This window comes from Bos taurus, chromosome 5 (genome assembly GCF_002263795.3).
Source record: "Bos taurus isolate L1 Dominette 01449 registration number 42190680 breed Hereford chromosome 5, ARS-UCD2.0, whole genome shotgun sequence".
Classification (NCBI taxonomy): Eukaryota; Metazoa; Chordata; class Mammalia; order Artiodactyla; family Bovidae; genus Bos; species Bos taurus.
In genome coordinates, this window is record NC_037332.1 from 59,860,043 (window position 1) to 59,921,597 (window position 61,555).

The 61,555-nt window shown below is 40.9% G+C and overlaps 1 protein-coding gene and 1 long non-coding RNA gene across 2 annotated transcripts; both read right to left on the reverse strand.

The window, feature by feature from the left end:
* Positions 1-22,561: 22,561 nt before the first annotated feature.
* On the reverse strand, positions 22,562-33,344 carry NEUROD4 (neuronal differentiation 4). The gene is made up of 2 exons (XM_010805253.3): positions 32,954-33,344; positions 22,562-26,048 (listed from the first exon to the last, which is right to left on the reverse strand). Exon 2 carries the CDS (start codon positions 26,037-26,039, stop codon positions 25,047-25,049), a length of 993 nt encoding a protein of 330 aa, XP_010803555.1. The 5' UTR covers positions 26,040-26,048; positions 32,954-33,344; the 3' UTR covers positions 22,562-25,046.
* A 9,838-nt stretch (positions 33,345-43,182) lies between these two features.
* LOC132342120 (uncharacterized) lies at positions 43,183-60,314 on the reverse strand. The gene is made up of 2 exons (XR_003034766.2): positions 59,481-60,314; positions 43,183-51,914 (listed from the first exon to the last, which is right to left on the reverse strand). It is a non-coding gene; the product is annotated as an uncharacterized lncRNA (long non-coding RNA).
* Positions 60,315-61,555: the final 1,241 nt, after the last annotated feature.

A 61,555-nucleotide genomic window follows, 5' to 3' on the forward strand; every position in this document is an offset into this window, starting at 1 on the left:
CAGGCTCCTCCATCCATGGGATTTTCCAGGCAAGAGTACTGGAGTGGGTTGCCATTTCCTTCTCCAATTCGTGAAAGTAAAAAGTGAAATTGAAGTTGCTCAGTCATGTCCAACTCTTAGCAACTTCATAGACTGCAGCCCACCAGGCTCCTCCATCCATGGGATTTTCCAGGCAAGAGTACTGGAGTGGGGTGCCATTGCCTTCTCCAAAAAAAAAAAAAAAAAAAAATGAATTATGCAAGGTAACAAAAATGTACTGAGCTAATGCTATTAGAATAAATTTGGAAAAATATGTCACCTTCCTGGGATTCAGCACTGTAATCTGTAAAATAAAGGAGTTTATAATTAGCTCCTGAGATTCCAAGAGAATTAGTATAAATACTCCCTTACTTTGTTCACCATCACTGTGAGTCATAGCAGCAGCAGATCACCAACTATCATCTGTTACACACATTAGTTAAATTAATTGCCATAATAGCCTTCTGAGAGAGGTAGTGATATTGTACCTGTTTTAAAAATGAGAAAATTGAGTCACGGAAATGTTATGTAACATGCTTAAGGTCCAAAAGGAAACAGTCAATGACAAATCTAGGATTCAGATCCAAGAGTTCTGATGCCAGAACCAATGACAGTGCTCCAAAGTTGATCTCACATACATGAACATCCCTCTGCCCCCTAATTTTCTGGTTTTACTAGGTTTTCTGCCGGAATGTAATTGACCAAAAACATTCACAGTGAGTCTAGGATGGTCTACTTTGATGTATGTAGCATAAGATCTGCCTCATGGCTTCACCATAACAGCAGTCACACCTGATTTCACCTCCTCTATGACCGTTCAGTCTTAAAGTCTGGTGTGGTCCTTTCTATTTGTCAGAGAACTTAGTTATCTGCTTCATGATTTTATGTGAGTCCTTGCCATGAAATGCATGCATATTCACACAAGCATGCGTGTGCACACATACACACACACATTTTAAAAGGGAAATACATTTTATAGAAGTGAATGTATTTCCCTTTTAAAATTAAAAGCTTCTGCACAACAAAGGAAACTATAAGCAGGGTGAAAAGACAGCCTTCAGAATGGGAGAAAATAATAGCAAATGAAGCAACTGACAAACAACTAATCTCAAAACTATACAAGCAACTCCTACAGCTCAATTCCAGAAAAATAAATGACCCAATCAAAAAATGGGCCAAAGAACTAAACAGACATTTCTCCAAAGAAGACATACAGATGGCTAACAAACACATGAAAAGATGCTCAACATCACTCATTATCAGAGAAATGCAAATCAAAACTACAATGAGGTACCATTCACACCAGTCAGAATGGCTGTGATCCAAAAGTCTACAAGCAATAAATGCTGGAGAGGGTGTGGAGAAAAGAGAACCCTCTTACACTGTTGGTGGGAATGCAAACTAGTACAGCCACTATGGAGAACAGTGTGGAGATTCCTTAAAAAACTGGAAATAAAACTGCCTTATGACCCAGCAATCCCACTGCTGGGCATACACACCGAGGAAACCAGAATTGAAAGAGACATGTGTACCCCAATGTTCATCACAGCACTGTTTATAATAGCCAGGACATGGAAGCAACCTAGATGTCCATCAGCAGATGAATGGATAAGAAAGCTGTGGCACATATACACAATGGAGTATTACTCAGCCATTAAAAAGAATACATTTGAATCAGTTCTAATGAGGTGGATGCAACTGTAGCCTATTATACAGAGTGAAGTAAGCCAGAAAGAAAAACACCAATACAGTATGCTAACGCATATATATGGAATTTAGAAAGATAGTAACGATAACCCTGTATGTGAGACAGCAAAAGAGACACAGATGTATAGAACAGTCTGGACTCTGTGGGAGAGGGAGAGGAAGGGATGATTTGGAAGGATGGTATTGAAACATGTATAATATCATATAAGAAACAAATCGCCAGTCCAGGTTCAATGCAGGATACAGGATGCTTGGGGCTGGTGCACTGGGATGACCCAGAGGGATGGTATGGGGAGGGAGGTGGGAGGGGGGTCCAGGATGGGAAACACGTGTACACCCGTGGTGGATTCATGTTGATGTATGGCAAAACCAATACAATATTGTAAAGTAATTAGCCTCCAATTAAAATAAATAAATCTAAATTTTAAAAAAAAGCAAAAAAAAAAGTGAAGCATGTTGAAATTCCTAAATTAAAATATCTCATTCAAAATTTGAGAACCAAAGGTAAATGTGAGAGAAGACACCTAGCACACAGGCTCTGTTAGTAACTGTAGTGCATCCTTGCTGCCCATGATACTCAGAATCAGCAGGACCTGCATGGGAAGAGTCCTGGAACCTTCAGTCTGGACCCAGCTCTCCCACTCATAACGTCCGTGACCCTTAATTAATAAGCTCAACTCTCTGTGTCTTTTTCATCCCTAACGTATCCCCTGACCCTAAACCACTTGAGACACCCAATATATTCCCTCACGGGAACCCCTTGATGGAGATGGGAGGTGGGGTATTACGGCCTGGGGGAAGTTATTGTCATATCCGGCCTGTGACATATCAGATCTGTGGGGCAGTGGCTTGTCCATATGAGGAGAGAGATCCAGGACTGAACCCTTAGACATGGTCAAGGAGAGCTAGAGACCAGGAAAAGATCACCAGGGGTCAGAGAGCCCAAAGTCTCCAGCCAAAGTTGAATTAGCAATCCTAAACTAGGTAAACTGACAGAAGTTAAAGGAAAATAATTATGTACAGTAGGTAAAGGGGAGAAGAGAAGAAAGATGATTATAAGTACTCATAAGACAAAAGGACTCCAAAAAACAAACAAAAGGAATCCTGAAACCATCATTAGAAACAGAGAAGTAATACAAAGTTTCCTTAAATACTAGACCATTATGTGTAAATTGCTTTTGATTTCACACACACACACACACACACACACGTTATTGGATTATAAATTACATTGGATTGTTAAGTTTTTCTTTTTACATTGTACATTTCTGTATTTGAACTGTTTACAATAAAGTGTAATGTCCTAGACCATAGAAGACCACACAGTTGTAAGAAAACTTTAAAATGATCTCAAATCATTACAGTATCAAAAAGAAAACAAAGTGCATGCTGTCACTTCAGTCATGTCCAACTCTTTGCGACTGTATGGACTGTAGCCCTCCAGGCTCCTCTGTCCATCAGATTCTCCAGGCAAGAATACTGAAGTGGGTTGCCATGCCCTCCTTCAGGGGATCTTCCCAACCCAGGGATTGAACCAACATCTCTTATGTCTCCTGTATTGGCAGGCAGATTCTTTACCACCAGTGCCATCTGGGAAACATAAAGATTGAACTGATATTCAAATGTCCAATGATTCGATCAAGATTATAGACCTAAAATGTATCATAACCAATATTAATTCTAAGGGTACAAACCTCAGTTCCACTTCTCCAGTTTTATAAAGAAATGATATAATGGTAAGAATCCTTTGAAAAATGTCAATTCAAAAGAAATACATACATCATCTCGAATAAAGGACCTATAGTCAAGCTTGTTCAGAAAAGAATGAAGTAAAGTGAAGTGAAAGTCAGTCATATCCAACTCTTTGCGACCCCGTGAACTGTAGCCTGCCAGACTCCTCTGTCCATGGACTTCTCAGTTCCATGGACGGAGGAGAATACTGTCCATGGGGCTAGAATACTAGGCTGAGTAGCCATTTCCTTCTCCAGGGGATCTTCCCAACCCAGGGATCAAACTCAGGTCTCCCGCATTACAGGCGGATTCTTTACTGTCTGAGCCACCAGGGAAGCCATAAATATAGACCAGGAAAGAGGAAGCTGAGAATGAAAGTTTGAGAAAGAATATAAATAGAGAAGGGTAACCCACTGCTTGGTGAAGACATAGTAATATTGACAAGTATCAGAGAGAAAACACAATGCCACTCCTGATGGCATGGAAAATATGGGAAAATAAAAATTTTGAAGGTGAAATTAAAGTTCATAATAGAAGAAAAGACTAAGAGAACACTGCTGCTGCTGCTAAGTCATTTCAGTCGTGTCCGACTCTGCGACCCCATAGATGGCAGCCCACCAGGCTCCCCCGTCCCTGGGATTCTCCAAGCAAGAACACTGGAGTGGGTTGCCATTTCCTTCTCCAAAGAGAGAACTAGCTTGTGTTAAATGAACTTGAGCCTCCAGACCTAGACAAATGGTCCCATCATGGAACCAAATAAAGTGTAAAATATGATTGGGGAACTGTTCTTTACCATATTTAAGGAACTTTGGCTATGAGATGATGTTACCACAGTCTTCATAAGAAGAAAAAATGTCTGCCATCCACAGCTCATGAACCTGCCTTTATTCTAGAATAATGTTGAAAAATGGACAGCACAGCTCACAGCTCCCTTTTTCTTTTACCCTGTCTGATTCAATATATTTCTTGGAGCAACAGCTGAAGAAACCATTATGCTGGATTCAAATAGGCAATAACCACTTTTTGTTTTACTAACCCACTTTTATTTCACTTCAAAGAGAATAAAATACAGCCAGGTTTCTGAGGACACTTTTTTTTCCTAATAGAGAAGTCTACATAATTTAAATAGCAATGGGTCAAATTAACACAGCTTATTAAAATTTATGTATAAAAAATTCTTAAGTGAAAAAAATAATCCTTTTGATAAAATGAACAACTTACTATAGAAACAAATTGGGAGTTTGGGATTAACATAAACACATTACTGTATATAAAACAGATAAACAACAAGGCCTACTGTATAGCACAGGGAACTCTGTTCAACATCTTTTAATAACCTATAATGGAAAATAATCTGAAAAAGAATATATATACATATATGTGTGTGTATATATGTATATGTATAACTATATCACTTTGAAACTAACACAACTCTATAAATCAACTATAACAAAAAAATAAATGAACAATTTACTGTACTTTATAAACTATGAATTAATCACAAACTTTGGATGAATGTTACTTTGGCAGATATTGCTGGCTGCCTACTCAATCTTTACTCCCATTTCCCTGGTTCCACATCATGTGAGTCGCCTCAAGGGACACAGAGGAAGAAATACAAGGGACTAGTCACTCTTCCAGCTCAGGATGAGTAAATCGTCCAGTTCAAGCCAATGAAACATAAAAGGAATTCTGCCCGGTAGATTCCTGGATAATTTTTTTTTAACTCGTTAAAAACGAAAAAGAAAGTACAGAAGAGCATTGTACCCCACTGACACCCCACTGGGTTTTAGATTTTGGGTGCCAGCCACCATCTTATTAATAGCAGCAAAGTTTTGGTGAAGATGGACCACGTACCAGACATTTTCATTACTGGAGATTAGAGAAAGAGTAGGCCACAGGGGATCATTAGTATCAAGGAAATGATCATTATTTGTGTATACCTAAAGCCTTATGGCACCCCACTCCAGTACTCTTGCTTGGAAAATCCCATGGACGGAGGAGCCTGTTAGGCTGCAGTCCATGGGGTCGCTAGGAGTTGGACACGACTGGGCAACTTCACTTTCATGCATCGGAGAAGGAAATGGCAACCCACTCCAGTGTTCTTGCCTGGAGAATCCCAGGGACGGGGGAGCCTGGTGGGCTACCGTCTATGGGGTCGCACAGAGTCGGACACGACTGAAGTGACTTAGCATAAAGCCTTATAGTGTTCAGTAGATGGCTAAACATAAAAATAAAGAGCAAGTTTTGCATATGCTTCAGGGAAAAAGAATCAAACTTGTTGAGTCAGAAGTTTTCAAATCTGTCTGAAGAATAGAAGGTCTCCGTATTAAAGCACTTAGAAAAGGAGGATCTATACTGCCTTTGAGAGGACAAATGTAGCCTGTAACCCTTTCATAAGAAATTGGTTTTTCTAGTCCTTACTTAAATGCTTCCCCAGAAGTTTCTCATTTATTTTTCCCCCAAAAAATGTAAATAGGAAGTAGTTTATGTCTTGTGAAATAAATGTGGACAGGATAGGAAGTCGTTTATGTCTTATAAAACAAACTCTATAAAAGCTCCACAAAGCAAATCAATAGCAAAGCTTTCTGGAGAGTAGTTCAGTCAACTGGCATGGTAATCTCTAGGGGTCACCCTCCACATTCTCTCCCTCTGCCTAGGCCATGGAAGGCAAGCCCCTCCTCTCTCCAGGGAATGAGTTTAGAAACTAGGAACATTGAGAAGAGGGCCTTTGGTGACGTGCTTCGGAGTATTCTTCCCGTGGCACACTCATTTATAGAGGATAATTTCCACTTTTTCTTTAATATTGTATTGATCTTAATATCCCTAATTCTTCAGGAGATGGCTTTAGGAGAAAGATACTCAACAGTAGAAGAGATTGTGACACATGTGACACGTATACATGCCCTTTGATATCAGTCTGGAGGAACAGCATTAGGTTGTATCCATGAGTCCATGAAATGAGAGATGCTGCATTGTAAAACTGGAATGAGCAGGGAAGAGAACATAATCCTGAGGAATAATATCTAGGAGGATGATTGAAGAAAGATGTGAAGTAATCTCCTCTGCCTTCATTCATATAAGTCTTAGAGGGAAAAAAGAAGCATTTTAGAGGGAAAAAATCTGGCACTTCAGTAATGCTATTGGTTTGATCAGCTCACACACTAAACTCTGCCATCCAGGACAGAAAAGAGGTAACTGTACCAGAAGAATCATGTACCGGGCAGTACTCAGGGCTAATAGTAGGATAGCTCATATCCATTGCTTATCTTTCAGAGTTATTATGAGGGTAAAATAAATAGAAAAAGAGAAATTATTGCGTCACTGAAAAGTGTATTTGAGTGGAACTAAAAATTAACCCTACCATTCATTCAACAAAAATTATTGAGCAGCTAATAGATAGCAAATACTATAAAAGAGACTGGTAATATCATACACTGTTGTTAGTTGTTGCTTTATACTAATTAACATAGATCATAAGAAACCATCTCTTGTATGCTTAGAGATCAAAATGTAATATGAATATTATGGCTACAGGTGAGCAGGTTGTTTGGAAGCTGATAGGTGATTGGAAACAGTACCACCATCTTTTCTCTGAACCTCAGACATTTTCCCTGATCAACTAGCTGTCCATCCCAAATATACAGATCATCCCTGACCACCTAGAAAAACATCCTTCCCCGTCTCTGGAAAAATTCACAATGATTATCAGACTACTCTTCTTTGGTTTGGAAGAACAGAGACTCAGTCCCCCACTGTCTCTATTTTCTAATATGAAAACCAAGGCATTGGGAAATGGTGTGTGTACAACCAACATCACCAATTGTTGACAACAGAATTTTTTTTAATTAGAAAGCTATGTCAGAGTAATTACATATACACAGGTCTGTCTCATTTTAAGGAAGCCCAAAACATACAATTACTCTTGAGAAAAGAAAAAGAAGAGGAAAATAAGGAAGCCTGGCTTTAGAAGAGTCTGCATTTAAAAATTTTCCCAATACGTTAGTCACTCGAGTGACGAATTAACTGCCACTTATTAAAAACAGGTATTTGGTTTACAGAACTACAGTGAGCTGGTGCCTGAATAGGGAATATCTGTGAGGAGAGCCGTCCTTGGAGACAAGAAGCTCCTGGCTATAAAGAGGTTATGTGTCCTCTTGACCAGAATCACTAGCTTCCAGCTATTATCTATCTTTAAAAACCTATTCTCTAGCCCCAGGGATTCAACAAGTTGTCTATTTCTCAGCTCTGGGTACAATTCAAATGCAAAAGTGGAATCTGAAGATTTAATAGTGTAAGCTCCAAGTGAGGCAGCAGCCTTCCCCAGAGAACAAATTATTGAGGAATTACCCTATTAATTTGGAGAAGGCAATGGCACCCAACTCCAGTACTCTTGCCTGGAAAACCCCATGGACAGAGGAGCCTGGTGGGCTACAGTCCATGGAGTCGAGAAGAGTCGGACACAACTGAGCAACTTCACTTTCACTTTTCATGCATCGGAGAAGGAAATGGCAACCCACTGCAGTGTTCTTGCCTGGAGAATCCCAGGGATGGGGGAGCCTGGTGGGCTGCTGTCTGTGGGGTCACATAGAGTCGGACATGACTGAAGCGACTTAGCAGCAGCAGCAGCAACCCTATTAACTGCATGGCTGCCTCCTTGAGCCAACATGAATATGAAGGTGAGAGTAAGACCCCACAGTCCTCTCTGCTGGGAACTAGAGGGGAACCACCAAGCTTGATGTCTTATCTTCTTTATTTCCAGCAGAAACCTCCATTGCTCACATGCCCTATACCTTAAAGAATCAGCCAGGATGAAAGAGTGAGGCAAGGAGAAAGATACTAGGTCTCCAGCCAAGACTCAGAGTTTACAGCTGAATTCTGACTAAAGAGCTTAACCACACACAGTGCCTTGAGGAGGCTTGGTGTTGTGTGTGCAAGCTTAGGAGTGTCTGACTCTTTGCTACCCTATAGACTATAGCCCACCAAGCTCCTCTGTCCATGAGACTTTTCAGGCAAGAATACTGGAGTGGGTTGCCATTCTCTTCTTCAGGGGATCTTCCTGACCCAGGGATCAAACCTGTGTCCCCTGCATCTCTTGAGCTACTGGGTCTTCCCAAGAAGGCTTGGGGTGAATAGCTTATAAGCCAGACCCATTCAAGGATTAAATCCATAATACTGAGTATTACTTTTGCCAAATAAGAAGGCCTATGAACTTTAAAGTGCAGGCCATAAATGGTGACATGAAGGTAGGACAAAATAAAGTTCACAGACTCTCTATTTAACCGAAAAACTCTCTTGCTGAGTATGAGCATCATTTATTATACTTGGCATTGGCATTGGTATCATTGGAGGTGAGGATTTCATGGTTATAAAGAGTTTAAATGAAGAAGTGGAAGAATTTTAAAACTGATCTTTCCATACATTTCTACTTTCTTAGATGTCTACTTAATACATGCCCACGTAAATAGTGGTTTCCTTTTCCTTTCTTGGAATTCAGGACTATAAATACTGTTCCCTCTTACAATTTGGAAAATTCTTCCTAATATCTGAAACTCTGCATTCTCCCATTCAGTTTTTGTCCCTTGCATCTCTGTTATCACTAGAACTTAACCATTAAATCAGTAAAAATTAATTGAATATTTAATGAACTTACATGTAATGAATTTTACATGTAATGTAAAATCGCAAAAACCAAGTCTTGGTTCTACCACCAATAGGCTATATACCTCTGGACAATAAGTGCAGAGTCTCAGTTTCCTAATCTGAAAAATGGGGATGATAATATCCTGGTAATCAGTATTGTGAGGCTCAAGCTAAATGAAGTTATGAGGGTAAGCTTCTTGAACAATAACTAGCACATAGTATTTCATTCCTAAGTGTCAATCACTGAACTAGGTTTATTGGATATACCCCAATACCACTGTCTACAGAGCTTTCCTGATGGCTTAACAGGTAAAGAATCCTCCTGCAAAGAAGACACAAGAGACAAGGGTTCGATCCCTGGGTCAGGAAGATCCCCTGAAGCAGGAAAATGGCAACTCACTCCAGTATTCTTTCCTGGAAAAATCCATGAGAGAAGAGCCTTGAGGGCTACAGTCCATGGAGTTGCAACAAGTCAGACATGACTGACTAACAGCTCACTTCAGACTTCAGTTAATAGTAGCTAGGCTAATAGCACAGAGGAGATCTGACTGAGTACAGATATGCACAGGAGAGCAAGTAGCCCAGAGGACAGATCTGAAGTCTTCTCAGAGAAAAAACCAATCTGTTTTCTTTGGTGCAGCCTCTACGCAGCCACACCAACCATTCAGACTCTAACAGCTCCTGAGAAGGGGGGTTGGAGATGGTGGGAGGGGGCAGGGGACCTCCAGAAGAGGATGGGGGTGGTGACATCAGGCCGGCTGTCGAGTATTCCAGCACCTGCCAGGGATGCCCCAGGGACTCCAGGTCTGCCCTGCTGGGGCCCAGCTGCCACCCGGGCCCTCCTGACATTTGACAATGGGCGGTTGAGAGGTCAGGAGGGAATAGGGCAGGCATGACAATGAGATTCCGATGCTATAGAAAGAGGAACAATTGGGCCAGAGGGAGAGAGAAGCCAAGTGTTTGGGAGCTGTGCAGGATTGGGGGGTGGGGAGAGGGGAGACAAATGTGAGGATAAAATTAGAATGACTGGAATTTTATGGGGGTGTCAGAGAATGAGGAGGAGACAGACTGTCCTTGATTATTCTGTTCAGAACAGAAAAGGTCAGCCTGTCCAGGGAACAGGTTCCCTTGCTCCTGACCTTGGGGTTGAACTGTCAGTAACACTGATCTGCTCTGCCACACGAGCTGGATCTTGTCTCCAGCTCAGTCATTTATTCTTCTGTCCACTCTATGAATATGTATTAAACCCTTGCCATATATCAAGCTCTTTGCAAGGTACTAGGGACAGAGATTTGTAATTTATCTTCCTACTATTGATGAACCAACAGTCTTCAGTGGAGATGGATTTAGGAGCACAGGAGCATAGCAGTTAGATACTCTGTAGAGGTGGGAAGAGGACACTCCTGGGGCATGAGCAGAAGAGCTATTAGCTCACAGAGCAGGGAAACCTCATTCAGCCTGGGAGATGACTGTGTGTCAGGAACAGGATCAAAAAAGGACAAGTGACATTCAAGCTGCATCTTGAGATATAAGTAGGAGTTTGGCAGCCTAAAGACCAAGGGAAGGCAGGGGAGCTAGAAGATCATTCTACAGAAAAAGAATGAGTTAGTTAGGAATCATAGGAAAATACCTGCCAAAATAAGGCCTTGGAGTTTCCAGAGGCTTAGACTGATGCCAAGGGTAGGTTATTCAGGTGATTTCAAGACTCAGATCAAAAATTCTAGTTTGAGATTTCTCTGGAGAGCTGTTACTTCCCTTGTGTTCACAAGAAACAGTATCCCCTTTGTCTCTAATCTACTCATCTCTTTCTTGTGTACAAAGATACACTGTGGATGCTGGTAGAGGACTTCTTCAGCAATATATTTAGGAAAAAAGTGTTCCTTTGTCTCTATTCCTATTTGTTGATAAGAGAATAGACATATAGTGCAACAAACACTGACTTGGGTCTTTAGAGAAAACCAGTTAAACCTTGCATACATTGCAAATGATGAAAATTGAAAGTCCCTCACTCGTGTCCAACTCTTTGTGATCCCATGGACTATACAGTCAACACAATTCTCCAGGGAATAATACTGGAGTGGGTAACCATTCCCTTCTCCAGGGAATCCTTCCAATCCAAACCCAGGTCTCCCACATTGCAGGTAGATTCTTTACCAGCTGAGCCACCAGGGAAGTCCAAGAATACTGGAGTGGGTAGCCTTTCCCTTCTCCAGAGGATCTTTCCAACCCTGGAATTAGGGTCTCCTACATTGCAGGCAACTTCTTTACCAGCTGAGCTAAGGAGCCCCCCAGATTTAGGCTTAAGGGAAGGGAGAGATATGCTGTGGGTGAAAAGCAACTTGGTGGGGCTACCACTAACAATGAGGGAAAAAACCAGTGTTGCCGGAATGCAAAGAGCTGAAAAAGACATCTTCTTCCCCTTCAATGCCTAAACTTTGGAGCTGTTTAGGGTCCAGAGATGAATATCACTTTCTTCTCAAATAAAGAATCTAAGTCAGCCACTGCCTAGAGTTTTGCTGTGATGAATTCTGAGGAAGGTCCAGGCTCAGTAGGAAACAGCCCTGCTTGATTAATGATGTCCATCCAGGCAGGCATGGAGGCAATGGTAGAAGTCACTGCACCTATTTTTCATCCCCATGTGAAAACCCACAATTTTAGATGGAGAAAAATAATAACTGAAAGTGATAGAAATCTGTCTCTTTAGAGAGATAATATAAATTTTCCTATCCACTGTACAGCACCTAAGCATATGAAGCTATTTAAATTTAAATTAATTACACTTCAGTAAATTTAAAAATTTAGTACCAAGCTCAGTTCTGTGCTTTGGGGTGACCTAGATAGGTGGGAATGGCACCCCACTCCAGTACTCTTGCCTGGAAAATCCCATGGATGGAGGAGCCTGGTGGGCTACAGTCCATGGGGTCGCTAAGAGTCGGACACGACTGAGCAACTTCACTTTCACTTTTCACTTTCATGCATTGGAGAAGGACATAGCAACCCACTCCAGTGTTCTTGCCTGGAGAATCCCAGGGACAGAGGAGCATAGTAGGCTGCCATCTATGGGGTCACACAGAGTCGGACACGACTGAAGGGACTTAGCAGCAGCAGATAGGTGGGATGGGGTGGTGGGGGTGAGAAGGCAGTCTAAGAGGGAGGGGATATATATATACATATAACTGATTCACTTCACTGTATAGCAGAAACTAACACCAACTCATAAAGCAACAACATCCCCAGTAAAATAAATAAATAATATAGTTCCTTGGTTGCACTTGCCACATTTTAGGTGCTTGATATCATAGAACCTTTCCATCATTGCAGACAGTTCTACTGGACAGCACTGGCAGAGAGTGATGGATAAAAATGCAAGCTCGGGTGCCAAACTGTTTAGATTAAATCTCAGATCTGTCACTTGCTTGTTATGTGACGCAGCGGAGCTGCTTTACCCCTCTGTGTGTCCGATTTTCATCTGTAAAATGCACTGCTAGCACCAATTCCAGAGTACCTTACTAAGAATCACATTATTTCATATATGTAAAAACTAAAAGACATTGCCTGGCACCTGGTTAGCACTCAATTAGTATTGGCTGTTATGATTATCTTCTGCCCATGTTTATGTAGCAATCTAGGAGCAGAAAGGGCTAGAAAGTTCTTGACCCCCAATCTAACGCTCTCCACTGAGCCTGCCCTCAACGCTGAGCATTATTTCACATTCAGAGCACCCTCTCCGGGCCACCCCAGGCCCCTTATTTCTGTGCAGTGGAATCTCCCATCCTGGGAACCCAGGGCATTGCCCCTTGCTTGTCTCTCCCTCCCTTTTGCTTCGCCTGATGCCCGCTTTCCCTGGGAATCCAGGCTGCTGAGAACAACTGCAGCTGCTATCCCTGCTTGCAGCTGCTGCTCAGAAACAGGGCAGCAGGGTTCAGTGGTGCTCCCTCTCAGGACTGCTTTTTTTTCCCACTTATCCTTGAAAATTCTGTTGGACTGTGCCAACTGTGGGCATGGTGTCAGCTGCCCCCTGTGTGTCCCTGATGCTTCTGCTTAGGGACCCTTTGTACTCGGGCTCCAGCTGAGTCACACACTCCAGACTGCAAGCCAGTAATTCCTTCTGATGGCTTCAGTCATTTTCCAATACTACTTGTACCCTCCACGGGTCCCTTTTTCTCATTTCTCTTCCTCTTCTCTGATCTCTCTTTCAATTGCATGCATGCTATTGTTTCAGTCGTGATCAACTCTCTGCGACCCTGTGGTCTGTAGCCCTCCATGCTCCTCTGCCCATGGGATTTTCCAGGCAAGAACACTGGAGTGGGTTGCCCACTCCCTGCCCTCCTCCAGGGGATTTTCCCAACCTAGGAATCGAACCTGTATTTTATGTCTCCTGCGTTGACAGGTGGGTAATTTACCACTAGTGCCTCCTTAGAAGTCCCCCTTTCAATTAGCCCAATGGAGTTCTCATTCACATGGGAGGAAATGATGATGATGACAACGACAATGCCAAAGTACTACTTATTGATCACTAATAATGTGCAGGCCTCATAATACATGTATAGTAATCGTTATATTTAATGGCACAGAAATCCTATAAGATATTGTCATCATTTTGTTAATAAAGGTTTTAAAGTCCTAGGAATTCATAAATCACGTCCAAAGTCAATGACAATACATGGTAAACCAAGCATTCACATAGAGCTTGTGCAGATCACAAACCCAAAACAAATCAAGAGATCTCAATGGCTCTAGGAGCCAGAGAAATTGATCTGTCCACATCACTGGTAAAGCATTTTTTGTTTCCGGTACCTTTCGTTAAAGAATATATATCCAGTGACTAAATGAAACCCTTCATGTTAAGACGTAAGTCTTCTGGTGGATGGGGTGACTTGGGAGACCTATAGTCTTTGTTCTTCTCCAAAACAGTTTATGGTGGTGATATTTCTATTGCTCTGAAGACAGATAGCCGGTGATGATATTCGAGGAGGCTTGGTGGGAGCACACTGGTGCCCAGCCTTTTGTGTGGCAGTAACAAATATACGAGGCTCCTGCCTGAAACACAACAGAGGCAGCAGCTGCCTATTTCATAAAGTGTACCTACCTCTCCCCACTCCCATGGAGCCCCCAGGTCCTCTGAGACAATATCTAAAATATTTGAAATGTTGTCCCACTTGAAGAAGTTGTACCCATGCTCCTTTTATCTTGCCTTTATTCTGTTCTTTCAGTGCTCCTCTGTCTCCTTCCCTTGTCTCTCAGTCTCAGCCTTTACATCAGCCCTTTTTCTGTTCCTCTGGTTTTATTTGTTTCTAAAACTCTACTCCGTCGACAGATTCTATTTGTCTCTGTATTTAACTCTGTATTAATTCACCCAGCCTGTATGGCTTTGTCTAAATAAATTTTTGATGGTCAACATTTCATTCTGTTGAGTAGCATAATGGACATTGGGGAGACTCAAGAAACGCTCACTTAGGGTCTTTTTCATTCATACATGTATTAGAGCAAAAATCACTCTGACAAGTCATCACTCCCTTCTTATGAACTGAGTTGACTTGAACATTATCTGAACCTCCTTTCAGTCATCTGTAAAATGGAAAAAACTTTTTCCCAAAGTTGTATGAATTCATGGGAAGGTAAAATTAACTTTGCAATTCCCAGCACGTGTTCAAGTGCTCTGGAAAAAAAAATTGCTCTGTCTTCCCCTTACTATGTGGAAAGGACTCCACTGGGAGCTGTTACTATAGAAAAAGGATAAAACAGCCTCTCTTCTCTAGCTTATAAAGAGTAGAGGAGACACAGATGGAAATAGTAACTAAACTTCTAGGATCAACTATTATGACTCCCTAAATTTCAAAATGAAGGAGGCAATAATATAAATAAAATAAACATATAAGTAAATGAATTTTTTAAAGTGATCATAATTATTCTATTATAGGATTACTCAGTAAAGACTTTAGTGAGGACAAATTTCAATTAGGCTTTGAAGGTTAAATACAATTTCAGCAAGTGAAGACAGAGGAGACAGCCCTCCAGAGAAAGGCATTGCAAGGAACAAAGGTAAGGGAGCAATTTCACTTCATGTTGATTAAGGAACAGTAACCTAGAGAAGCCATTCTAATGTACAGTGAAGTGAAAGTCGCTCGGTCGTGTCTGACTCTGTGCAACCCCGTGGACTATACAGTCCGTGGAATTCTCCAGGCCAGAATACTGGAGTGAGTAGCCTTTCCCTTCTCCAGGGGATCTTCCCAACCCAGGGATCAAACCCAGGTCTCCCACATTGCAAGTGGATTCTTTACCAGCTGAGCCACAAGGGAAGCCCATATATATATAATTAGCGATATATAAATGTAGACCAAGACCAATTATGATGATTGGATTTTAAATGTTATGCTGAAAAGTTTGGACTTCATTCCATAATAGTGGAAGAATCAGTGCAGGGTTTTGACCAAAGAAATGACGTGGTCCATGGCTTTGCTTTAAGATGGTCAATCAATCAGGATGGATTCATGAAGAAAGAAACATTGCATGCAAAAAGATGGGAAGTTTGAAAGAACACTATGACATTTGTCCAGACAGGGAGAATCTGAGGGCCTCATGCAGGGCAGTGATGGTGTGCATGCCTTGAGGGAAGAGGAAGAAGAAAGAAGGGAGACCGTGAGCACGTGCACTGCTCCCTTGATCTCTGGATCTCTGACTGTCCCGATAGACCTTCCTGGAGTTCTGACTCTCTCAGACTCTGTGTCTTTCCCTATCCATCTTTATTTCCTTTTCCTTGTGGAAACCCAGACAGTGAGGGCCAATGCCCTTTCTCAGAGTATTTGCCAGTAGTGAGGGGAAGGTCAAGGTTCTTTCTTTCAGAGCTGCTGTTCAGGTGAGAAGACAGCTTGCCTGGGAGCTGCTTGGAGACAGGGAGACTTTAGAACCAACTTTCAAGCCTGTCCCATTAGCCAGACCTCTCCCAGAGCTTGTCTTCTCTTCTCCTCCAGTACTAAACAGTGCTGAATCCCCCTGGTCCTCCATCTGTCTGCATGTGTCCTAGATCTCCCTGGGCAGGGATTAGGTAATTGTGCCATTCCCATCAGCACGCCCAGGGGTCTGGCAGGAGGGAAGCTGCCGGCTGGCAGCAGTGGGCTGAGTAGGAGCCAGGGGAGCGTCTGCTCCAGGAGTCCCCTGAGCAGCTTGCGGCTGTGCCTGGCCCTCTGTGGGGCAGTCATGTGTCCGCCTGCCCTGGATCTGCCTCGGCTCAGAGGCCAGCTCTCAGAGGAGGAGACAGCACTTACCTTTATCTGGCTGCCTCTCCAGGTCCAGGCCAGTGAGGAACACAAGGCCCTCCCCAGGTTCCTTCCTGCCTCTGGCCTCCCTCTCCTCCTCTCTCCTCTAGCTCAGTTAGTAACATTATGATAATAAAGGAAAGAAATCAGGCTACAGACTTGCCAAAAATTAAACGATCCAAAAAGTGTTTCCATTTAACTTTAGGAGTACATTCAAATGTGTGTGTGTATGTGTGTGTGCCCATTTTCAGTATGTACCAATATGTGTATGTTAAATATACATACCTTTGTAGGTGCGGATAAATTAGGAATTTGGGATTAACATATATACACTGCTATATATAAAATCTGAGAAGGCAATGGCACCCCACTCCAGTACTCTTGCCTGGAAAATCCCATGGACAGAGGAGCCTGATAGGCTGCAGTCCATGAGGTCACTAAGAGTCGGACATGACTGAGTGACTTCACTTTCACTTTTCACTTTCATGCATTGGAGAAGGAAATGGCAACCCACTCCAGTGTTCTTGCCTGGAGAATCCCAGGGACGGGGGAGCCTGGTAGGAGGCCGTCTATGGGGTCGCACAGAGTCGGACACAACTGAAGCAACTTAGCAGCAGCAGCAGCATATATAAAATAGATAAGCAGCAAGAACCTACTGTATAGCACAGGAAACTATATTCAATATCTTCTAATCACTTATAATGGAAAAGAATATGTGTATATATATATATAACTGAATCACTTTGCTATATACCTGAAACTAACACAACATTGTAAATCAACTATACTTCAATTAAAAATATATATATATACATATATACACATACCTTCAAGTATATACACACATATAAATCTTGGTATGCTTGTATAAATATAGATATATTAATATGTGCCTGTACCTACAACACACCAAAAACTAGGAATATAGTAACTGGCATGTAGAAATAAGCTTCATATGAAATATTTTTCATCTGTCACCTACAACCTGAATTATTCATATGGATAACAGAGAACATGTTATATTTGCAATCAAGTGAACAACATAATCAACATCTTCCTTATTGTTTCTCACTTAAGAGGAGGGGCAAGAGGAAGAGCACACTTCTAGTACTAACATGATTTCTCTATTTGACCTTTGATAAGTTTACTTAGCTCAATGTAGATTATGAGCCTTTTAGTTGCTAAACATGCTGCATTGGTTGTCACTAGAGAATGAAGTTCATTGCCTAGAAAATTATGGTCTAAATTGAAAGGCACCCGGTTCCTTAGGATAACTGACTAGTAATTATTAAACCACACCCACCACACCCTTGATTTTAAGGTTTTGTGGTCCACTCTTCATGTATTAGCTTTTATTCAATCATCATTCACTCATTTTTTTTTCAAAATATGTGTAATCTGTCAGAGAAAAGGGAGATTTGCTGCTCATGAAAATATTAAGATGAGAGAAACTCCAAGTATATAATGGTACAACCATATGATCTTATAGATGAGAAAACAAAACTCAGTTTATGTAACTTGCCATGGTCTCATATCTATTAATACATTTCTACATAGGTTTTTATAATATCTGGAACCCTCCTTCAAATGGTTTATTTTGAAGCCTGGCTAATATAGAGAACTTAACTTTGTGAATTTTACCTGATTTAGATGCCCACTAAACAGCAATTTCCTCTTCCTTTCCTTGAGTCTTTTGCCATTATTTTCTAAAAATTTCTTCAGATCACATTTAGCAAGTTAATTCATTTACTTACACATATATGAGGTATTGACCAAACATTTTATTTTCTTGTCCATGATGACAGCCTTAATGAGATTCCTTTGATTTTATGATGAACTGCCTCCCTGGTTACTATGCATCTGAACCTGACCTTGGCCACAATTTGTTTTGCTTTATGTAATATTTGCAGTAATTCATTTTAGCCATTTTAGCAGGGTGTGAAGCTTTGAAAGGGTTAATTAATTTAACCAAAGTTATTCAACCAGTAAGTTATACAGAATTGTTATAGTAATCCATTAACCTCATCCCAGAAAATGTTTTATTTAACCACAAATAAAGCAGACTTTACTCATCTGAAATAAGCAAACAAAACATTGTAACAGATAGCCTCTGACTTAACTTCTGATTAATTGCTTGACCCAGCTAATCAGTATATGTCTCTGAAAATCAGCCTTCTCCTTTGTTAAACAGTATCTATGATACTCGAACTTATTGCCTCACATTGCTGTCAATATTGAGTGATAACTAGATAGAATGCTTTATTAATTCATACTCTGTCAAACTATAAACTTACAAATCATGGTCATATATTCATTTGTCTGTTCCCAGCACTTGGCTTAGTGTCTGCCCCATAAGAAGTGTTCAGCAACTATTTGCAAAACTGAATTGAAAAGAAATATATGGTACTAAGTATTTGTGAAATAATAAGAGTTCTTTCCTACATAGTCTTAGGTCAGATGACAGCAAAAGCTACCACTAGGCTTCTTTGAGCCCCATGCCAGTTTCCAGGAAAAAAGAAAAACACAGCGCTTCCTATTTCCCAAATTCTGGAAATTTGCCATTGAGGATTCTGTTTATGGTAGGCTTCTCTGGTGGCTCAGAGGGTAAAGCATCTGCCTACAACGTGGGAGACCCAGATTCGATCCCTGGGTGGGGAAGATCCATTGGAGAAGGAAATGGCAACCCACTCCAGTACTCTTGCCTGGAAAATCCCATGGACTGAGAAGCCTGGTAGGCTACAGTCCATGGGGTCGCAAAGAGTGGGACACGACTGAGCGACTTCATTTCACTATATAGAATAAGAAAATAGCATATTCCAACATACAGAGTACTAGTCAAAAGGCTTGGATTTTTATATCAGCCCTAGTAAATGATTAACTGTATAAATTCAAAGGATCTTAATGGCACCCCACTCCAGTACTCTTGCCTGAAAAATCCCAGGGACAGAAGAGCCTGGTGGGCTGCAGTCCATGGGGTCCCTAAGAGTCGGACACGACTGAGCAACTTCACTTTCATTTTTCACTTTCATGCATTGGAGAAGGAAATGGCAACCCACTCCTGTGTTCTTGCCTGGAGAATCCCAGGGACGGGGGAGCCTGGTGGGCTGCCGTCTATGGGGTCGCACAAAGTCGGACACGACTGAATCGACTTAGCAGTAGCAGCAGTAAATGATTAACCATATAATTAAATAATTATATTAATGATATATATAATGATTATATATATAATATATAATATATATAATGATATATATAATGATAAACAATGATATATAAAATGATTAACTATATAATTAAATAATTATAAAAAGTATAAATTCAAAGGATCTTCTCTGCTCTCTCATTCTCAGTTTCCTTATCTCTTCCCATACTCTCCTAATAATAAAACTAACAATAATAGGGACTTCCCTGGTAGTCCAGTGGTTAAGATTTCACCTTCCAATGCAGCGGGTGAGGGTTTGATCCCTGGTCAGGGAACTAAGATCCTACATACCTCTTGGCCAGAAAACCAAAACATGAAACAGAAGCAACACTGTAACAAATTCAATAAAGACTTAAAAAAACAATAAAAATAGTAGATTACTTCCCTTGTGCCAGAACCTGAGATAATCACTTCATTGGCATTATCATCACTTCTAATTCACTTCGTATCAACTCTATGGATTTGGTGGAATTTTTGTGCCCTTTATGTCAAGAAGGAAACTGAGACATAGAGATGGTAAATAAATTGCTTCATTAGCTTTGAATTCAGCCAGTTAACTTCAAACCGAAGTCTGATTCAACTCTTAACCTAAACTCTATGTATACCCTAAGTAAGCCTGCTGTAATCACCATCAGCACTCCCCAGTAATATATTAGAGACAAAGAGAAAAGTCAATGTACGGTTAATCATAAAATGATGAATAGTAACATGGATGGTAATAAATGCCACTTCTTAAATACTATGCACTGTGGACATATTACCTCAATTAATTCCTCAGAATGACCCTGTGAGAAAGTCATTGCTATTATTGCCATTAAATTTGAAGGAACTAAGGCTTTGCAGGGTTAATCAATTTAATAAAGGTTATTCAATGAGAAGGAAATGGCAACCCACTCCAGCATTCTTGCCTGGGGAATCCCATGGGCAGAGAAGCCTGGCGGGCTATGGTCCATGGGGTCGCAAAGAGTTGGACATGACTGAGCAACTAACACACTGCATTCAACTAGAAAGTTAATAGCTAAAAGAGTACCTGTTAGATCTTGATGCCAATGCTTGCAATTAATGCATGAAGCTGTACACTGAAGATAGCTTTGTGCATTAATAGACAGAAGAAAATAATCTTGAAGATAGTCTGCTCCTATGTTGCAAACAATTTCATTATTTTAATACCTGTAATTTCTTGCTAAAACTTTTTTCTAAAATTTTAAAGGTATGTAAGCTGACCAGCCATGAAATGGATTTCAGCTGTCAGAAAGACGAAGAGTTTCAATAAACAAACCATTGATCTGTGAGCTAGCCTATATCTACATAGGCAGCATACAATTGAAAGTTGAGCATTTCTTGGTGGAAAGAGAGTCTTTCCTCAGGTTCTGTTTCAGAGCTTGGGTATGGGCCAGCCTGGGTCATAGATATAACAGGGTGCCATATGTCATACGGACAATTTGAGAAGTATCAAAAAAATCCCTCCTCTTCCACCAGCTCTAACCTTCTGCAAATATGACATCTTTATGTACCTACCAGCCAACCAGCCAAACAACCAAACCGTTTGGATAAATTATCTAGCTCAAATCCTGGCTCTACCATTCATTAGCAGTGTGAGCTTGAACAGGTTACTCTATGCCTTTGTTTACAATTTGTAAAATGACGGTGATAATAATGTCTCTGTTATAGGAATTGTTTTAGATTAAATGAATATTATACAAATCACCTAGAAAAATGACAGTACATATTAAGCATTCCTAACAGCTAGATGTGATTATCATTGATATCCGTCAATTTATTTGTATTCCTCTAGAATATTCTTTGCTAAATATTCTTTTAACAAGCAGCAAATGACAGACCATTTTATAAGACTATCTTGCACTAGTGTGTGGGTGCTCAGTCGCGACCGAGTCTTTGCAACCCCAACTGCCAGGCTCCTCTGTCCATGGAATTTTCCAGTCAAGATCACTGGAGTGGATTGCCACTCCCTACTCCAGGGGATCTTCCCAACCCAGGGAATGAACCCATGTCTCTTGTATATTGGCAGTTGGATCCTTTACCACTACACAACTTGGGAAGCCCATCAAATGACATGTACATTATTATTCACTTAATATTGCAAAAGATTGGAAAAGTCCAAATTTTGTAACTTAATTTAATCGCATATTATGGTTTTTGCCATGAAATGTTAACCAGCTATAACAAGAAATTGAGATTTTTATGACATATGAAAGAAACGTGATATGCTACCAATAATAGAAAAAAAAGAAGAGGATAAATGAACTTAGTATTTGTACCTAATATCTGTTTACATATTCATAAAAGATCTCTGGTAACTGGTAAACTAAAAATTAAAAATTGATTTCTAGTTAGAGAGTGAGTACTGGACAGATGGAGATTGGGGGTGGGAGGATGACTTTCATTCTTTTTTGTTTCTTAAATATTTTAAACCATTTCTCTACCTTGATTAATCAATAATATTTTATTAAAGTTAATTTTTATCATCATCATTATTATTTCTTTGTCATCAGCAATTATGCATGTAAAAAGGGACCCTGGAAAATTTTAACTGGAAAAATCTGAAAGAAAAAAATCTTGAGAAGGAGCTGTTAACAGGCAGTTGCCAAAAAACATGCCTCATAATTTTTTGAAGAGTTGGTAGGCCCAGCTAAATTTTGGATAATAGTTTATCTTCCTGTGGTCCACCTCTCTGTACATCATCTAAGTCATCTCTTTGATGGCTTAAAATGCTCCAAGCCATAGAGTTCTATAAATCGGGAGATTTTTCTTTTCCTCAATTGCAGATAGTTGATTATGTGAGTGGCAGAGTGCATCTAGGCTTCTAACTACTTGGTTTAGACCTTTCAAATCTTCTGGAAAGATCAGTTGAAATATGGGATGTATAAATCCTCCAGACGGGCCAGCAGTCCTGCTGTTGCTCATAGGATTTAGAGCCCAAGAAAATTAATAGGTGAAAATACAGAAAATCTCTGAAGACTGACAATGCAAACACAACACAATGTCTATTAAGACTCACAGCTTTATTTCTGCTAGAAAAAGAGGAAAAACATTTTTTTTTTTTTTTTACAAAATGTTTAAACAATTGTTTTGCATTATTGGATAAAGTCCCCAGAAGAAAAAGACCATCCAGGGTTGGAGAGTAGGTTCTTTCCAATTACACGGCATTTACAAATTTTATTCAATTATGAAATCTCTGAACAATCCCACACTGGTTCACAGATACCATAGTCCCTAAAAGCATAAACAATGAGCCAAAATGATTGGCTCATCTTAGAGTGAAGAAAAAAAATCTAAGAAATATTAACTTGCATAGCCATTCAAATTATTGCTGCTTTTTATAAAATTCTTATAGGTAACTTTGCACTAACTTTCTCCTTTGCCCTCACCCCAAAACTCAGGAATTCCTAGCAAAATTATGAGCTACTTTCCAAATGAAGTCTTGGGGAGGGTTTGCAAGCACATGTATACAACCTAAGGAATTTGCATGAAAATGAGAAATAAATTAAATAAATATCTAATAAATAACTCAGACAACATTCATTATCTACAAACTTAAATGCCACAAAATGCTAACTTCAAGGATAGCTTCCCCCACCCCCATAACTTCTCAGGAAGGTAAGAACCAGTATAGACTCAGAAAGCACCTAGGATGGCTTCATCAATCATTTTACTTGTCTATTCCCTCTAGGGCAAATCACGGTGAGGGGAGCCACTTTGGTGGCTGATGGGGTTTAGGATCTCTCTTCAAGGGTACTTTCAAGTAGATTTACAAATTAAGGGTGCAAAAAAAAGTAAGATTAGTGTTGCAAGCAAAATGGAAAGAAAATGACTTTGGCTATAAGGAGATAATAAGTTAAGGGTAAAAAAAAAGTTGATACACAAATAGTTTGGCAGGTTTTAGGAGTTAGCTGAGCTGTAGAAAATCACATACTAATCTGCCTTATCAATTTTATTCATTGGCCCTATTTGTGTACCCTGCCTGCTTCCTAAACTTATCCTCTCTGGCAGGAGCAGGATATGATCCACTATCATGTAAACCATGTAGGCTTTTGGTTTGTTTTAAATAATTGTTCCGGCAGATTGAACAGGACAGTGAAACTTCTCAGATCACATTTCTCTGGGAAAAAATAAACTTAACAAAATGACTGCTAATATAAAGGAAAGAAGAGTTGCATGAAGAAAATATAACATCCTGCAAATCAGGATAAATCTATGATGAAGACATAGATTGGTAAAAGCATTTGCTGACCTTGGATTTGATTTCTACATCCCTAAGTTTGGTCACTTGAAATGTTATCTACAATATGTAATAACATATTTTAAAAGTGAAGAAGAGGTAATGATTAGTGGGAAAGGAGATAAGGAATTATATATGTTGGAAAAATTCAAGTTTGGTCAATAAATTGACTGGTGCTTGTGCTTTGAGAAAATATGTGTGGGCAGATGTTAGTGGTTTTAGCCATGCTTTCTTTAACCAAATGAAATTCATCTTGCCAAAGAAAACCTAGCGGTTTTCCTATGGACAGGTTAAGAGTCCCAAAATGATGGTTAGTTAGTATCCAATGGCCATTTTATTGCTCTTGAATGTGACCTGGGTTGTTTGCTGATTCCAATAGCAGTACCTGAGCTTCATCAGAATTTCCATGCCTCTCTGGTTATGAAGGTCATGAAATGATTCTCCAAGTCCTGTTGGCTTGGAAGAGTCTAAGGTTTCAGTGTCTTGCTTGCCCCACTTCGAGTACTGAGAAAAGTGCTTTTGAAATGTTATCAAGAATCAAGTTGGTATGAGATCTCTATTACGGTTCTCAAATTACTAAGGAAGATATGTTCAGCTTTCAGCCCAGTAAGAAATAGAGCTAATCTCTTAAAGAACATTATTCACAGTGACAATCAAGGTAGAATGTCAGCCTCTGGAAGCTATTTTTAGATGGATGCAAAGAAGTCCTTTCATCAAGTCTGAAGGACATGCACCTGGTGCTCCTTTGGCACTTCCATCCAATCATTCCACACATAGTGTCCATTTCCTATTACGCCTCAATCCTTCCACCGTTAAGAAGTTTGTAGGAATGACCCCCAAAGTCATAGAATTTCATAACTGTGAAGAACTTTAGAAATTATCTAAACTTAGAACAATTGCCTGATTTACCAGTGAGTAAACAGAGGCCAGAAATGAAAAACGAATTGGCATAGACCATCCAGTGAGTTTTGGCACCACTAGGATAAGACCCAGGGCTTCTGATCAATTTTCACATGATTGTAAACAATCAAATAATTTCTTGTGAGGACCCAAAATAAAGGAATCAATACAATATGAGAAATTGATGAGAAAGGAGGGTGACAGGTTAGGGAGACCCAAACAGCCTAGGACTATTGTGTTTGATATACATCTATAGGGTCCCATTAAGGTCACCGAATCCTCTGCTCAGTGACTTGAGCTATGGAAAATGTCTCCAGGCATCTTTCTCTGAAATGCTGGTCTGACTGCCCTAGTCAGTGAAGATTGTATTGAGTTGGGCCCCAATGCTGTGGTGGGGGTAAGAATCATAGGACATATCTATGGGAACATCATAGCGGGGGGTGCCAGCCTGAAAAGGAGTTGAATGCACATGCCCTGAGCTTAGACTTGCAGCAGGGTAATGTGGCATGAAACTGTAGGACTTATCCAGGTCAGGGGAGCCATCTTGCTTCAAGGAGAAGTTCCCACTGATGCTCAGGGGTGGAGTAAGTGGGCCCTCATAAGGTGGTGTACTGCAGTCAGGTGGGTGGCTCCCAAAAGATGACTCTCCCAAACTCTTGAATACTGGGGGTTTGAGATTAATAAGATGTGTTTCCATATGGCCATAAGGAGGGCTGGGGAGCCCGGGAGATTGATAGTTGAAGTTGTGGACAGAGATGGCAGAGTCACAGATCGATTTCTCCTCACGCTTTTCCAGGAGGACGGACTGAGAGCCCAATTGGAGGCACCCAGCCACCAGGTTGCTTGTAGGCTGAGAGAGCCCTTTACAGAGCATCTCCACAAAGCCCTTCCCTTCAGGTGTCTGTCCAGTTTCTAGGACCTCGGACAAAGCCCAAATATAGTTCCTGGCCAGTCTAAGAGTCTCTATCTTGGAGAGCTTTTGGGTCTTAGAGTAGCATGGCATGACCCTCCTCAGATTGTCCAGGGCATCATTCAGGCCGTGCATCCGGGTCCGTTCCCTAGCATTAGCCTTGACTCTTCGAGCCCTGAATCTCTCAAGGCGAGCTTTTGTCATCTTCTTTTTCTTGGGACCTCTTCTTTTAGGCTTCTCCCCATCTTCTTCCTCCTCTTCTTCCTCCTCAATACTGTCATGATCTTCAGCTAAGCTGCCAAGCATTCCATAAGCACCCAGTCTTCTCTCCTCCTCCTTTGCCTCATTCTGAGAGGCCAGACCTTTGTCCATCCAAGATGGTGCGTTGACCAACTCTGTCATCTCCTTGGGTTTCACATAAGCTTTTGCCATCTCCAGACTCTGGGAAGAAAAACAGCAATGGTTAGTGCCTGTGGACATTTGACTTGGTTTAAAGTTAAACTTTCTTTTTACATCTTAGATGTAAAGCACGGAATTTGTGTTGGAATTCAACTTATGATTATCTATCCCAAACCCTCAACTCTAAATAACAAATCTAAACTCAAGTAAATGCCCAGCACACTCATTGAACTGTAGTATTTATAAGAAAGTCAACTATAGAAAAAGGAAATTGACTTGATTATTCATTGCAGAGTCAACACCTAACTCTTTTTATTCTCCAGTTCTTCATCTCATGGATATTTTATTCCAAAATAGCTGATATACCACTCAAAACATGTTTTTCTTTCTTTGCAGAATCAGATCACAAAAGAAAATAGCTAAGGTGGGCATATAAATTATTGTCCAAATACAGAAACTTCTGAAAGGGAAAGAAGATGCTGAAGTAGTTATAATTAGATAATATGTAAACAATAATTGTAGTTGTTGCAAAATTTTAAAGCATATCAAGTGATAATATTAATAAATTGTTGTATATTTACATCACAAAATAAATGAGAAACTGTAGTGAGATCATTCAGAGTTTATGTTCTACAAAGGACTACTCAATCTCTATTTAGAGACATATCTCTTACATCTAACCCCAGCATCCCTTGTTTCCCACTGTCTCTGCTTGTACACCATATGATCATGAAATATTTCTCTCACCATGGCCAAAAGAGCACTTAGGTTTTTTGGTAAGCACCTTGTGGTCTGCCTAATGTTAGTGGTGTTAGAGGTATTAGTCACATGGTGTCTAGAAAGAATCAGGAAAACAGAGGAGGTTGCCATTGATTATCTTTCAAATCCACCCATATGTTAAAAGTGAGAACTCTTCATTGAACATGTATCTCACATCACCAGACAAGAAAATAGCAGCTGCTAGAATTACAAGCCAGAGTTCTACCAAACCTATTTAAGATTATCTTCATGCAACTATTATAATAAGATTTCATTAAAAATGAAAAATCTGGAACAGATTTTACACTTCACCAAACAGTGACTGCAAACATAGCAAAAGACTATTTCAGGCAAACATGCAAATAGTCTAACTATTTTAACTCACCTGCCTAACAGACACTGTTTAGTCAGAATTTTCTATGAAAAAATAGTAAAACTTATTTGAAAACCAAAAGAGACTAGTTGTTTAGTCAACATTTAGCATTCAATTCTGGAAGAGCCTGAATTGTTTTGAGATTTGTTGAGAGATTTGTAGGTATATAATTTACCAAATAAAAGTATCTGCTAAACTCCATTGGGCCATCCCAGTTCACCAGCTAGTTTTTGAGATGTTAAACCCTCCATCACCTTTGTATATCAGAAAGGGGAGAACATGATAAGTGTTTTTTGATGCTTGAGGCTTGAGCCTCAAATCAATGAATGCAGGAATTAGTATGTAGCTTTTAAAAGTATAAATATATGGTTTGATGGTTTCTGGTAATCTGAGCTTGTTTTCCTTGTAACCTCATTTACCTCCTATAAATAATTAATGCGACTGCATGGCAAAAACAGCCTAGGTTTCATGTTAATCAGCAAGGAAATCATGTCAGCTTGACTTACTCACTTAATAAGGCTTCCTGGGTAAGCAGCTTTATTGAAAACACACGTTCAAACCTATTGGTCAACTGGCTGCCCAGGCCAAATCAGAAAATCCCACTTTTAATATGGATGATGGAGCTTGTGTGCTGAGCTGCACTTCTAACGCAGGCAAATATCCAGAGGGAGGGTGAAAGACCTAATTAACTTTCTGTTAAAGTAACACAGACCTTCCAGAGGCAGGTGCACTCTGAGGCCAGAGAGGACGGAGTGGGCTTGGGAAACCAAATGTTCCACACATCACTGTAATACCGTTTGTGTAGTCTTAGAGCAAAATGTTGAGGAGTCTCTCCTTTCAGGAGACTCTGATGCTCATTTTATAGTTGAGGTCACTGCAGGTCAGGTAGATTAAGTAATGGGAATATGAAGACATAGAGCAGGTAGAGTAAGACATAGCACCAGTTCTTCTGATTCCAAATACTAGGTTTTATGCTTTTGTTCCTTTTTATTTTCATCACAGCTACCAGAAGAAACAAAGAGACTTTGACTTCAGGAGATGTGGGTCAGTAGAGCTAAGTCAATAGGAAATGATCCTCATCCAAAGGGAGGCTTATTTAAGAGTTCTCTGCTTTCTAAACTCTTATATTCCAGGATTCCTTCCTCTTCAAGCTAGATTCTTGTTGTTTTTCATTTATTCTCCCCTCCTTTTTTTAAAAACTCTGTTTCCTTCTCCTTTGTGACTTTCTTCTCTTTCTCTCATCTCCTTTTCATTGTCATCATTAGCATTGGGTGGTACATACATGCATGAAGAGGATAGAAGGAAGATGCAGGAGAGTTTCCTCAATTGTCCTAAAACCAAATACTATCCTAGCCTCTGCATTTGAGTTTTTTTATCATTCCCACCTCTGGACACTAGCCAAGTGCTGTCTACCCTCACACCCATCACAACATGGGATTAGATCAGAACAGACTACATTTTGCCTTTAACATAATTGGATGGTTTCTGTAAGAGCTGCTTTCAAATCAGATTTACAGCAGGTATAAAGGAAAATAGCCAAAAGACTTTGACTAAAACAATTAAAAGGGCAACAAGTTTTCATCTTTGTTCTCTTACTGACCATAGAAAGGACATAGATAGCTCCAGTTTAACTTTCTCTATTCCCATAAATTCTGGTCCATAAGCTCTTAGAGAATCCCATGAATATATAGTGTGGTTTCAAAACATGGAAGCTGGAATAACACACATTCTAGTCCCAACTCTTTTAATTCCTGGTAATTGTTCCCAAACACAGTACATAAGCTCTCTGATCTTTCACTTCCTCTTTGATAAAGTGAGGATAAGATATATTCTATGTGGTTTTGCAAGACAAAAAATATGAGAAAGGATTTTGTAAACTTTTGATGATATAAAACATTGTCCATATATTTATTTGTTTTGTGTTTATTCTGGGGTTTTCTTATCAAATTCATTCACACATCTGCTTATTCAGAAATACAAATTATTCCTCATGGGTGAATAGTAAAAGGAAACTGTATTAATTACTGTGACCCTTATTATCTGGATGGAACCTCCTCTGATTGGCTCAGATCATCTGACAATTGCCTAATAACCTTCCCTTTTACCCAATATGGCTAGACAGCACAAACCCTGGAGTCAGATTGTGCATGCGTGCTCATTTACTCAGTCCCCTTTGACTCTTTGCATCCCCATGGACTATAGTATCTCCTGTGTCTCCTGCATTGGCAGGCAGAAGCTCTACCATTGAGCCACTACCTGAGTTCAGATTTCAGCTCAATTACTTACCAAATATGTGGTCTTAAGCACGTTTCATAATCTTTCTGTCCAGTCTTCTCTTTAAAATAGGAATAATCGTAGGAATACCTCACTAATTTATTGTGAGCATAAATACATTTAAAGACTTCGAATAGTGCCAGATATTGTAAATGCCATGTGCTGCTGCTGCTGCTGCTAAGTCGCTTCAGTTGTGTCCGACTCTGTGCGACCCCATAGACGGCAGTCCACTAGGATCCCCCGTCCCTGGGATTCTCCAGGCAAGAACACTGGAGTGGGTTGCCATTTCCTTCTCCAATTCATGAAAGTGAAAAGTGAAAGTGAAGTCACTGAGTCATGTCCAGCTCTCAGCGACCCCATGGACTGCAGCCCACCAGGCTCCTCCATCCATGGGATTTTCCAGGCAAGAGTACTGGAGTGGGGTGCCATTGCCTTCTCCCAAATGCCATGTAGTTGTGAGGTATTTTGTTCCTAAAGTTCACCATGAATTTTTCTGGCCACATGGACAAAATAGGTGTAATTACAGTCTATGCTTAATGTTGATTTTATGCCAGCAAAAGCCAATGGCTCCATCTCAACACCAATTTCAAATACTGCCCTGATAAACCCTCTCCCCCAACCTCCTAATGAAATGAAATTTCAAAGCTCCTATTCTGTTACAAACGATGAGGGAACAGAACTCTATCCTTTGCCTCTGCTGTGTTGACTAAAACTCTTCTACCATGTTCCAGAAGGAAGTTAACCTCTTTTATCCTGTTTTATAATTCCAAGAGAGCAGTTGACTGGACTCCTCCTCAGTCACATGAATTTTCAGGGTCATAAAGTTTCTGGTGGAATAGAGACCACCCTTGGCACTTGGACATTTTTCCTTTGTCTCTGTTTAGACAATATTTGGGATAAGACTTTCCTACCAGAATCAAGGGCCAGACCACTGAGAAGAAAAATCAAGAGTCTCTTAAATAGAAATAAAAGCCAGGATTGCCCAAAGATACAGAAGAAAACCTTTCCTTTGACTTTTTCTACCTAAATATCTTTAATTCATCAGAAGGTCAGCAGGGGAAAAAAGATAAACATCCAGTTTTTTATCTGAGAGTTGAAAATGTGTGCGATGTGCTTCTGAGTTTCAATCAAGGAAACCAACTTGGCTGTGTCCAGAACAGGTAAGTAATTCTACCATGGTTCTCAGCCTGTTAATGAACCAGCTCCAAGGTGTATCGAAAAAAGCATGAAATCGAAACTGTGTTCCATCACTCACTTATTATATGAGCACAAAAAATATTATAATTCTTTTACCCTTGGGGCAAAATGGACATAATATTTTTGTCTTTCATATCTCATTTAGAAGCTTTTATAAAAGCAAGTACTTTGTAAAGTTATTATGCAAATGTAAAGATAAAAGCTGTATGGAAAAATCTATACCACTATTGCACAAAGTTCTGTAATACACAATTTTCAGGTTTTCCCAATTCCTAGAAAAGAAATTAGCTTTCAAAATTTACATGAAGCAGACTCAAATAAGACAAAAATCAATGAATACTGGCTTTGGAGGCACAATACAGGCTCCCCTGTATATCCAAATACATTCTGATCTTTTAAAGCTCATTTTATCTTTTAATCTTAGAATTTGGATTTCCTTATGCGTCTACACTTTATACAGAATTTTTCCCTTTCTTTAGGATTCTTCTGTGAAATTTCAAGTTTGGAAAATTCTCTCAAATTCAATTTTTTCCCTTTTTTTTTTCATTAAAAAAAAAAATCTGTTCTGTAAAACAAAAAGTTTTGCTTAGGCAATGATTATGATGACCTAATACTTTCATCCTTGGTGAAGGGAATGGCAACCCACTCTAGTATTCTTGCCTAGAAAATTCCATGGACAGAGCTGTCTGAAGGGCTACAGTCTATAGTATCCTAAAGAGTTGGACTGTAGGAGGAAATGGCAACCCACCCCAGTCTTCTTGCCTGGAGAATCCCATGGACAGAGGAGCCTGGCAGGCTACAGTCTATGGGGTCTCAAGAGTTGGACATGACTGAGCAAATAAGCACACACAATACTTGCATCACTGGGGCTGAGGTCTTTGGGCATTACTGTCATGTGGGACTGTCCTGGAATTCATCCTACACATTTAGTATTTTTGAGTTGTAAAGAAGTTTCAGTTGATGAATAAGTGAGCAAGGAGTGCTTGCATGTGTGTCTGTAGTGATTAGGTAGTATATTTCCTCTCAAAAGCTGATTGTACTAACTTCACCTCCTGATCCTACGACTAAATCCTAACTACAAAAAGGACAGGGACTATTCAGTCCAGTTTCTTGCAAATGTAAGGATCAGAGAGACTAGACTGTCTTGCTTGGATTTACAGAGTCTTTGCACGGACAACAGAATGCAAACCAGGGTACTCATAAATCACGCTGCCTGGAAACAGCCAGTAGGCTGTTTTGCGCTCTTCCTATTCAACCTTTTGGGTTTCCCTGGTGGCTCAGATGGTAAAGAATCTGCCTGTAATGCAGGAGACCTGGGTTCAATCCCTGGGTCAGGAAGATTCTCTGGAGAAGGGAATGGCTACCCACGCCAGTCTTCTTGCCTGGAGAATTCCATGGACAGAGGATCCTGGCGGCCTACAGTCCATAGGGTTGCAAAAAGTCAGACACAACTGAGGGACTAATACTATTCAACCTTTACACACTTCCACTTTCCTTCTTGATTAATACTTGTACACACACACACACACACCCCTTATCCAGCATAGCTACATCATACTTAAGTTTTCATAGCCTCAGATCCTGATGGTGAACTTTGCCAACAGAAATTACTCAGTCCTTCAGTTTTCCCTCCTTGTTCTTCAGCATTTCATCTCTGGTCCCTCTGTCAAAATGAGGGAGGCATTTTACATATATTATTATTTTTTTGAATATATTTCTAGGGGTAAGTGAATGATAAAAGACAGAGGAGGCAAAACTATACATGGACAATCTTTCTTTTCTGATTGCCCATCTGAAAGAGCTGAGGAAGAGGAAATGTTTCCCCCCTGATGCCAACAGTCTAAGGACTTTTACCCAAGCAAAGGGGGGGCCAATGGTGAAAATATATGCCTTTCTCTCCTTCCCGTTTCTATTTTCATCACTCCTACCCCATTCCCTTCACTCCTCGCATAGTAAAAAATGCTGTGAACTGAATGGTGGATTGGGTCAATTCTTTCAACATATTTGGTGACCCACCTCTTCTTTGGCCCTTTTCTTCTGCATCAATAAAATGGAAAAATAGGTTTGATAGGAATGGTGGATAATTTATAATCCCTATTTTATAAAAGTGATTGGCATATCTGAGTTTCACTTTGAGTGACAGATGCTTGGGAATTAGTGAAATTATTACAATTTTAATATCTGTCCAAAAGCGTTCTTTGCTTCTCCATTCAAGTTTCCTAAATCCTACTCCCTTCTTACTTAGCCCAGAAGAGACTTACCTCACCCTAATTGCTCCTCTAAGTCTACAGAAACTACCCACAGAAACTTCAGTAATCCCCGTACCACCCCATCGCTGGCTCACCTCTGTCAGTAGCAATCCCTGGAGTGAACTCTGTGAATCTGTGTCCCGGAGGAGACTTAGAGAAGCCAAGTCTCCCTGACCATCCAGAGCATAGGAGGAGGTGCTTTTAGCGATCCATGTTAAACCCGGCCACTGCCTCTTAGAATTGCCCCGGGTCTGGTTTCCCTGACTGCTATTCTACTCCTTCCTTGGAGTTCTATATGCTCCTTCAGGACTCCTTTAGGCTGATGCAGCTGATTTAGTCGGTCTTCAGTACCTCCTCCCCCTGGCTAGTTCCCTGGAGTGGAGCTTTCAGGACCACAGCCTCTGGGCAGCTCCTGCTCTCTGGCTGGAGCCTCAGAGTTGCAGCAGTTTTGATTGCTTTCCCAGCTGTCCAGGGAGGGGTGATGCTGCCGGCAATCTAACTCCTCCCCTTCCCCAGATGAAAGGCACGCCCTCTTCAAAGGGCTCCTCTGGTCAGGTCCAGCTGAGCCATGCATTTGTTTGTTTAAATGGGGATAGAGGTTAGTAGGAGGGGAATATGAGAGAAGAGCTGCTGAAGTTGAGAGGTAAAGAAAAAGAGGACTGGACATTTTTGTAGTTAAAAAGATAAGAAATGGGACTTGACCAAAGGGCAATACAGGGAAAGAGAATTGGTGGTAAACTTGGATAAAGGCAAATAAAATACATTGGCCCATGTCTGAAAAGTCAAAAAAAAAAAAAAACTGAGAAAGATGCATGCCCAGGGCACAGCATCAATGACTGTTATCTTACACATGTGGATTGGTGTCTTGGCTTTAAAACTTCCAAACTCTAAAAGTAGAAGAATTATCTTCCTCTCCCTTTTTTCAAACTTGTCAAACTTATTCCCATTTAAAACCTTTTCATTTTATTTAGTGAATATAGACAAAGCTATATCTATATTTACTATCCTGTTCTTTCAACTTTTCTATTTGTTTGAAATTTTAAAAACAAAAAGCAAATGAATTAAATATTTCATTCTGAGGACACTTAACTCCTCAAATTACAAAGGAGGATCCTGTATTGTTTTTCAAAAAATATATCATTACGCATTCAGGTAGAAAAAGTTCACCTAAGGGTAATGAATTTGGAAGGAAAGAAGGGTCAAGTAATTCCTAAAATTCCTGTGGCATTTTGAAGTTAGATTAAATCACTAGAAGAGAAAAAAGAAAACTACATCTGAAAAGATTTAAAGAAAATACATGTATATGCTTTATGACAGAGAACTATCTGTGGACCAGACTACCAAGTCAAAGTGTGGAAACTTCATCGTAGAGATTGTCAAATTTGGAATACTATCTGGTGTAAAAAATTTACCAAGATCAAATAAATAATTGTGAGTTCCTTTTAAGGTATAAACAATTTTACAATCTTCTAGTCATTCTGAGGAGGAAACGGTTGCATGAACTTTAATAGTTTGACTTCATTTCTGGCATCAATTTTCACATCTGTAAAATGATCTAATCACTTAAGTGTTTTCTAGCAGTAGCAAGATAGGATTCTCAACCTCTTTTTGAAATGACTTGAAGGCAATTCTCCAGGCTTTTTGGAAATCACTTATATTACCAATGTAACAAGCACATGTTTGTGACAGAGATGAAGAGTTATGCCTTATTGTAAGGAAAAGTGCAAAAGTTTAAAATAAAACATAAGTTTTACTGCCAATAAAGTTGAAAGAAATACCGTAGGTTTGAAATTGTTAAATTTTTTCTAATTCTAATATAGGTGTCACATGACTCTTGTCCTTCCCCAAAAGCTAGAAAATAGAAATTAATACTTTGTTTTATACAAAGTTGTTCATAGGAAAATTTCAACGCTCTTACTGATCTTTTTCACATCCCTATCCAGGAAATATCTGCTCAGTAAAATAAACTTCATTTTCAGAGTCATGAAATAACACATGCTAGGAATGGTGAGCTTCTAAAAACCGAATCAAAATCTACTCCTCAGCCAGAGGAAATTTATCCATGGAGGAATTTGTGTTTAAGAGTACAGCTGCAATGAGCACGTATAGGACGGATTGATCTCGTTTGTGTCTTCCGAGCCACCTCCTTGAATGTTTGAGAGCTGATGACACCAGTGGTGTTAGAATCCTGCCCCTGAAATGTTCAGAGGGCAGGGAGGAGATTAGCAGAAAGGTGAACATATTGAGACAAAGATGAGGGTGGGGACAGAACATTCTGTGGGGCTCCTTGCTTTAGCTGACAGATGTGAGGAACTGGACACAATAGGATTAGCGCTCAAAACACGCTTAATTGTGTGTTCGTGTGTGTGCCTGCGCGTGCAGCCTTCGTAGGGAGTCGAGGAGGGTACTGAGTTTTCTTTAAGAGCTGCCTTTTTCAGAGGGAAGGGTGGAATCTGTTTCACCAGGGTCCCCCTCATCACAGCTCTTGGACGGTTAGACACTTGGCTATTCAACTCAGAGGGAGCAGGAAGGCGGCGGTGGGGGCGGGGAGGGGGCGGGGAGGGGGCGGGGTGGGGATGCAGTCGGGAGAGGCCAGGGGTAAGTGGCTGAATGCCGGGCAGTTGGACTCAGTCTCCTCCCCCAACACGGTTTCTGGGCCAGAGGGCCAATCCCCAGCCCTTCCTTCTTTCTCTGCTGCTTTTTGTAAAGCTCTGAGCTAACCTGTTAGAACCATCTGCTGGGCGGGGGAGAAAACGCAACCAGCGCTCAGTGGCCGGCCCACGGGCCTCGCGGCCAGGAGCCATTGAAACGGAGAGGAGGGAGGCAACAGGCAGATTTATGGGCAGCAATCTGTTACCAACCCCCGCCCCCAAGGCCCCTCTGCCAGGAGACAGCTTGATAATCCATCAAGCCCACTAATGAATTAATTAGTATTCCCAGTAATCCCGACCCCCAAAGGGAACTGGCCCGCGGGCCCCTAAGAGCCCTGGAAACTGCCTTCTTCGACCAGACACTGAAGACCAGGGACCAGTGCCTGACATCGGTCCCCAGGGTGCTGAGCTGCAAGCCGCAGAGCCTGTTGGGAAAGATCCCCAGATGTCTGCCTTCTCACCTTCCCTGGGGAGATGGCTGGCTTTTGCTGAATTAAAACCAAATGGAGTCCCAGAGCCATAAATTAGGGACTGTGGAGAGTAGGACGATGAACTTCCAGAAAGTGAGAATTCCGGCTGCCCATATTCCGGGTAAAACTTGAGCAGTTACTAAAGATATTCTCCAAAGACTAGTACAGGGTTGAGGCGGGCCAGGGATGGGGGCAGAAGCTCAGCACTCCGGGCGGGAAATAGTACAGGGTCAAAGATAATTATGAAACAGGTTGGAGCAAAATGACATGAATCCCTACTGAATAAGAAGACTGGAGTAACACAGAGGTGTCCAGTTGAGTTTCTGAACAGTCTGGAAACTGTGAGTTTCAATAATCCTCCCTTACAACTGCAAAGTCCTTTCTTTCACTCTGTGATGCAGTGGGGTGAGAAAAGCTTGGGAGTAAGGAAAGCTTTGATCTTAAACCTGTGTCTGCCCCTGATTGTGTGGCCATAATGAGTGATCTAAGGACTCAGGTCACCAGTCAATAACCAGGTTGGATTATGATCTCTTGGGTTCCTTCAGGCTCTACCATTCAGCAATGATGACATAGTTAAGTGTTACAGTGCCCCTTTGAGGGCGATTAACACTAGCCCATTCAAAAGCCTTCGGTCTGAGTTGCCAAGTTTGAATGGGTAGCAAATGAAGTTAGTGACAAAAAGGGATCTAGAAACTAGGTAATAGTCTTAGGTGTATCCTCTGCTTGGGAATCCCCAAATTCCTTGTCTCTTTGGGGAAGAACATTTGACTCAACCTTCTCTTGTGCCATTCACTCAAGGCCTGTACATGTGGGCATTCACTGGTCGTACAGAGTGACTCATTCCAGCTACAAAAAATACTACCACTTACTGAAATCTGTTGGGAAACGTCTGCACCTGTATTCTCTGCCTCCCGCATCATTTTCTCTACATCCTCACCAACATTTGTTATTTGTAGACTTTTTTGATAATTTCTTATTGTTGTTTTAATTTGCATTTCCCTAATAGTTAGTGATGTTGAACATCTTTTCACATACCTATTGGCCATCTGTATGTCTTCTTCAGAAAAATGTCTATTCACCTCCTCCCCCATTTCTTAATCTTTATTTATTTATTTTGTTGTTGTTGAGTTGTATAAGTTCTTGATGTATTTTTGGATGTTAACCTCTTATCAGATATATCATTTACAATATCATCTCCCATTAGGTAGATTGTCTTTTTGCTTTGTTGATAGTTTCCTGTGCTGTGCAGAAGTGGTTTTTTGTTTGTTTATTTGAGTTAGTCCCATTTGTTTCCTTTTCCTTTCCCTTGCCTAAGGAGACATGAGTTAAGTTACTGCTAAGACCAATGTCAAAGAGCAGACTATCTATGCTTCCTTCTAAGAGTTTACAGTGTTGGGTCTTATGTTCAAGTCTTTAGTCCATTCTGAGTTAATTTTTGTGTATGATGTGAGATATTGGTCTACTTTCTTTTTCTTTCTTTTCTTTTTTTTTTGCATGTCAGTTGAGTTTCAGTTGTTCAGTTGTGTCCAACTCTTTGTGACCCCATAGACTGCAGCACACAAGGCTTCCCTGTCCATCACCAGCTCCTGGAGCTTGCTCAAACTAATGTCAGTTGAGTCGGTGATGCCATCCAACCATCTCATCCTCTGTCATCCCCTTTTCCTCCTGCCTTCAATCTTTCCCAGCATCAGGGTCTTTTCCAGTGAGTCAGTTCTTCACATCAGGTGATCAAAGTATTGGAGTTTCAGCTTCAGCATCAGGCCTTCCAATGAATATTCAGGACTGATTTCCTTTAGGATTGACTGATTGGATCTCCTTGCTGTCCAAGGGACTCTCAAGACTATTCTCCAAAACCACAGTTCAAAAACATCAATTCCTCAGCACTCAGCTTTATTTATAGTCCAACTCTCACATCCATACATGACTACTGGAAAAACCATAGCTTTGACTAGACAGAGCTTTTTAGGCAAAGTAATATCTCTGCTTTTTAATATGCTGTCTAGGTTGGTCATAACTTTCCTTCCAAGGAGTAAGAGTCTTTTAATTTCATGGCTGCAGTCACCATCTGCAGTGATTTTGGAGCCCAAGAAAATAAAGTCTGTCACGGTTTCCATTGTTTCCCAATGTTTTTCATGTGGCTGCTCATTTTTTCCAATACCACTTATTGAAGAGACTATCATTTCTCTATTTTATGTTTGTTGCTTCTTTGTCATAAATTAGCTGTCCATATATGTGTGGGTTTATTTCTGGGCTCTCAATTCTAAACTAAAATTTTTTAACCAACTTTCAATATCCAGAAAATCAAATTACATAAATATATATTTCAAACTTCCACTTCTTCATGTCTTTTATATATATATATATTCTACTTTTTATTTATTTTTATTCTTCTGTTATTTGGGGGGAGCTGTACCACATGGCTTGTGCTATTTTAATTTCTCATCTGGGGATTGAACCCAGGCCCTCAGTACTGAGAGGTCAGAGTCTTAACCATTGGACCACCAGGGAATCCCTCTCCATGTCTAACATAATTACGTATGCCCCATGGAAGCATGTATGGACCAAATGTGTTCATTGCAGTATTGTTTTTAATATAAAAAGTTTTTTAATATATTGCGTAACCAATGGGTTAGCCAAAGTGAAGTCACTCAGTCGTGTCTGACTCTTTGCGACCCTGTGGACTGTAGCCCAGCAGGCTCCTCTGTCCATGGGATTCTCCAGGGACTGGGGTGGGTTGCCATTTTCTTCTCCAGAGGATCTTCTCAACCCAGGGATCGAACCTGGGTCTCCCGCAGTGCAGGCAGATGCTTTAACCTCTGAGCTACCAGGGAAGACTATATATATATATAATTTTACTTTTATTTATTTTTATTCTTCTATTATTTGGGGGGAGCTGTACCACATGGCTTGTGCTATTTTAATTTCTCAACTGCGGGTTAAACCCAGGCCCTCAGTACTAACATATTTATGTTAGTATGTCTAAACATAAATATGTCTAACATAATTATGTATGTGCCATGGAACCATGTATGGACCAGATGTGTTCATTGCAGTATTGTTTTTAATATAAAAATTTTTTGAATACATTGCATAACCAATGGGTTAGGCAAATAATAGAATACTTTCTGATTTGCATGAGTTGGTATATATATCCTTAAAAGAAATGTACTTTATGTATTAATATGCTGTGGGGGAAAATGTAAAATGATTTTTAGAAATACAGGTTCAACATGATACAGTTAACCTTTAATATTTACACACATACATTAAATAATAGATACACACACACAAACTGATAATAGTGAGTCTTCAGAATATCTCAGGACTGAGATATAAAGTAGATTTAGATCAGGCAGGTATTAAAAAGAGATTGTTTATATGACAAGTATCAAGTATTCATATATAAGTTTTGAAAGTAAAATTGATGATAAAACATGCTGTCCTTAAAATCTCATTCCTTACTAATAGCCAAACTTATTTTTCTGAAGGATCTTATAGCTCCTTCCAACCCCAAACTCTGGAGTATATGGTGATATGACTCCTCTATGAAAAGATTGCTTTACTAGCTCCCATTAAGTCTACCCTCATACACTCAGCCCCAGGAGCATTTGCCTGATCTTAGTAGCAAACTTTGGGTTGAATTTAAGAGGCTTCTATCAAGCTCTGAGAAATATCTGGTAGGGATAGTGGAGGTTTCCTAAGCATCCAGCCTTAATTTATACTATTGGAAGAAAATTAGGGTAATGAGATGAATAACACCAAGTCTCCTGGGAGGACCAAGCAAAGCATTGCCCTTGGCAGTCTCAGATCACAGCCAAAGCTCAATTACTCTAAGTGGACCCTGCACCATTACAGAGACTGTTCCCTTGCAGCCATAGGAGCTTTCAGTGGTCTGCTCCACAAGGCCAGTTGCTCCAATCATGTCACCTCTCCTAAGCATTCATTGATTGAGTGAGGCAGAAGTCAATGAGAAGAAACTAATTATTAACTGTATTAATTACAGCTAGGCCCTACAGAACATTTAACATCTGTTAGAGACTAAGTGCTTTGCATGTATTATTTTTATCATCATAACAGCCTTATGATGTAAGTATTATTATTATCATAATCATTATTGTTACTATTATGTCTGTTTTACAAATAAATTGATCAAATACAGAAAGGTTAAAGCAATTGCCCAAGGTCACATGGGAAGTGTTGGTGTACTAAATGATGATCCTGGGATTTGGATACAAATAGCCCACTACCCCATATTGCCTTCCTAAAGCAGACAACTGGTAGTTAACTGTACAACCAGAATCTATCCACTGGATGCTCCGGGGTGGAGATGGGGCAGGGGGTGGGGGGTGCAGCAGGGAGGGGAACGACACAAAGTAAAATGATAAACAGTGGCCCTTCTGCTACCACAGCCTGAAGCACCTGGCCGGTTGGCATTCTCATCTGGTTCCCCATTGTTCAGAAAATGTTCAGAAGAATCATGTTTTGCCCACAATACAGTTACCTGAGATTCAATTTCAGGAGACTTTTTACCACTACAACTGATGATGCAATATGAGGAGGTGGTCTCATCGTGGTCCCTAGAATAGCTCCTGCAGCACATGAGATACTCTTCTCTCATGTGGCCTCTCCTGAGCCCCACTCTCTCTCAGACCTCATGCTCTCAGAGAGTATTTGATGAATACAGAGCAGAGAGAATAACCTCTCTTATGAAAATAAAACATAAAACCTCTGGGCCAACCAGAGTATTGCAAGACCATTGTGGGTGCTACCTACAGCAGCAGGCTGTGTACTCACCAGCATGGAATTCATCTTCCAAATAGGGTTTTCTCCCACTAATCTAAAGGGAAAATAACAAAATAATACAAGAAACAATCACATAGTCCAGCTCCCAAACTCTGACATTCTACTTCTACAATAAACAATTTTCAACCACAAAGGTCTGGTTGAATCTCTCAGACATTCTCCCCTTCCTCCTGCTCTTCTATTCTCTCATCAAGGAAGACCTTTATTTCTTGACACCTCAATTCCTGGTATGAGCTAGGAAGACAGGGAATCAGGCAACAGAGAAGGAAAAAGTGCTCTGGCCCTTTGGGGTTCAAAGGTGAGTATTTTAAGATTCCATAATTACAGTATGGGGAAAAGGTAGGGATCAAGGAGGAAACTGATATTTGCAAGGTATTTGCACCATACAGTCACATTAATCGTCTGCATACATTATCTCCATTAGAAATACAGCCAAGTTTCCTAAATGTCCACATTGAATTCAGTTTTACCTGGGTTACTTCATTTAATTGCCACTATTCTTTGATGTAGGAGCTATTGTTATCACTTTTTTAACAAAGAAGGAAAACAAGGTCCCTTAATTCATGCCTTCAATAAATATTTGACTGCTTCTTACTTGCAACAGACCCTGGGGATATATCAGCAAACAAAACAGAAAGAACAAGGAAGTTGCCCAAGGTCACACAGCTAGGAAATGAATGCTGTACTTTGAAAGTCTGCTTACTCTTATGTTGCTTTTGTTTATTTATATTATAATTTTATCCTTTTAATACATACACATTAGGAGGATAGATTTAAATGAAAATTAAATAGGTTAATACTTCACCTCCTCCTCCCTGGGTTGGGAAAAGCCTCTGCAGAAGGAAATGGCAACCCTCTCCAGTATTCTTGCCTGGAGAATCCCATGGACAGAGGAACCTGGCGGGCTACAGTCCATGGACTTGCAAAGAATCAGACACCACTTAGCATCTAAACCACTCACCTCCTCTTAATTGGCCAGGCTCCTTCATCCATGGGATTTTCCAGGCAAGAATACTGGACTGGGTTGCCATTTCATTCTCCGGGGGATCTTCCTGACTCAGGAATCAAACCCGGGTCTTCTGCATTACAGGCAGACTCTTTACCATCTGAGCCACCAGGGAATCCCCTAAGGAGTCATACTGTTACATAAAGGGAAGTAGTTATCAGAAAGAGATTCTCTGTGACAAGTTGAATAGTTTTTGTATCTTACCCCTGTGCTCTAGTCGCTCAGTCATGTCTGACTCTGCGACCCCATGAACGGTAGACTGTCAGGCTCCTCTGTCCATGGGATTTTCCAGGCAAGAATACTGGAGTGGGTTGTCATTTCCTACTCCAGGTGATCATCCTGACAAGGGATTAAACCCACATCTCTTGCATCTCCTGCATCCATAGGCAGATTCTTTACCACTGTGCCACCTGGGGAGATTTGCCCTCCCTTCAACCACACACACACACACACACACACACACACACACTCACACACACACATTCACATAGAGTCAATACACAGCTATAGGGTTACCTGCCAATTTATTCCTATCCAGAGTGACTAAGCTCTAGTTTTCTTAGTACAGTGGCAGTTCACACCTGATGTAGAACACCTAATGCCTGTTAATTATTTTTAAAGCCCTTTCCACTTTTAAAACTATCCCAGCTTTAATGTACATTGTTCGATCACCCTACTTACACTCTACATTGAAGCTTCAAACTTTCTCATTCCCAATTAGGACCTTAGCTCTCTCTGTTCATTTTACTTTCCTCCACCATTAAAGGGGTAAAGCCTCCCACACCCTCCCTAAGCTCAAAAGGATCATAATGAGGGGAGTTGGAGGGGTGTGGAGATATTGGAAGGTGAGGGCTTTATAAATGAACTGTGACAAGTGAATGGAGAAAGTGAGAAAAGAGAGGTTAAAAAGCAAAGACAAAGGCAAAACCTTTCTCTACCCCATCCAATAACCCCTGTGAAAAAATATTCCCACATGCAGCTCAGCCTCCTGATAGCCAGCCCCCACCCCTCCCACCTTCACCCAGATGAATCTAGGAGTTAGAAGCCCAAATCCAGCTTTAAGGGTGGGAGCTGTTTATTCCCCTAGGCTAGAAGGGATTTAACGTCTTTAAAGGCTAAATTAAGGCTCTGAATATTTTCTGTGGGTACCAGCTGAGGCCAGGCTAAAACCACTCTGCTCTCCTCTAGGAACCTCCCACAATAATTCATGGGAAGGGTTGCCACCTATTATTAAAGAAGCTGATGGAGTCTTTCTCTAGATATTGTTTCCCACCCAACAACCTACCCCAGGCAGTTACCTATTTATTGGTGGTATTGAAGATTTAGTCTTACCTAAATTTTTTTTTTCCTTGTGAGTTATCCATTTTACTTTCTTTAACAACTATTGAATTAACTAATTTTTAAAACCTTTTTATTTTGTATTGGGGTATAGCTGATTAACAAACAATTTTGTGATAGTTTCAGGTAAACAGCATAGGTACTCAGCCATATATACATGAACACATGTATACATTCTCCCCACAAACTTCCCTCCCATCCAGACTGCCATATAACATTGAGCAGAGTCCCCTGTGCTATACAGTAAGTTGGTTATAAATTTTTAAATAAAGCAATGTGTACATGTCCATCCCAACTCTCTAACTATCCCTTTCCCCCACATCCCACATTTGAGAATAATTGGAATATTCATCCAAGTTCCCCAAGATTTGGGGATATTATGAATGTGTGACCCTCCCTGTATCTTTCCCTTTACTCGCCAGCTCTTCTGGAAAAACACTAGCCTCCCAAGATGTGGCTTCCTTTTCCTTTTTCTCTGCCTAACTAACTCTGCACTCTCTTCTTCAGGCTCTGAGGGGGTCTCCATCCCACTCTCTCAGTCACCTCTCTACTGTGTGTGCGCCCTTTTCCCCCTCCCATCTTTTCCCTTCTTTAGTGCACATGTTCCTCAATTTGATTTACTTCTGTACATTGTGTAGCTTTGCAACGGTTGGTCCTTAGAGAGCCCTCAAAGAGAGCGCTCCATCTGTCAGCCTCTCACTATCCCCTCCCTGGCCTCCAGCCATGACTCCCCTCCCCCTTCCCAGGGGCAATTTCTATGGGAGCTGTGGAAGATGTAGGCAAACTTCCCGTCCTCCACCTCTTCCCACTTCAGCCCTCACTTGAGAGTTTTCTTTTACCTGATTTTCCCCCACTCTCACTCAGTCTGATTCCTACCATTCTCTCAAGGAAAGCCTTTGAAGTCACAGAAATCAATGAGAAAGTGTAGTCCAGTGAAGTCACCTTGAGCCCTCTCTCCTACTAGGATGCCTGATGCTGTATAATTAAGACTTGCTGATCTAACACTACATTGGGTTATCCATTGATTCAGGCTTAGGCACTTGGACAGTAGGGAGAAATGGTGCGGAAAATCCCAAACTAGAGATAATTCAAAATTATATCTCATTCAACAAATCCTTGTTCAAATCCTGGAAGGTGCTGGAGACACAAATGTGAATAAAATTGGAACACTCCAGGGATTCATAGTCCAAGGGAGGCTATTCACACATATGAATAACTTTAATCAAGGAAAAGGCCCTAGGATTCTAGAAGGTGTCTGTGGCTCAGGGAATGCTTCCAGTAGGAGGTAGAATTTGAGCTGTGCCTTGAGACAGACAGACAGACACAGCTTCTGTGTGTATTCCTATTAATGCAGCAGCAAATGGAAACTGGGCATTTGTGTGCATTTTTCTCTAAATAATGTGCATTTTCCCCATAATCTTTATTTTATACTATGTATGAGTAACTGTGTATAATAATAAACTCCTCAAGGGGGTATATTTTTTAAGGTGACACCCTTAGATGTTTTGTTTTGTTTGTGACTGCTGAGGAAAATCAGCAGATTTACTTATTTTATCATTTTTGACTAGGATTGATAATTCAATTAACTTGTTTCTGGGAAATGTGTTGCATGATTATACTAGCTTTTGAGGTTCTGACAGTTTTGAACCATAGAGAATAAATAACAAGTTCATATATACAGAGCGCTTTAGATATCTGCCTAATTTTTTCCTCCCTTGGGCAGAAAAATCTAAATTATTTTGTGCATGTTAAAAAAAGATAAAACATCCATAGGGAGAGTGAACTTGAATGAGGTTATCCATTGAAATGGCTTGATGACATGATGGGAGCTTATCTGAAAACAACCAAAACAAAACCAAAAGTCACTTGTATGTTAAGATGAGACTACAATTCTTTGCTAGCATAGTTTCACCTCAAATCATCTAAACAAAACAACCTCAAATCAGAAGTATCCTTGTATATAAGTAAATTCACCCCTGTGCTGTTTATTTAAGTTAAATTAGGAAATAACTCAATTGGGCTCAGCAGAATAATTAATTCAATTTAGGTAAATTTGTGAAATAAAACTTTGCAGCTTTTACCCTGTGTTTACCACAGATTTTGAAGACATCTAAAAATGGCAGAAAGTAAATAAAGAGCACATGTGTGTGTGTGTGTGTGTGTGTGTGTGTTTTCAGTTGCTCAGTTGTGTCTGACTCTTTGTTACCCCTTGAACTGTAGCTTGCCATGCTCCTCTGTCCATCAAAATTTTCAAGCAAGAATACTGGAGTGGGTTGCCATTTTCCTCCTCCAGGGGATCATCTCTACCCCAGGATCCATCCTGAGGCAAAGGAAAATTTTGTACACAATGTGACCTCAATTGTCTGCAATGTGTGCTAAGAACTGACAATTTTCTACCCCCATACAACTTACTGTATACATTAACCTGACATCCCTATTCAAGAAGCTCTTGCCCAGGAGAAAAATTATTTCAAATGCTTTACTGTTTATTTTAGGAATTTTGCTGAATGAAAGGAGGAAAAAAGTTTAAATGAATATTGAATGATAGTACCAAGTGACTCCTTACCATCTAAGACTCTTCAAAATTCTCACTTCGTAATCCTTGCCTTTCTCTCTTTCTTAATCCTAAACTGTTATATCATTATCTTTATCCTGTTATCTTCACATCTCACACTGAAACACTTTTCTTAAACTACACCTTCACATTATAAATATCCGAACCCCCTCCCAGTCCCTCTAAAAAAAAAAAAAAAGCAAAACACACCTAAGATTCTGACAACACAATGATCTCCCTTGCCATGGAAAGCAAATAAATATAAATAGCTTATTTTGGTAGAATTTTGGAAGACTGCAGCATTTTCAAATATTCAAAGGAAAAAAAGTAGGAAAGAAACACAACAGACTTGGGTTATTCCTCAGGCAGTAAGATATGTTTGATTTTTTTTTTAATATTAAAATGTTGTTTTACCAGTTTAAAATAAGTTGTTAGTCAAATGTGTAAGAGTCTCTTCAGGTTTCTTGAGATACATTTCACATCACTAGGACACAGAATTTATAATCTCTCTGAAAGCTATCCAACATGGTGATTCAAAACACAGACTTTGAAATCCCAATATTTTCTAACTTCCTTCTAAAACTTACCTTTCTGAGTCTATACTAACTCTACTGATACTAATTTCCTGCATCTAACTCTTTATGATTATATTCTAAAGCCATCTTTGCCATAAATGTTCATGCCCAAGTATGTATCTTCAGTCCAGACCACCCCCTGGATGCCAGACCCATATATTCGACAGCCAACTTGATTATCACCAAGTTATGAGTCAGAGACATCTCAAGTTAAACTTGTCTAAAGCTGAATCCTTATCTCTCCAAATCGTATCCTCCTCCAGGCTTCTACCTCTCAGTTACCACTGACAAAATCCCGCTCTCTAGGGGCTCTGGCCAAAGAGCTTGAGATCATTCCTGTGCACTCTCTTTCCCTTACTCTTCCAACCAGTCAACAAACTTTGGCTGGTCCAACCTTCCAAGTATATTCAGAACCCCACCAGTTCTGCTATGACCCTGGTATGAGTCATCATCATTTTTACCTGGGTGATTGTCATAGTCTCCTGACTGGTCCTCTCCTTTACATCCCTAATACAAGTCTGTTCTCAGCCCAGCATTGAAGTGAGAACTATTGCCACTGTTTGCTCAAAAGCTTTTAACAGCTTCACACTTTCCTCACAAAATCCTTCCAGTGACTTAGACATCTTTCCTTCTTCTGAGTGGACCTTGGGTCCTCTTTACCTTGCACACTCTCCTCCAGGATCCCTGGCCTCTTTGCATGTCTCAAATACCCTGATCTTCTCATGCTCCCTCCTTTGTCTCCTACAACCATTAAGTGAGTGAAGTCGCTCAGTCGTGTCTGACTCTGCGATCCCATGGACTGTAGTCTACCAGGCTTCTCTGTCCATGGGATTTTCCAGGCAAGAGTACTGGAGGGGGTTGCCATTTCCTTCTCCAGGGGATCTTCCTGACCCAGGGATGGAACCCAGGTCTCCTGCATTGCAGGCAGACGCTTTAGCCTCTGAGCCACCAGGGAAGCCCATTTACTCATATCCAAATTATATTCAGATTAGATTATTTTGCCTCCCAACAAATAATTTCTATTCTCTGTTAAAAACCCATTCATTTTTCTAGTGCATGCCACCTTTTTAATGAGCCTATCCTTCCAGTCATTTTTTTACCTCTACCGTAGCAGTACTATTATGTGCTAAATGATCACAATTTGTTCTGTTTGTTCATGTCTCCTACAGAATGAGTGCTCTCCTCATGTCAAAACTTATCTTCTTTTCAATGTCATTTCTGTAGTACAAAATGTACTATATTTACTACATGTGTTGAACCGAGCTGTGAGAGTTGATCTCAAGAATCCCACATCAGGGACTTGCCTGGAGGTCCAGTGGTTAAGAATTCACTTGCAATGCAGGAGACATAGGTTTGATCCCTAGTTGGGAAACTAAGAAGTCACATGCTATGAAGCAGTTAAACCCACTCGCCACAACTATAGAGCCTGCATGCCACAACTAGAGAGTCTGTGCGCTGCAACAAAAGAGAGTCCCACATCACTGGCAGGATGACCTGGCCATCATTACATAAACTTTTGCTGAGCACCTAGTGCCCAGACAGTTTTGGGCACTAGGAATCTAGTGGAGAATTGGGTTGACAAGTTTCTTGTCAACTTTCTTTCAATAATACATGATATTATTGTTTACATTAAAATGAGAAAAATTATTTAAACACTAGAAAATTTAATTTCACAAGTGTTCTCAGGAATAATCTCCTGACATTTAAACTCAGGATATTCGATCTTGGTTTCAACCTGTCCTATTTTCCCTCTGCTGTCACAGAAATTCTATTTTTGTCTTTCAGTGAGAAGTTCTTATTGAAAATTCTTTACTCAAAACAAATATCTTTGTTCCAGGCCTCAAGGAGCTTATGCCTTTAAAATGCTTATAACACTGTTTAAGTAATTGAATTAAATGTGTTGTAAAATGTCCATGTGCTTGGCAAGAGTAAAGACTAAAATGAGATGTTAAATGTTTGTTTTGAATGCAAAAAGGGGAAAGAAAAATGGGTCAAAATAGGGAAGAGGTGGTGAAGTAGGTCCTTCCCTCTCTGTCTTTTCTAGAAGCATTCAATCCAGTTCCCTTGGCTTATCCAGGATATTTTCCTCTCTTAGGAACCAAATTAGCCCAAGATCTAGGTATCTTTCTGGTATGTTTTCCTCTCTTAGGAACCAAATTAGCCCAAGATCTAGGTATCTCGCTAGGTATCTCTCTAGGTATCTCTCTGTATGCTCCATAACAAAAGTATGTGTGTCTGTTTGTCTTTGTGTGTGTGTGTGTGTGTGTGTGTGTATAAGAGATAGGGACAGAGACAGAAAGAGAGAATGTGTGTTTACAGAAGGACTTCGGCCTGAAAGAGTTCCTATTCCTATTCATGGAGCTTATAGGGAGTGAAACTCTTAAAGAAATGGGAATGCCAGACCATCTTACCTGTCTCCTGAGAAACCTGTATGCAAGTGAAGAAGCAACAGTTAGAAACCTCCTGTGTGGAACAACTAACTGGTTCAGGATTGAGAAAGTACAATGAGGCTATTTGTTGTCACCCTATTTATTTAACTTTTACCCTGAACACATCATGAGAAATGCCAGGCTGGAAGAGTTTACAAGCTGGAACCAAGATTGGCGGGAGAAACATCAGCAACCTCAGATATGCAGATGATACCACTCTAAAGGCAGAAAGTGAAGAGAAACTAAAGAACCTCTTGATGGGGGTAAAGGAGGAAACTGAAAAAGCCAAACTAAGATCATGGCATCCAGCCCCATCACTTCATGGCAAATAGAAGGGGAAAAGGTGGAAGCAGTGACAGATTTCCTCTTCTTGGGCTCTAAATTCACTCTGAATGGTGATTGCAGCCATGAAATTAGAAGACCATTGCTTCTTGGGAGAAAAGCTATGACAAACCTAGACAGAGTGTTGAAAAGCAGAGACATCATTTTACCAACAAAGGTCTGTGTAGTCAACGCTATGATCTTTCTAGTAGTCATGTATGGTTGTGAGAGCTGAAGGCTGGCTGCTGAAAAATTTATGCTTTAAAACTGTGGTGCTGCAGAAGACTCCTGAGAGTCCCTTAGACAGCAAGGAGATCAAATTGGTCAGTCTTAAAGGAAATCAACCGTGAATACTCATTGGAAGGACTGATGCTGAAGTATAAGCTCCAATATTTAGCCTTCTGATGTGAAGAACTGACTCCATGGAAAAGACTCTGATGCTGGGAAAGATTGAGGGCAAAAGTAGAAATGGGCATCAGAAGATGAGATGGTTGGATGGCATCACTGATGCAATGGACATGAACTTGGGCAAACACCTGGAGATGGTGAGGGACAGAGAGGCCTGGCGTGCTGCAGTTCATGGGGTCATGAAGAGTCGGACACGAATGGGTGACTGAACCACAACAACAATATAGGGAGTGAGGACAGAAGCTCCTTAAAGAACAGGAATACCTTACATTTATAAAAGAAAAGCAGAACTTCAGTAAAGTAGATTCACTCATTAATATGTATCATGCTAAATTATTAGCAGTCCCTCCTTTTCATTCTCAAAAGTGCCTCAATTTGGAAAATACACATAAGATTATCCTACTTTTCATGAAGTTTTAGAGGAATAGTAGAAGAACAGAAAGAGGCAATATTTGTTTCTAACTTAATGTTAGTCACTCAGTTGTGTCTGATTCTTTACAACTCCATGGACTGTAGCCCGTTAGGCTCCTCTATTCATGGAATTCTCCAGGCAAGAATACTCGAGTGGGTTGCCATCCCCTTCTCCAGGGCACCTTCCCAACCCAAGGACTGAACCTGGGTCTCATGCATTGCAGGCAGCTTCTTTACCATCTGATCCCCCAGGGAAGCCCAATATTTGTTTTGCTTTCCTGGCAGCCTCAATTTAATAGGAGAAATAACCAAACAAACATAGGCAAAACAGCGTGTCCACAGTTCAAATAAGAAAAAAAAAAGTACACAGGCTGGAAGGTAAATGATTTGGGTTTCAGTTCTGAATTTGTCAATAATTCACTTCATTACTTCTAGCAAATTATAACACCTCTGTGAACTCTGTGATCACTACTCTCCCATTTCAGATTTAACTTCCTAAGATCACACTGAGATGACACTGAATAAAAACAAATATCATATGATATCACATATATGCAGAATTTAAAAATATGATACAATGATTTTTAACAATTTAAAAAAGAGAAACAGATTCATAGACGTAGAGAACAAATTTATGGTTACCAAAGGGGAAAGAGAGGTAGGAAAGGGATAAATTAAGAGCTTGGGATTAAGATATACACACTACTATATATATAAAAAAATAAGCAACAAGAGCCTACTGTATAGCACAAGGAACTATATTTAATATCTTGTGATAACCTATAATGGAAAAGAATCTGAAAAAGAATATATATATGTGTGTGTATATATGTATATATGCATTAACTGAATCACTTTGCTGTACACAAAAACATTGTAACTCTTCAATTAAAAAATTATGAGCTGCATTATGAAGCCAGACTTCTTGGAAGAGAAGACGTGGCAGGTTTAACAACCAAGAAGGTTAACCTCCTTTTAGACTCCTCCTCCACACTGCTTGCTCCTGGCTAAGTCATTCTTTGGCTGGGGGATATGTTGAGGGGAAGTGGCTGAGAAGATCAGTGGAGGGATAAAAAGGGCCCTAACGAAGCAGCTGGTCTAGTTAACTGCAGAGGCCTACAGCAGTTCAAAATTAAGAAAAAACAAATTATGTGTTCCTCTCCCATATTCTGAAGGCACTGCCAGTTAGCTGAACACTTAATAAATTTTGTATTGTTTTGCAATTGTCTCTGTGTTGTTGAAGGTAGCTGCAATACTCATTAGCGCTTTGTAAGATTTTTTTCTTTAACTACTTTAGTCCGTTTATAAGCAAACTGTTGGGTGTCTCTCTGATCCAGATACTGGGAAAACAGTTACAATGAACTCTTGTGAATCATCTATGAGCTTAAGGAAATGAGAAAGAAAATTAGCATATCCCTACATGGCCCTAGTGGTAAAGAACCCACATGCCAATGCAGGAGACACAGGTTTGATCTCTGGATCAGAAAGATGCCCTGGAGGAGGGCATGGCAACCCACTCCAGTATTCTTGCCTGAAGAATCCCATGGACAGAGGAGCCTGGCAGGCTGCAGTCCATAGAGTCACAGAGTTGGACATAACTGAAGCAACTTAGCATGCATCCAGTCAATTTCGCACCATTTTTTAATTTAAAATTTGTGATGTTTAATTTTATGTGTCAACTTGACTGGGCTAAGGGATACCCAGATAACCTGCAAAACATTCCTGGGTGTGTCTGTGAGGGTGTTTCTGGGAAATGTTTGCATTTAGATAGGAGACTAAGTAAAGATCACCCTCACCAGTGCAGGTATATGTCACCCAACGTGCTGGGCCCCTGAACAGAATGAAAAGGTGTAGAAAGGGCCTACTGTGCTGATCTCAAGTCTGTGCTCTCTGCCTGAGGGACATCCATCTTCTCCTGCCCTCAGATTTGGGTGCTTCCATTTCCTGGGCCTTTAAACTGGGACTCGGCAGGACCCTGGTCCTCAGGCCTTCAGACTTGGACTGAATTGCATTATCTTCCTTCCTGGTCTCCAGTGTGCAGTCAACAGGTTGTAGGACTTCTCGGCCTCCAAAATCAAGTGAGCCAATCCCTACAATAAATAAATATATATAATTGGTTTTGTTTCCCTGAAGAACTTTGACTGATATAATATTCCCCAAGAAACTATGAAGAAACATGATTTTGTCTTTTGCAGATAAGGACTGAATAGTTAAGAAAAAGTATATAACCAAACAATGTGTCCACCTGTTCAGTGCCATGGCGGGACTCTTACCCACACTTACCTGACTGCAAAGTTCATACTCTTTTGATCACCCAGTGTCACTGGGGAGGAAGACAAGGCCCATGTGTGAAGAGAAGTATGAAAGGCAGCCTATAAAAATATGAATAAACCCATACAAGGCATGAGCTGATGAAGTGGCAGAATCCTGAAGGGCTATGAAATTTCAGACCCAGATCATCTCATTCTGATATACTCCATCACTTACTCTGAAGAAGGGTCTTAAAAACAAGTATCTGGCGGTCCAATCATTGCCTTGGCCGAAAGTGGACATGCAAGTTGCTACCAGCTCGGATTTGTCCTTCGGCCAGTGCTACAAGTAACAGTATGTCATGTTACCCAGAGAACTTTTCAAATACCCACACCCATCTGATGTTTGAAGAAGGGTGGAGGAGACTGGGTGTCCAGAACGTCCAGGCTGGAGTCATTACATGATTCGTGAGCCAAAACCACCTGTTCTTTAGAACCACTCCTCCAAAAGATCAACTATAAAGAAGTGTATCTGGGGATAAGCAGTTGAATCTTTTTCATATTTAATGTACAAGTATATCTAAGGCAGTATTCAGTGAATACTCAAAAAATGTACAAATTATTCATCCATACCTGTGTGTGAGCTGTATTCTTCCCAGCAACAGAGCTCAGTTAAATTCAAGTAGGTTACTATTCAGTGTTCGAGATAAATTTTCTTCTAGTCAGTTTTTCTCTTCACATAAAATGGACTTAATATAAAGCCTGTTTGACTTTACCTCTTACTTTTGTTAAATAAAGTTTGTACATTGTATTTACTTTGATGTCTGGTCCACTGTGCCTTACTGAGGATGGTGGCTCATTCTCCCTGAAGTTATCATTCAGGTTTTTGTGTTTTTTTTTGGTAAGAAAAATTTTTTATATATCTCAATTTTAAGAGTGTTTTATTTTTAAACTTTACAATATTGTATTAGTTTTGCCAAATATCGAAATGAATCCGCCACAGGTATACCTGTGTTCCCCATCCTCCCTCCCCATACCCTCCCTCTGGGTCATTCAGGCTTTATCTAGAAATTGGCAGCACAACATTGGAGCTGACTGCACCCAGGGTCAGAGGCAGACCTTGTGTAGGTTATGTTTGAAGGACACGCATCCCCTGTGGAGGGCCTGGGGCAAAACCCCAGGGGGACATTTCATTTTGGATATTGGTGAAGAGACCTCATCAGACCCTCTCCTGAAAGTGCAAACTTAGGACACACAGATGGTGAGTTAGAAGAGCTCAGTTTGTCTCCTTAATTATCCCTGTCTCTCTCTCTCTCTGGGCGTCACTGTCCTGGCATTCTTGGACTCAGAATAACTGAGCTCCTGCCACCATGTGCTCCCCTGCTGTGTCACCTCCCCACGAAGCCTTATAGTGGACCTGAACTACTGAAGGCACATCTACACATACATAGACCAATCACAAGTCCCTGCTCTTCTTCAAAGCAGGAATTATGCCTTTACATACTTTCACATGGGCTTCCCTGATGGCTCAGTTGGTAAAGAATCTGCCTGCAATGCAGGAGACTCCAGGTTCAATTCTGTGGTCGGGAAGGTCTGCTGGAGAAGGGATAGGCTACCCATTCCCATATTCTTGGGCTTCCCTTGTGACTCAGCTGGTGAAGAATCCACCTGCAATGCGGGAGACCTGGGTTTGATCCCTGGGTTGGGAAGATCCCCTGAAGAAGGAAAAGGCTATCCACTCCTGTATTCGGGCCTGGAGAATTCCATGGACTGTATAGTCCATGGGGTCACAAAGAGTTGGATGTGACTGAGGAACTTTCACTTTCATACTTTCACATCTACCTCACTATGGGATGTATGGTAAGCACACAACCAATATTAATGGAATGAAATTAAGGACTGGCAAACTTTGTCTCTAGGCAATTTGAGATATCAGTTATGTTCCAGTCTTAAAGGCAAGGCTCCCCAGGTGGCTCAGCTATAAGGAACATGCCTGCTAAGGCAGGAGACATAGGAGACGTGAGTTCGATCTTGGGTTGGGAAGATCCCCTGGGGAAGGGAATGGCAACCCACTCCAGTATTCTTGCCTGGAGAATCCCATGGACAGAGGACTCTGGCAGGCTGCACTCCATGGGGTAGCAAAGAGTCAAACACGACTGACTAAAACAACATGAAGGCAAAGGCTGGAGGACAAGCTGTAAAACAGAATTCTGTAAGGAAAGTAGCCGTTTTCACTTGAGATAGAGGTAGAAGAAAAGACCCTGATGCCAGGAAAGATTGAGGGCAGGTGGTGAAGGGGGCAACAGAGGATGAGATGGTTTGATGACATCACCAAATCAATGGACATGAGCTTGAACAAACTCCAGGAGATAGTTAAGGACAGGAAAGGCTGGTGTGCTGCAGTCCAGGGGGTCGCAGAGTTGGACACGACTTAGCAACTGAACAACACTGCAGGATAAGTGGCAATGAATATTTGGAGAAACGACTTGGAAGTTAGGAAGAGGGGAAGGGCTCACAAAAGTAGGAGTAGAATCTCAGTTTTGAGAAAGAGTTCTGTGCCATTCTTTCTTCCTTGGCCTGGTGATAGTGGCCAGGCACAGCTGGCAGAAGGATGGATGGGATTTAGGTAGGTCCTTTGAGTAAAAGTCTCTTCTCTCTTTCTGATCTAATCTAATTCCAGGGGCCCAGATTGGCTGGGGAAGACAAAACCACCCAGGCAAGAAGAGTCAAATGTCCTCAGCAAATATTGGCAGTGCTCATTTACTTCTCATAGGCCCCGTACCCTAAAGGTGGGGGAAGAAAATTCCGGGCTGAAAATATAATTAGTCAGCCTGCTGGTTTGGGCTCTAATTTAATCTGGGCAGCTGTGTCAGGAGCCTGTATTAGCATGACACTGGGAGGCGGAGAATATAATTACTGAGCAATAGAGTAGGGGAGGAGAAGTGGGATGGTGACCGGTTTGTGCTTGTGGGAGAGGATGGGGGGTGGAGGGTGATGTCAATGAAAAGTGAGGATTCTCCTGGGAGAAGGCGCTAGGAAAGAGGCTTCTCTTCGTGGATGGACGGTGACTTTAATTTGGCTTTTGAGAAATGATGTGTGTGTTGTGCAGGATGTGTGCGTCTGTGTTGGTGTGAGGGGGGGCGGGGCTCGGTAGCTAGCAGCTAGTCCACTCTGCATGACAAAGGTGAGCTTGAGAGCTGATAGATGGGCCTTGTTGGCTAGTGTGGAGAAAAGGGGACAGAGGGGACAGGAGTGAAGGAGCAAGTTAGGGTTCAATTCTGAACAAATATTCTCAGATACTTTTTCAGTGGATCGAAGTGGGGAAAGAGAAGAAGAATTTTAAATGTGCATGCTCATTATCTCCTTTTTGTCTTAGGCAAAAGAAATGAGATTGGAAAAATATTTTGTAGGCAATTTCACTTAGACCAAAAAGCTACCAACTACCAATTTCACTTTGAGGATGCCTACTTTGTGCAGAGCTCTGGGTTAAGCAGCTTATACTTTAATGTCCTAAATGGTCCTTTGAAAGTTCAACAAGATACATGGTATGCTGCTGCTGCTGCTGCTGCTAAGTCGCTTCAGTCATGTCCGACTCTGTTCGACCCCATAGACAGCAGCCCACCAGGCTACCCCGTCCCTGGGATTCTCCAAGCAAGAACACTGGAGTGGGTTGCCATTTCCTTCTCCAAAGCATGAAAGTGAAAAGTGAAAGTGAAGTCACTCAGTCATGTCTGACTTTTAGCCACCCCATGGACTGCAGCCTACCAAGCTCCTCTGTCCATGGGATTTTCCAGGCAAGAGTACTGGAGTGGGTTGCCATTGTCTTCTCCGGATACATGGTATGATAACCCATACCATGGGTTAACAATGGAGGAAACTGAAGTTCAGAGGTGTTAATTACAATACTCAAAGTCAGACAGCTACTAAGTTTGAAGTTATCATTTAAATCCAGGCCTATCTGACTCAAATCACTATGCTATTAACTAGCAACCCAAAAGAGGTGTTATCCTTTCCATGTATGGGGCTTCTCTGGTGGCTTAGACAGTAAAGAATCTACCTGCAGTGTGGGAGTCTTGGATTCCATTCCTGGGTCAGGAAGATCCCCTGGAGAAGGGAATGGCTACCCACTCCAGTATTATTGCCTGGAGAATTCCATGGACAGAGGAGCTTGGCAGGCTACAGTCCATGGGGTCACAAAGAGTCAGACTTGACTAAGCAACTAACACTTTCACTTTCTCCATGTATATTTGGGGGAACTGAGGCTCAGAGTAGTGACATAATTTGAATTAGCTCAAAACATGACTTAGTATCACAACTGGAAACAGATCTTGGATCTCACACAATACTGTCTTTTTACATAAAGGATATGTAGGGGAAAGAAGATATTATTTACCAAGAAAAGAACTAGATATCTTGAAAGATATACAAATACAAGAATGGTTTTCCTCACCCTCAACCCAGCACTTTTCATTATAACTAAAAAGTATGCTAACAAACAGCTAAATTTTTTGCTCATTTGTTATATACTAGGTGATATACTAAATTTTATACACCCTCTTATTTCACTCTCACAACACCAGAGATGGGCATTAGTATTGTCCCATGTTACATGAGAAGATAAGGCTTCAAGGCTACACAGCTTGCCCAAACTCACATAGCGGGTCAGTGACAAAGCAGTGATTCAAATCCTGACAGCCCGCCTCTCTCTTTATTACCACCTCCCTGTGAAACGCTGTTGCTTCAAGCATCAGCCCATCCTTCCTTCAATATCCAAGATGGATCTATCAGCTTTATCTACCCTCTTAAAGTGACATAACACTTAACAAAATTCCACAGAAATCTTCCTTTATTTCAACCCTAGGCCAGTCCCACTCACATTTCAGCCTATTATTTGGGGAGTGGGAAAACATATAGATATTTATTGGGGATCTTTTTCTTTACTCTCAGAGCTATCTTTCTCTGTAGCTTTTAACCTTTCCCCACCCAGGCAAGGCCTTGCAAATTTGTCCTCTGTCTTCTGTCCTAGGGGTCTCTGTCTTTTAAGCAAAAATCAGAGGAGAAGCCTGGTTCTTCTATTGCTTTTGTCCTTTTGAGGTTCCATCTGCCCTTTTGCTCTCTTTTTCCCAGGCAACTATCTCTCGAGGGGCCTAGAGAGCCACTGGGAGTGAGAACGTAGAGAAGTCAACTCTTGGCCTCCCAAGGGAAGGGGGAGCCCGGGAGGAAGCTGTGCTCCAGGGCTTCTGGACAACTGATTAGCTGGAGGAGATGGCCCTTCATGCCTGCCTGCCTAGTCCCGCTTGCTCAGCTGCTCAGCATCTGCCCTGCCCCCAAGAGAAGAGTGGGTCTTCTCTAGGGTCCCTGCCAATCTCCTGGGCTCTGGCAAAACGAGCCAAGAAGGGCGCAGATGTGTCCTGCATCCTGAAGCCTGCAGGCACCACTAGGCGGCTCTGCAGCCCATATCCGGGAAGCCAGAAGGAGCAACGTGATTTCACAGGTCTCCCTACCCCTGAAATCCTCCACCCCCCACAGTGTTTGCTCCCTATGTCTTCCCCCTCAGGCCCCCAAATCCTCTCCTCCCTCCTCAGAAGAAAGCATAGGCTATAATTAGAAAATGCTTCTGACTGAAAGTCAAAAAGGTTACTTTCATCACTAGCCACTAAGATCCCACAAACTGAGCAGCGTGACCTAAGTAAACAAATAAAGTTGATTCAAAAGAAAGAGACTGGTTATATCAGTTACCAAGGCAATGACAAGGGTCACTCCTAGTATGGCCATCAGAATGAGTGGATTTATAAGCCAGCAGCAATGATACAGTCTTCATAATCAGACAGACCAGAGATGAAATCCTGGCCTTCTTCTGAGACTGCTGGAGCTCCTTTTCTAACGTCTAACCCAAAATCAATCTCAGGCAACTGCAGACAAACCAACCTGGGGGACACTCTACACAACAGAAGAACGATACTCTTCCAAAACGTCAAGGTCACGAGAGAGAAAGGGAAATTGAAAAGCAATTCCAGATGAAAGGAGATAAAATAGACATGAAGTCTATGTGCTATGTGTGATTCTATACTTCATGGAGGAAAAAATTAAATTTGAATAAGATCTATCTTAGATGATAATGTTGTGTCATTGTCAGATTTCCTAATTTTGATCATTGTACTAGACTTGTGAAAATTAGTAGATTTGTTTTAAGGTGACACAACATCTGCAAATTATTCTTAAAATTCAGAAAAAGAGACTGTGTGATAATGCAAAATATTAACCATTGTCAGTCAGTGTGACAGGTGATGTGCATGTGCAGAGTCTTCTCTTGTGTTGTTGGAAGAGGGTGTTTGCTATGACCAGTGTGTTCTCTTTGCAAAACTCTATTAGCCTTTACTCTGCTTCATTCTGTACTCCAAGGCCAAATTTGCCTGTTACTCCAGGTGTTTCTTGACTTCCTACTTTTGCATTCCAGTCCCCTATAATGAGAAGGACAGTTTGGGGGGGGGGGGTGTTCTAGACGCAAAGAGTCAGACACGACTGAGCAACTGAACTGAACTGAACTGAGACGGTTTTGTAGGTCTTCATAGAACCTTTTGAAATCCTATTCAACTTTGACTCAAATAAAAATTTACCCAATCTTAGGAATAAGCCCTCTTTTAACCCTTAAATCCAGCCAATCTCTTGAGATAATCCATCAGTTTGGGTTATGTCAACCTTTTCAACTGTGGCCTGGTAGTTGCCTCCTACTACCTTAGGCAAAGCAGAACTCAGAGAATAAGTATAGGCTGCCACCTGGTGGCCTTTAAAGAAAATTACTTGAAAAATTCATCTGTACACAGAAGTTGGCAGAATAGGAAACACCAGGACACAGAGATTCTGCTTCAAATCTCGTTTAATTTATCTGTGGGTTATAAAGTCCACTCTATGGAAGTGAATTTTGAAGTCTAGAGTCAAGATATATTCACCGTTTTCCCCAGAGTATTTACTCAATAAATGGTAACTAGAATTACTAGAAACATAAAATGTTCTACTGGAAAGAAACTTGAAGACCATTTATTTTTATCTAATCATTTTATAGTTAAGAAAGCTTGGGACTTCCCTGGTGATCCAGTGGTTAAGAATCTGCCTTGAAATGCAGGGGATTAGGGTTTGATCCCTGGTCAAGGAACTAAAATCCCACATACCTCTGCCAAAAAATATTAAAAAAAAAAAAAAAAGAAGAAGAAGAAGAAAAAAGAAAGAAACCTAAAATCCAGAAAAGATGCAGATCAAAGTCTAAAGGACAGGCTTTTGACTCCTTGCTTTTATCAAACCTATTTCAGAAGAAACCAGTTTATCCTGAGTGCAGCAAAATGATAGAACGTGACTACAGAACACTTGAGTTTAAATCTCATTCACACCCACCCTCTCATTTACTCCTACCTTCTAAAGTGGGCCTGGCTGCTGCCAACTTCAAGTAGGTAAGGGTAGGAGGGGGCTCCAGAGGAGGGAACTGTCCCGTCGGTGAAGGAGGACAGCTGTGACAGGAGCAGGTGCCTGCAAGAGACGAGATGTTTTTATGAGGTCGGTCGGCCAAAGCAACTTGCCTTTTGAAGTTGGGGTGGTTTTACACTCTAGTTTTGCTTTCTCTTGTGTATGGATCACTTCCTTTCAGATTCTCTCTCTGCACTTGTCTTAGGTTCTGTTTCTCTTCTTCTCCTCCCTTCTTCCTCTTTCTTTCTCTCTAACCCTAAACAAAGAGAACTCTCCTTGGAGCCGAGAGTCCTGCACAGACCAATAGCTGGGGTGGACCGTACACCATCTCCCGCTCTGCAACTCTGCCTCTGATCAGAAGCTGACGGTTATCCCACTTCCTCTGATTAACTGACACATCACTGATAAAACTTTTTAGCATCCTTGCAGAAATCCTGGTTTGTTGTTCTCCACCCATCAGTGGGTTCTGCCCCACACCCTCTCTTGCCTCCATATCTGCTCTGCCCCCCAGGTTCTCTGGTCCACTGTGGCTGGGAAGAACAGGCTAACTTTGGTGGAATGGCCGCAGAGTTTCAGGGCTTCTCTTCTGTAGAGATGAGAGGAGAATGTAAGCTTAGAAAAGAGCCCTCCACCTCTTCCTGCAATCTGCTTCTCCTGCCCCTTCCTCATCAGAACTCAAGTTCTCATGTTCTGCCTCTAAACCCTAAACCCCACACTCAAACACTGCATTTCCCCTTATATCAGATCTAAAGCAACCTTCAAATTCTGCCTGCTGTTGTGGCTTTTAATCCCCCTCCTTTTAAAGACTTTAGAGTGCTGGACCTAAAGACCACAGCTTTAAATGTTTCCCAAGTCCATGAGGTCACTAAGTGCCTCCTGGCACTTGACGCACAGTTTCTCAAAGGTCCAACTCACCTTAGATGCTCTTTCACCCAAACATTTTGACAGCTTTTCTTTCATCCCCTCATTGTTTTCTTACCACCAGTTATACCATTGCTATCAGCGGTGACTATGTACCAGCTTCCTGGTAGAGAAAGGAACCGTCCTAGAAGCCATCCTTTCTTCTAGCTAGGAAGACCAAGCTGAAAATGTTTCCACATTTCTTGTTCCTCAAGTCCACAGGGTTATCCCAGCTCCCAAAGTCCTCGAACTCCCATCCTGTGAATCCCCAGATCCCTCCTCGTTCACTGCACTTATGTTCACATCCTGTGGACCTCAGACTCTGTCCTCCTCAAAGGGCTTCTAAGACACTGAGCTTACTACATGAATCACACTTGAGACCCCATGAGGCCTCTAAGTTAAATGACATACTTCTAAATTAAACAGGCTTGATCAGAAGAAAGGTAGGACATAGGCTTACCAGACAATCTCTGTTCAAACCATCCGAGTGTGATGAAAGACCTGAGCAGCGTTTTTTAATCTAGAGAAGGCAGAACAGAAATGACTGTAGTGGAGGACAACTTTCCTATGAGTGATTTGTTTGGGATGTTCCTCAAAAAAATAAAAAAGAGAGAGAGACTAAGACATTTGGGAAATAAAAACTCCTTCTGAGAGAATCACAACTGATGTCAGCTTGCTAAAATCTTCAAGAAGTTGTGCCTTAAAGAATAAGTTTTTTCTTTTGTTAGCCATGTATTTCCTCCAAATTATTTAATCACGCAAGAGAGTAAGCCTTCTAAGGGATAGCATTTTATATTGTCTATCTTTGTATCCCCCTGGATCTAGTTTTTCTCTGGAACTTAGATGGCAGACAACTAAATTCAATTCAAATAGAATTATCACATCAGATCCCCACAGTATTGCCCTTTGCAGAGGCTGGTGACATACTGCTCTTTAGTTCTGCTGGATTTATAACAGGGAAGAGATAGCAAAACAGAACGAAGAACCTCACTGCAGTTAAACTGAGTGATTCAGAGCACTGGGTGTATTAGGAAATAATAGTAAATCCCATTTCTTTGAATCCTGTACTGCCAAGCACAGAAGCAAAGAAAAGGACAAGATGAACCTCTGCAGGTCTGAATGTC

Bases quoted from the DNA above. Each gene is read 5' to 3' on its own strand.
- NEUROD4 (XM_010805253.3), bottom strand. From the start codon at position 26,039: ATGGCAAAAGCTTATGTGAAACCCAAGGAGATGACAGAGTTGGTCAAC.